Here is a 72,089-nt window from a genome sequence, read left to right on the forward strand (position 1 = left end):
ATTCTGGGAGTTGAAGTCCGCAAGTCATAAAGAGGCTAGGTTGCCCACCTGATCTAGACAAAACAACTGAAGGAAATTCGAATATACAGATTCCTCAAAAATCCTCGTCCTTGCCGTGGTGTCCAAAAAAATATCATTTGCAATATGCAGCTAACAGGTTGTTTTCAACGTGATCCAATTTTTGAATGTTGCAAATCTAAATGATTAAAATATTCGAAATAAAATTTGAGGTAGAAAAAGAAAGTGCTCTTCTTGTTACGTTTCGGGGTGAGTGCCCGTTCGATGTCTGCTAAGCAGTCACAACTTTTCTTTAACGTACGACTCTTCAATAATTCCCAAAAGAGATCACAGGCCACTTTTTTAAAAGATCGAATCTCAGAATTTACTAGGAAATCTAGGAAAGGCTACGCTTACTTCTCTCTTTTTTTCCTCTATGGTAAAGAGGGAGCGATAAGGGCATAGGGAAGCGACTGAGCTTCAGATTCACTGCTGCGCATGCGTACTTGACGCTTACTTCCTGTCAAGCCCCGTAACTTCGTGCCGCTTTTGAGAGAGAGGCGCGGGAATAAGCCGGTAAAGAGAATGGATTGCCAACGACCGGCATCGGCTTACCTACCGGCAGCTATTGCAGCGCTGAGCCTGAGCCTGCCTGGCTCGCACGTTTCTCCAGAGACTTTCCGGCAAGCCAAGTTCGATCAACCTCAGGTGGTGGGTAGGGGAAAGGGGAAGCCATTCTGTACATGCCCCTGGTCGCTCTCATCCTAACTGGGTGGTGCGTTCAGGCACTGAGCACGAATTTACGTTGACCGACAGTGTTTGTGCGAGACATACTAGGCAGCTTTAAAAAACGAGACTAGACCTCAACGGTGTCAGGCGATTTCTCAACCACAGCTACTTTTTAAGATGTGAGGTCTGGGGAATTCTGGGAGTTGCAGTCCAGACTTCTTAAAGCGGCTGAGACTGAAGGACGTTACTGCCTTTGATTAGTGGCCCTCTCGCCGAAGGGAGGCGGGGTTGGTCGGATGGACTAGGACAGGGGTAGGCAACCTTGGCTCTTTTATGACTCGCGGACTTCAACTCCCAGAATTCCTGAGCCAGCATAGCTGGCTCAGGAATTCTGGGAGTTGAAGTCCGCGAGTCATAAAAGAGCCAAGGTTGCCGACCCCTGGACTAGGATAAGCGTCTGGTTTGCGCAACCCAGCTTTTCAGCCGAAAACGAGAAAGGTGACGTGTGAAAAGGGCTTTCTTCGGTTCAGGGGAAATGTATCCTGGGAAACAGTCTCACTTTCTTCTTTCTGAGTCTCCGACTGCAGAGTTGCTTTTTACGTATTCGACGGAGATGTTATAACCATGCTTGCTGAGGGGCTCAAGTTTTTAAAACGAAGCTCCAGTCTACTAATTTTTTTTTGTCAGCTGCTGCTAATCTTTTTAAGAGAAATTTGGTAACGCTTAGGTCAGGGGTAGGCAACCTCGGCTCTTTTATGACTCATGGACTTCAACTCCCAGAATTCCTGAGCCAGCTGGCTCAGGAATTCTGGGAGTTGAAGTCCATGAGTCATAAAAGAGCCGAGGTTGCCTACCCCTGGCTTAGGTGAATAGAGAGCACCAAAAAAGGATAAAACAAATGCAAAATCGTGATAAAATACAAAATACATTCCATCACTATAAACAGCTAATGAGGTTTAAAAATTATAATCACAATTATATTCAATTATATCCATACCCCAGAATGCACGTGTCTCCCTATTATATAGATATTAAATCCACATTTGTTGATACATTGAAATAAGAAAAATATATCAGAATTTAGTTACAATATTTTACAAAATCATTACTTTTAACGATTCTCCCATTAACCTAACCTTATTCTATTTAATATTCAATTGGATAATCTGCACTTTCAATGGCAATCAATTGGGCAGCCATAAAAAGTACTTAAATGTTAAATACCTTTTTTTAAAAAAACTAATTGGTGATATCTTATGAATTAAACAATTCAGTGTTCTCTATTTTTAACAGAGTTTAACTTTCTGGAAACTACTATATCATCTCCTGAATCAAATCCATGGTGAAGGACAGATAAAGTCTGCTGATATAGGTAGCAAATTACTGTGAATGTGGGAACATGTTTAGTTTTGGAGGGTGGGGGAGAATGAAAATAACAAAAGTATGTTATTTATGAATTGTATTAACAGCCTCAGTATGAAAGGTGGTACATGAATTATAAAATGATAAAAGCTTTGGGCAGCTATAAAAATATGAATAAAAATGGTAAAAGTATAACATCTTTTCATACATTAAAAAGTCATTGAAAATCTCTGCTTGGCACTGTGAGGAATAAACATTCAACCCCAAGGGTGTTGGAAAACAAAACAAGTTTTATTAAAGCTTTTGTAAAAGCAGTGGAACTCTTGGTAATGGCAAATCCCAGAGTCCACACTTGAATCAATTTTTCAATAGGTTTTTATACCCTGTCCCGTGCATCATGCCACATCCTTCCAAAGTGACCCCAGTTGATAGGCCCACCCAGTCACATGCTTTCCGACCACCTAGCAATCATTACAATTACCAAACCCTCCAATTATTAGATTAAAAAAACCTTTTGTTCCTGTCTTATCTTCACTCCCTTTTCTATGGCATGATTTGTAACATCCTGCTAACTGAGGGTGTAGTTTTATCTACAAGGTGAACTGTTACCCAAACTGGATAACTGCAATTATAAAAGATTTATGTCTTCCCTTGTTTATAAGAATGCCTGCTTTGCATCTAGAAGCTATGTGTGTAACAGAGTTCATGCTTCGGTTAAACATGGCTGCACTTTGGTTCATAGTTATACTTTAAAATACTAACTAAGCAGTATTCATAAAGAATAAGCCTTATATAAAATGAATAATATGTTATTCATAAGCTATATGCTATTCTACAATAGTGTGCACTATTCTAAAAGTATCCTTTAAGTCAGTGTATATAATTCCTCTCTATTCTTTCAGCTTATTATATCTCCTTTCCTAAAAGTATCTTAGCTAAGTGCCTCTATATGCCTATTCCTTTAACAGAAATGAAAAATTACAACATGTACATTTATTGTGTACCTTACAGCACTGAAATTATGGTAGTGTCAGATGATCCTCTCTGAATGTTGGAGCAATGTAACTTGCCACTTGCTTCAATCCAAATGCCAATTAGGTAATTACTGACAATAATTGATAAAGCAGCAGGCTCTGCAAAGTAAATGGTTTTTTGCTGCTCTCATTGCCAAAATGTAGCAATGTATTTTGGTGTGCTTTCGGTCATACACATAGTAAGCCACAAGTGCTCCATCTGTTATCCAACCTGCTTCAAAAAATCAGATTTTTGCTCAGGTGCAACCATATTGATAATTAATCTAGCCTCTAGAGATAGTTTCTTTACTCAGTGCTGGTGAGCACTGGGGCTTTGAGAAATGCTTCACCAAGGAATAATATGAAGATGATTGTTTTAATTGCCTCACCATTACCTTACTCTCTCACACTCAGAAGTAAGCTCTTACCAAGGATATATCCTACTCTAATGCCTAGCAAACATGCATTGAGAACTGAGTGACTTTGCAATTCTATGAAATCCAGATTGGATTGTTCCAGGCAGTTTCCTCATAAAATCTCACAAAGCACCTGATAATTACATATTCATACTAAAGTATTAAATTACTGTGTTTACAGCTTTATTAGTTCATGAACATTACTTTGATTCCAGTGTTGCTATAGTTTTTATATAGTGAACTCTATATAACATATTGATGTAGATACATTTATTTGTTTGTTTATGAATGCTTTCAAGTCAGTTTTGACTTCTGGCAACTGGTTCATGCATGTTTTTTGGCAATGTTTTCAGAAGCAGTTTGCCATTGCCTTTTTAGGGGTAAGTGCAAGTGATTAGCTCAAGATTACCCAAGTGGTCTTAGCATCTAAGACGGCAAAAACTGAAATAGATAATTTATTTGGTTCTCTGTTCTAGATAAGTGCAAAGCTGCTTAGGCAGAGAGCCCTGCTGCCAGTGTGCTATGCTACTATCTGCATGGATTAGCTGTATGCTACTATCTCATTCCAGGAATGATGCTGTCCAAATTAGGAGGCATACGTAATACTCCCTAGCCTTTCCTCAATAAATAATTACTGTAAAATTTATGATAACAGCTTTTAAGGCTATGAAATGATTTCCTATAGAAGAATAGGCCAGTTATAAAAAGCTTCCAGTTAAATGTAGAAGAAGAATCAACAGTAATTATATATATAATATATATAATTTATAATTCTACAAAGCCTCTGTTTAATGATTCAGTGAATTCAGGGATAATGGGAGATCACTTTCTTTTCTATTTAAGCACTAAGTTATTAATGGGGAGCGGAGATGGTACTGACAGGCTACTACAGGGCTTTTCAACCAGTGGTATGCATACCACCGGTGGTACTTTAGCACCTGGCAAGTGGTAGGTGACCTCTAGCCAAGTGTAGCGGGGGAGGGAATGAGCTAAAGCAGCACTGTGAGCAAGCGAGTGAGTGAGTGAGAGAAAGCAAGAGGCTTTTGTGACCAGAGTGAGTGAGCAAGAGACTTTTGTAAGCGTGAGTGAGAGAACAAGAGGCTTTTGCAAGCAAAGTGAGTGAGTGAAAGACAGAGCAAGGGGCTTTTGTGAGCAGAGTGAATGAGTGAGAGAGCAAGTGAGGCTTTTGAGCAAAGTGTGAGTGAGTTAGAGAGAGAGAGAGAGAGAGAGGCTTTTGTAAGCAAAGTGAGTGAGAGAGAGGGAGGCTTTTGCGAGCTGAGAGAGTGAGAGGCTTTTGTGAGCAGAGTGAATGAAAAAGCGAGTGAGAGGCTTTTGCAAGCAAAGCGTGTGGGGGGGGGCTTTTGCGAGCAGATTGAGTGAGTGAGAGGCTTTTGTGAGCAAAGTGTGAGTAGGTGAGTGAGAGAAGGAGCCAGAGGCTTCTGCTAGCAAAGGGTGTGAGAGAGGGGGGGCTTTGCGAGTGAAGGCTGAGAGAAAAAGGGAAAAGTGAGGGGGAGAAGGGAAAAAGAAAAGAAAAGGCATTAACTTCTGACTTCCTCTGTTGCAGTAGAAGGAAGCATTAACATTGAACCTCAACTTTTTATTTTTCCATAATATTATAAACTAGCCATTTCTATAACAACAAATGAATCTAAGCAGTAAAGCCCAAAATTCCCCCCCCCTTTTTTTTAGTCATCAAGTTTTTGACACATAGCTAAACACTGGTGGTCATGTCCTAAAAGTAGTGCAATCTGTGAAAAGGTTGAAAAGGTACTATGGTATAAATTACTCCTGAGGTGAGAGATTTGATCCCCTTGCCTCCCAGATTTTGGTTCTACTTTCTTTAACATTTGGCATGCTTTTTGATGAAATTTGGGGTTATTTGAATTGTTATTTATAACATTTACCTTATCTCCTCTTTAGGCACCCAAATCAGATTTGTCAAATGTGCAGCCTTGAGCTATGGATATAGAAGACTACAATTTTATCAGCTTCCTGCTGATGGTTCAGAAGCGAGCAGAGAACTGCTATTGGCATTTTCTTGGTTCCTTTGCAGAATAGCTCTAATGGAAAAGTTATTGATACTAAATAGATTTAAACTTTGGGATGAAGCAACAGTATGCATGGTGAGTTTAAGGGGTTCAAGAATAATTTTCATCAGCAGCCAAATAATGAGATAGAGAATGGGTCATTTGATTTTGTTTAATGAGAGTGGCAATAGAGGCAGGTTATTTTTAATGTATTCCAACCAGATGTACATGTTCCCAGCATGTTTTGTGGAAATTGTTTAAGAGACAGATGGCTTAAAAAAATGAATGTATACCATTTTACCTAGAGCTAAATTAGAAAAGTTGTTCTGGGTTTACGCTAATTTAAAATATTTAGCTTCCTTGCTGAAAGACATCTAAAGTGCAGACATCCCTTTTTGGGGGGGCCTTTGGGTTCTTCAAGTCTGTTGTTGACTATGTAGAAATAGTCCAGACACTGAGGATATAGTGTAGAATTTTTTTTTGCTTGTTTTATTTTTCTTACACTTTGATAAAATATAGCATTTTTTGTAGGAATGCAGTTATATATCTTCATTTCAGCAAACAAAGTATCTCATGACATTCTGATAAACAACTTAAGTATTAATTTTCTACCCATCTTGGCTTAATTGTCATGCCATCCATGTAGATGACCATGTTTGACATGTTTCAAAAATTGTACTCAAAAGAGTAGTAATCAATGGTTTCATATCATATGAGGAGGGGAGACACTGAGTGGATTGTCACAAGATACGATTTTTGCTCTCTATAAAGATTATTATGTTTATAAATTTTAAAGAGAATTTTTATGAATTTGCAGAAAATACAAGACTGGGTGGCTAACTGTACAAGACAATTGAAATTCAAACCGATTTAGATACAGTAGAGAAATCTGCTGAAAATAGCAGAATGAAATTTAGTGTGGACAAATATAATTGTTATATAGGAAACAAAAAACAAACCTGCTTATATAAAATGGGGAATATTGATTTGGTAACAATACTGTGGAAATATTTATAGTTGACTGCAAACTTAGTATAAATCCACAGTATAATCATGGCTGCAAAAATGAATGGTTGTATCTCCATTAAGATAGGGAGTTTGCCTGTTTTATTCAGGGTTGATAGCTTTTTCTATTTTCAACATTATCTTTTTGCCTTCCCGCTTTCCCAGAAAAAATGGATATTCCTTATTTTCAAAATAGGTGCAATCAGCGAATAATTGTTTTCAGTAGACAAACAATTTTATTAACAGAATTGTGCATATTTATATACTATATTTAATAAAATAATAAAGTGATTTTCTACTTACAAAATTCCCTTCATTCCTGTCCCTCTCCCTCCCCCTCCCCCAAAAAGAAGCCTTGAATATTAGATCTCAGTTGGTGATATCAAGTACATTTCTGCATAATTAAAGGATTACTTTTTATTTTTTGAGCTGGCCAAGCAATAAGGCTTGATCTTGGGATTTAACAGCTATGAAATATATGTAAAATATTGAGTGAGACCAAAACTGGACACCTTTGTATCATAGGACTACTCAGTTTTGATTTCAAAAACTGGACTTCGGAGTTGAGCTATCATAGCATATTTACTATGATTTGATATCCAGGATTAATGGCCACTTACACGTAATTACTTACACTAGTTTATCCATGCAAACTTAATATTTGTCCTGATTTCTTATAAGACTGATATATATCTTAGTTAACTTTGCAAAATGATGTTATTGTTTGAAATTCACACCTTGTCCCATAAATTAATCCTGTAAGTGTGCTACTTATTTGCCAATAGGTGGCAATTCAACACAACAGGATGTTTTTGTAAAGATACTTCTTCCATTTCGTATTGGTTTTATGTTAAAAGTATTGTAAAGAGAGTTAGTAACAATCTAATCTGAGAATCTACTAACAAACATTTGCCCAAAATGGAAGCTCTTTTGAACCCTAAAGAAAATGAATGTTTGTTATCTTTATACATTTCAAAATAATGTTATAATGCCATATTTCAGCCGAACCTCCTTCCATAGTTTTACTTGTTTAAATAGCCTCAATAATTCAGACTTATTTATTTAAAAATAAATATATAAAATAAATGAAAAGGTATATATTAAAATACCCCAATGCGCCATCTTACATCCTTCTTACTCTTGCTAATATGAAACATTTGCTAACCTTTTCATTGATTCTTATGTATGGTTTAGATCTATTATACGCTGCTGTTACTACATTCAGCAACTAATTGTGGCTTCCACCCCAAACATTCTATGATTTAAGACTGCTCACTTAAACGTACTTTCTTTGAATCAAAAAGTATGCCATAAACCTCTCACATTCATGCATTTTTTACAGATCTCTTTTAAGAGCAAAAATCTGGTCTGCATAGTGCCTACATAACACTAAGGCTGTCAGGTATAAAGCCTAGAAGGAGACAAGAGGGACTTAGAAGGAAGCATCAGCAATGTTTGGACTCACTACCCAATTTCCTCTTTGGACGATGAATTAGAGGATTTTTTCCCACCATACAACATTTGGTTCTGTTCAGTGTTAGAGAGGTTAACCTGCTGATGGACACAGTCCCAAATCACTTTACATAATTTCTTTCCAATATTCCACTGCATTGGATAGAATACAAAATTGGCACTGTTGATAAAGGGATGGCAGATGATGATCACATTGGCACATTTTCAAAGACTAGAATATTTGAATAGGTCAGGAGCAGCTAAGCCTGGTGTCCTTCAGCCATTTTGGAGAATGAATCTGTTTGGACTCCCAGTGACATTCCATATATTAATCTTTTTTGCGTGTATCTTTCATAAAATATTCAGGACTATATTAAATAGTCTGATGAAGCTAATTGTTTTTCACTTCTGGGAAGCTTCATTTATTTTAACATACTTGATATTTCTTGAATTTGACATTTTTAATATATATATTTTTGAGAAACTGATGCCTTTTTATGAAAACATCTGTACATTGCTCCTTGAATTTGATAACACAGAGCAGGAAAGTGAAAATTTCTGTTTATGAGAACTTCCTTTCAAGTTATGATACAGAGATAGAATACAATCAAGAAAGCGAATAACTCTTCTAAAAAGAAAGCACTACATGTATTACTATTGCTAGAGGTATACATTTTCCTTAGACCAGGGGTCTTTGAACTTGGCTCTTTTATGACTTGTGGACTTCAACTCCCAGAATTCCTCAGCCAGCATACCTGGCTGAGGAATTCTGGGAGTTGAAGTCCACAAGTCATAAAAGAGCCAAGTTTGAAGGCCCCTGCCTTAGACTCTTGAGTAATGAGACATTTCTCTGTCAATAGCATCTTTAGAAATTCTGCTAAAATTTCTAGGCAACAATGAATACTAAACAACAGAAATACTCTCTAAACTCAATAAACCTTAAACACTGAAAAACAGCAAAAATCATTTTCAGAGATTTTATTATTATTTTCCATCTTAGTGCAATCCTCTTCTAAAATGTCTGCAAGATGGGAAAAGCCTTGTTTCAAAACCTCACGTTAAAGGCCAAAAAGATGTTCAATATCTTCAGTGGTTGAATGGCCGCCTGAAACTCCAGTGGCGGAGTTACCACTCTGACCAGGAAGAGCACTGCAAGCTCCTGCACAAGGTAAGTAGGACTTAGGTTGCAGTAGTTTATATTTTGTGGCATTATCCTGCTCTGGAAAACAAAATAGATTTTAAGATTGTGTCACAAACCCAAAATGCCCGGCAGATTTGGAGTCATGGCAAAGCTACGTGAAGGTCAGTCTCTGGCTTTTTGGAATGTAGAGCTTTCCTCCCACCCATGGCAGTCCATCATTCATTGTGCATAAGTTCTTGTGGCTTAAAAAACATTCATCTTTTTCTAGGGCTTTCCTGAATTTCATTCCAGCTTGGCTTACTAGAGTCTTTGGGGTCTTAGCATGCACTTGAGTGATGACTGGTGCTGCTAGCTGCTTTGATGGCATGAGTGGATCTGTTATCTCTGTCTTGGTGCTGTTGTATTGTGGTAATCATGACAGTGCGTCTGCCAGGAATTTCCCCCTCCCCCCTGGTAAATCTTTTATGGTGAAATTAAACTGATGGAAATTTTGGGACCATTTCACTTGCTTGGGAGACAGTTTTCTGGGCATTTTCAGGGCTTTAGGTTTTTGTGGTCAATCTGTACCTGGAATGGCATTTTATTCCCTTCCAAGAAGTGTCGCCAGGTCAGGAGAGCCAACCGGACGGCATAAACTTCCTTTTCCCAAACTGCCCACCAGAGGAATGCAATGGGGTGGCTTCAAAGGCAAAGTAGAAGGCATTAGAAAGCCATGCCTTGGCTGAATTATAAAAGGGAAGGTGTGGGAGGTGCTGAAGGCAACCGTTCATGTTGAGGATTGAGTTTCTGTGGACTGTGTTTGTTTGCCTTGGACATTGACTCAGGTCTGTGAGAATAAAAGGGGCTGGTTTTTTCTTGCAGTTCCTGCCTGTTTCTTGGAAGAGGGCTTTCTCCTTGTGAGCATAACAAGGACCCACGTAGGCTGAGACAAAACACTGACTGGCTCTGTGACCCCTCCTTCTTCTGGGTTGGTGTCTGTCTCCGTCAGCTGGTACAGCTCAGCTGGTAGTGGCTATTGCTGTGGTGGCGGCTGCACTTTCCGAAGTGCTGATGGAAGGACTTGGGTTTGCTACCTCGATTCCCACACCACCTGCTTCCTCAGTTGAACCTGGGTTTGCGATGCCACGACACGGGTCAGTCTTCTCTTCTTTCAGGAAGTTGAAGGCAACTCTCAGCATGTCAATGGCTTGCTTTAAGAACCGGCTGGAGCGGACTGGTCTTTCGTCCTTTTCCTTGCTGAGACGGAGCGATCTCTCCATCTCCAGTTTCTAGCCTGGTTGGTGGCTGCCACATTTGAGGGTTAGCTTCCTAGCTTTCTTCTCCCAGTCTGCCTTTTTCCCGACGCCCATCGACCACTTCGGCTTACCTCTTCCCAAGAAAGCAGAACTCTTGGAACGGTTTCATCCCAAAAGGAACTTTTATTAGGAGAAGTTGACAACAGGCATAGAAGGCAGGGTCTGAGGGTTTCCCGCTCAAATCAATAAGTTAAAAGAGCAAAAAGCAACCCCCACCCCAATAGTTCTTCCAGTCAGTTCAAACAGCCCAGTCCCCAGGTGTTAAGTCTGCTATGGGAACGGGGCTGATAAGATTCAGTTTCCAAGGCTGTGAAAATGTTGTTGGGTCTTCGTACCTTCTCTTCCGCAGTGAGCGGTAAGCCAAATGGCCGGAAGCACCTTCCTTTCTCACCTCAGGTTGACATCAAGAGGGAATCAGTTCAAAGAGCAAGCAGATAGAGGAAGCGGAGAGGATACATTATAGCAGCTAAGCGAAAGGAAAAAGATGCAAAACAATTCCCTAAGCTTCTCCCCTCCCCCCAGGAGTATGGCAAAACGCTCAGAAGGGAAAAGACTGAACCAGCAAAAGTTTTTTTTTTAATTCCATTTATATCCCGCCCTTCTCCGAAGACTCAGGGCAGCTTACAAGCTTAGCAGTAAGTTCCCCCCCACACACACACACTAAAGAGATGGATTCAGACAGTAAGCAATTAAACCTTCCAAGCAAAGATATATGGACAAAACATGAAAAGCAACTTTTTGGTTTGTGTAGTAAACTTTTTCCCAGTGATGCTCTTACTGCTTTTTTACTCAGAATTAGAATACATTGTTTTTGAGTTTTTATCTACAGGCAGCATAATAGCTGGCTGGCCTACTGAAGTATGCTAGTTTTATTTCCTGTACTGTAGCTCTATGAAACCCTAATTCTATAATAATAAAGTTGGAAGGAACCTTGGAGGTCATCTAGTCCAACCCCCTACTCTGGCAGGAAATCCCTATCCAACCCCCACAGGCAGCAACCATTTTCTTGCCTGCTATGCTGCTTACCTGTAACTTCCTGCCAACTTCTCCACTGATTTGGTTGTGGGAAGTCTGCAGGAAGTTGTCTCACCTAATAGCGTTGGGATTTGGTTTCTTTATGAAGATTTTCAAGCAAAAATGCCCTTTGCATAAACTGGGTTCATACGACCATGTGGTTTGCTTAATGACTGCAGCGAGTCACTTAAGAATCATCATAAAAACATATAAAATCTAGTCCAATCATGTGATGCCATGACTCATGACTAGAATTTGAGTTCCAATTGTGGTTGTTAATTCGAGGACTACCTGTAATCTAATACCTAAAACTACATATTTAAGTATATTGTCTTTACAAGCAACAATGTATTACACATTATTGCTTTTGTAGACAATACATTTACATGTGTAGTTTTAGATATATCTCATATCCTATCTCTAACCATATGTTTTTCTCCCAGGTACATGCCTACACAATAGGTTCTCATACTGACCCTGTTATTGGCCATTTCTCAGTCACAGAAGTAGATGTTGGAAGACAGCCAGAAAGATACAAGCAGGTAATCCTCATTCTATAGCATGATGGTATGTTAGTAATTCAGAGAAACCTGCTTTCTGCAGAATTTCCAAGCTTCAGCTACATTCTAGCTAGAATAAATAACTTCAGAGTATGGCACCAAAGGATCTTGGTTAGTCTCCTTCAGTGCTTGTTATAAAACAGCTGCCTACAAAACAGCTGCCTGAGCATCTTGAGGTTTTAACTAGTTTGCAAAGTAAATCTTCTTCCCCTCCTTCAAGGAGAAGGCTTCATTGCTTAGAATTTGAAAGACTGAATGGATGTAGTATGCTTACATTGCTAAAATAAAACTTTTAAAATTACCATTAATGTTCTTTTTTATATAATATTTCATTAATTTTCTAATTTTACAGTTAAGTATTTAAAAAGCAACGTGGTGACTGGGTTAATCAATAGTTCAATAGCATACATAAGTCTTTGGTATAAATCTCAAGTTACAACATCAGATATTTCCTCTCTTTTTCCCTTAATATCTACTATCTCATATTAGGCTAATACAGTTCTTATTACTATTAACTAAGTAAAAACGTCTTTGTTACATTTATCAATAATTTTTAGCTTATACATATCTTAATTGTGTTTGCATTCAGTCCTTATATACAATCAATGTCATGTTATTGCTTTTTTCCCAAGCTTTAATTTCCCATCAATATTCAAATTAACATTTGGTATTTATAATTTCCAAGCTTTAGGTAACCAATCTTATCTCATTTCTTCCTTTTTCCCTTTTTATAACAAAATCTAATGTTCTAAATACACATCTTTTGGAATATAGTCTTGTTCTGTTTTCTAAAAGTTATCTATTTTTTACCATATTAAACCATTCAATTAATAATACAGTATCTCCTCTAATAAATCAAAACCATTAAATGTATTGTCTGATATTTCACCTAACAACCACGTTGCTTAGTGATGGAAATTCCAGCCCCAATTAGGGTCATTAAGTGAGGACTCCCTATATTGCTGTGAATCACAGGTTCTTAGTTGAGATTCATCCCCAAATACATTAGGTACCCTTAGATATGCAACTGTTTCCCAGCCGCATCTATGTTTTTATAAAAGATGCATCTGTGACTTTCCCTGAACTTGGTTACTAGAATAACTACCAATAATTTATGTAACATAAACAGAATTCTCTATAATGCTATATTTACTTATTCATTAAATATTATTTTAACTATTCCAAGAAATCTTTCAAATACCTTAGGATTGGGGTTGGTTACAGATGTAAAATTCTCACCATTGGGTTTAGCACATCTAACTGGGATAACCCAGGATGATGTAGAAATTATGTCTTCAGCTAATAGTTGAAAGTTGTCTTCTTTCTTTTTCCTCAACCGGCGATATACAAACAAGTTCAGAAGAAAGAAGCTGCTTTCACCTTTCTGCTAATTGAAATACATATTCTTTAGCAAGGATCTAGTAGTCAGTCTGGAGAGGTGTGCACCGTCTGAAGTGCATTATCAGCAGGGCTTTTTTCCTCATAGAACCTTCAGAACGGAGTTCCGGCACCTTTTTTGGGTGGAACCTTGTAGGGTAGGCAAGGCGGGTTGTATGACATGTGTGGGTTCCGGCACCTTTTCCTTTTACAAAAAAAGCACTGGTTATCAAGTTACACGCCAATCACAACAGAGACCAATTGACACCAGAAATAATAGCTTAATATTCAGTAAAAGGATAACAGAATTGGCAGGGACCTTCATGGTCTTCTAGCCCCACCCTCTGCTCAAGCAGAAGACCCAATATAATTCTGGACAAATGGCTGTCCAATCTCTTCTTAAAAACCTCCAGTGATGAAGCACCCACAATTTCTGAAGACAAGCCATTCAACTGATTAATTGCTTTCCCTGTCAGGAAATTTCTTCTTAGTTCCAGGTTGGCTCTCTCTTTGATAAGTTTCCAACCATTCTTTCTTGTCCTGCCCTTAGGTGCTCTCTGTGGCAGCGCCTCAAATATTGGAAGACTGCTATCAAGTCACCCCTAGTCCTTCTCTTCATTAGACTAGACACGCCCAACTCTTGCAACCAACCGTTCATCATATATTTTATCCCCTTAATCATCTTTGTTGCTTTTTGTTGCACTCTTTCTAGAGTCTTCAACATCTTTTTTGTATTGTGATGATCAAAACTGGATGCAGTATTCCTAGTGTGGTCTTGCCAGTGCAATATAAAACTGTACTAGCACTTAATATGATCTCGATAGTATCCCTCTGCCTTCTTGGCCTTTTCGGCAGCTGTAGCACACTAATGGCTCATATTTGAATGATTGTCTACTACGGCTCTTAGATCCCCCTTGCAGTTACTCTGTTGAACCAGGTACCTACTGTACAATTTAGAGTTTATTAAGATACATGAATGGGAATTGGCTTTAAAAAAAAGATGGTGGTTAGTTCTCAAGAAAACGCTAACTTAAAGAAAACTGGGGTTTGAACATATAGTAGCTAAAATCAATCCTCAAACATCCTTTGAGTCTAAATCCTCATTGCACTTATAGGTATATATGACTTGTATCTCTTTCTGAGTCCTTGAATAGTTTACCTCGTATTGTGATATGATCGCAGCTGATCGCGGAGATCAAAGGATGCGAGTTTGGCATGGAACCCTGCAAGGGGCTGCTGTTCCCTAGCCCGGATGGGCGACAGGACCCTCCGAGGCTTTGGTGGAGCCCGTAATGAGCGCCAGTAGTAACAACGGGGCGGTATTGGAAAGGGATGGCGAAGCGGCAAGGAGGCAAGGCTCCCGGACTCGAAGGGGCCAAGCGGAACGGCTCGATCAGGCTGACGGTCGAATTACAACGGCCGAAAGCAACCGGCGGCACCCTACGGCAACCTGTAAAGCGGCCGAGGATGGTCGGGCTGCAACGTGCAGTTTGCAGCCTTTTCTGGCTCGCTCAAACCAGCAAAGAGCATATACCAGCCGGCAGCTGCCGATGGGATCTTGCGGCGGTCCCCAAATCAGCTGTTAAGCGGCCAGCTTGGATGCGAGTAACCGGCGGCACCCCGCGGCAGCCTGTAAAGCGGCCGGTGATGGGTGGGCTGCAACGCGCAGTTTCCAGCCTTTTCTGGCTCGTTCAGACCGGCAGAGAGCATATACTAGCCGGCAGCTGCCAGTGGGATCTTGCGGCGGCCTCCAAATCAGCTGTTAAGCGGCCTGCTTGGATGCGCGGCATGCGGAAGCCTGCAACGGACATACAACGACCTGATCGATCTCCCTTCGATAGACAAACGGTCCGGCCCTGCAGCCACCTGCGGAGGAGCTGTAACGACCTGGGGCTGCCTACAAAGGTAGCCTGGACGGCGAGGCTCCAGAATTGGTGGCTACTGCCCCCCATCTGCCCATCTATAAGATCTTCGCGCTCCCCCCCACGACAGAGATCTGTGGGATGATAGCCACCGTCTGTAGGCTAGAGCGCCATTTAAAACCCTCCTATATCTGGTCTGGAGGGCGGAATTCACCAGGGACCACCTGAAGCTTTATTTGGAGGTGGGATGTGCCGAAAGGCCCCCGAGATAGCAGTTATCCTCTCGGGATCATAACTTTAAGTCCAGATAATCCCTCCTTCATTTTTTCACCGGAGACTGACTACAGCCCCTCGGTCGCGATGACATCTTAGGCATGGAGATAGATGAACTACCACCGCTCATCACCGGAGCTACGAAGTTATCCACCAACAGACTATGCTAGCATTCACCGGACTCTCTCTCCTCCTGCGACCTACCCGGAGCTGGATGGTGACCCCCTGAGATCCTGATCACTGTGAGAGGGTGACCATGTTCTCAGGAGCCACTACTTCAGCTCTGTGGTCTTGATATGCAGTTGTTCCTACCAGCTCGTCCTTTACTCCTATTTCCACCTCTGATGGCTTACACCAGAAGTGAGCTACTTGCCCTGAGAGCTTCCCCACTCTCTCAGAGATGGCCATCAGACCTACGCCGCCGTTTCCTTAATGACGGGTCCTGGGACCCCGAGAGGTGGCATGGCGCCAAGAAGAGGCTCTTGGGTTTTCTTTTAAAATTTTTTGAAGGGTTAGGGAGGGGGGAGGGTCAGGCCCAGCAAATCGAGGGGAAGATCCCACCGGACCTGTCTCAGCCTAAGTTGGCCAATGGTCGCGGCAATATGAGGGCCATGGAGAGTCTTGTAAACCAGGGGGATGGGACAGGGATACCGATCCCCACAGTAATTGGGAATGGCAGCAGATGGAGGAGCAGAGGGTCATATCGTATTCTGAGATCACGCCCACGCTATCTTCTTGCTGTGGCGCGCTCTGACCCTCTGGCTCCCGCTTGCTGCCCTGGGGAAGAGGGAGGTCTGACTCCTGAGCTCAGGCTGATCTATTTTAATGCCAGGTCTGTTGTGAATAAAGCTCCCCTCATCCATGACTTGATCGAGGAGGAAGGCGCAGACCTGGCATGCATCACGGAAACCTGGCTGGGCCCAGAGGGAGGGGTCCCTCTGACTGATTTATCCCCCCCAGGTTTCCGTGTGCTACATCAACCTCGAGCTCAGGGTAGGGGAGGTGGCGTGGCGATCGTTATCAGAGAGACCCTCCATCCGCGGGAGGCCACTGCCCCTCAGATAGACGGATGTGAATCCCTCCTCTTAAGGTGGGGTCCTGGTGGTCAGTTGGGCCTACTTCTGGTATACCTCTCTCCAAGCTGCACAGCAACGGTTCTACCCAAGCTACCTGACGCCATCTCAGGATTGGCGGTCGAATTTCCAAAGCTTATGGTACTGGGAGATTTTAATCTACCTTCCCTGGGCAGTGAATCAGAAGTGGCCCGAGAGTTCATGGCCTCCATGACGGCCATGGACCTTACTCAAATTACTCAGGACCCAACTCACGAGGGAGGAAACATGCCGGATCTAATTTTTGTCTCTGGGCAGTGGCTAAATGGGATGGGTGGGGTTACTCCAACATCACAACCCCTTTCATGGACAGACCACTACCTCCTGCGGTTGGGCCTCCGTCACGTCACCCCCCGATGTCAGGAAGCGGAACCGACCAGGTGGTTCCGCCCCAGGCGCCTGATGGACCCAGATAAATTCCAGATGGCGCTTGGACCGATTCCCACCTCCCTCTCCCACAACCCGGTCGAGTCCTTAGTTAATGCCTGGCAACAGGCTGCTTCGGAGGCGCTCGACCGCGTTGTCCCTTTGCGGCCTCTGACCCGGCGCAAGTCCCGACTCGCTCCTTGGTTCTCCAAGGACCTGCGGGAGATGAAGCGCCAGAGAAGGGGCCTAGAGAGCATTTGGAGAGCCAGTCGGTCCGAGTCTGACCGAACACAGTTAAGATCCTTTTCTAGATCCTATCTTGTGGCAATGAGGGTGGCAAAGCACGCCTACTTCACCACCCTCATTGCGTCCGCAGATAATCGCCCGGCCGCCCTATTTAGAGTGGTCCGCTCCCTTTTAAGTCAAGAGACGGGAGAGGACCCCCTACATGGACGGGCTGAGGAATTTAGTAAATATCTGGTGGACAAAATTGCTCAGATTCGGGCTGGTCTGGACTCTGACTGGGCAGTATCTAACGAGAGGAAAACGATGAAGTTGGCCAAGTACATTTGGGAAGAGTTCGATCCTGTGACTCCGGATGAAGTGGACAAGATCATGGGGAAACTAAGTGCCGCCACATGTTTGTTGGACCCGTGTCCCTCCTGGCTAGTCTATGCTTCTCGGGAGGTTACACGAGGCTGGCTCCTAGCAGTTATCAATGCCTCACTGAGTGAAGGGTACTTCCCTGCTGCCTTGAAAGAGGCGGTGGTAAGGCCCCTCCTCAAGAAACCGGCACTGGACCCAGCTGTTTTAAACAACTTCCGTCCTGTCTCCAACCTTCGCTTCCTTGCGAAGGTCGTTGAGAGCGTGGTGGCACGACAGCTCCCTTTGAACCTGGAGGAAGCTGAATATCTAGATCCGTACCAATCGGGTTTCAGACCGGGGCACAGCACGGAGACGGCATTGGTCGCGCTGGTGAATGATCTCTGGCGGGCCCGAGATAGAGGTTATTCTTCTGTCCTGGTCCTATTAGATCTATCAGCGGCTTTTGATACCATCGACCATGGTATCTTACTGCGTCGTCTTGAGGGGCTGGGAGTGGGAGGCACCGTTCTGCGTTGGTTCTCCTCCTACCTCTCGGACCGTTCGCAGACGGTGTTGGCAGGAGGGCAGAGGTCAAGCCCTAGGCCTCTTAATTGTGGAGTGCCTCAGGGTTCGGTGCTCTCGCCCCTCCTGTTCAACATCTATATGAAGCCGCTGGGAGAGATCATCCGTAGCTTCGGGGTGAAATATCATCAATATGCTGATGATACCCAGCTATTCATCTCCACCCCGAACCAACCCAGTGATGCCCTCGATGTGATGTCCCGTTGTCTGGAAGCGGTACAGATTTGGATGGGAGAAAACAGGCTTCGACTCAACCCGGCCAAGACTGAGTGGCTGTACATACCGTCATCTCGTTTAGTCCAAGAGGTTCCATCTCTGACTATAGGAGGAGAGATGTTACCTCCCATTGATAAAGCACGCAATCTGGGCGTCCTCCTAGATTCACGACTCAGTTTTGAAGATCACATTGGAACCGTGGCTAGGGGGGCATTTGCCCAGATTCGTCTTATATACCAATTACGCCCCTTTTTGGACCGAGATGCCCTACGTACAGTCACCCACGCACTCGTTACCTCCCGTATTGATTACTGTAATGCTCTCTACATGGGGCTGCCCTTAAAGACCACCCGGAGGCTTCAGCTGGTGCAGAATGCAGCTGCGCGGGTTGTGATGGGAGCTTCCCGATACTCCCATATTACACCCCTCCTGCGGGAGCTGCATTGGCTACCAGTTGCCCTCCGGATGAGATTTAAGGTGCTGGTACTTACCTTTAAAGCCCTACATGGCTTAGGTCCGGGATACTTGCAGGACCATCTGCTGCCGGGAACAAATTCCCATCGTCCAGTACGCTCACACAGAGAAGGCCTCCTCAGGGTACCGTCAGCTAGGCAATGTCGGCTGGCGACCCCCAGGGGGAGGGCCTTCTCTGTGGGAGCACCAACCCTATGGAATCAGCTCCCCCCTGAGCTTCGGATAGCCCAAAACCTCCAATCCTTTCGCCGCGGCCTCAAAACACACCTGTTCCACCAAGCTGACCTAGACTGACAGGCATCTTAATTAATTTATATTTAGTATTTTTAATTCATTTTTAAATTCTCTAATTTTTTATTGCACTGATGTTCTCAATTTCATTTATCTTGATTTATGCACTTATTATATGTTTTATTGTGAGCCGCCCTGAGTCCTTCAGGAGATAGGGCGGGATATAAATCCCATCAATAAATAAATAAATAAAATAACAGAAGTAGGCTGAGGGACTTTTTTTTTTTGCTTTTACCATAGCCAAGGAAATTCAGAAATTCAGAAGTACAAAGCTGCAACTCTTCTATGGCTATTTCATGCAGGGATGGGGTGGGGGGGAGAATTCTTGCTCAGAATTCTTATGCTGTAGTTTTATTATACACGTAGAATTGCTTTGGCTACAGATCAGTTGGGGGTATGTTGCTCATTTAGCAGGGATCTCTAAAGCTTACACATGCCTATTATCTTACAGAGACCATATTACTTTATGTTATATTGCAATAATTAAATGTACTTTTTTCTTCATTTCTTCAGTTGCTGCATTTTGTGGAATCTGATTGCTCCCGTCTAGAAGCATTTTTGAAGTGGAAGCCTATGGAATCCCTTTTTTGGCATTGGATGGTATAGCTCAATAATGTGGTCTATAAAAAGTGACATACTTTCAGCCAAGATTAGTTTATAAAAATTCCCTCTACAAAACTGAACAAAATTATCAGTGTAGCTATCAGTTAGGAATTTGTCAATTGCCTAATTCTTGTCAATATACTATATTTGAGTTAGAGCTCTCATCGAGGTTAAAAGCAGTTGGTAATTTGCTATTATATAGAATGATTTTGAGGGTCTTAAATTTTGTTGCTAAAATGAAGGAAATTTCCTAGGTAATTAGTATTTGATTTGTGTATAAATGTGTATAAACAGGCGTTCCAGTTGGAATAGTGGGTGTTTGCATGTGCTTTAAGGATGGTTCTTGTTTGCCTTGTTCTGATTTGCCTTCCTGTTCTGTACCTGATTGCAATTGGTGAGTCTTGCAGACAACAATTAATCAAATATTTGGTTTAAGTTTTAGAGTAAAGTTGTCCGAAGACACTAAGACAGAGATGTATGTCAAATACTTCCCATAATATAATTAGCGTATATTATATACTTTAGGTTTGGATTACTTGTTCATGATATCAGTTGTGTGACATATCATAATTATATTGTTTTAAAAGCCTGAAAATCATGAGTAAGCTTTAAACAAATAATAAATCACAGAATGAAATTCTTAACTACATAAATTCTATCCATATGGATAAAATCCTGTTCTAATTTCGAGAGCCTATAAAACAGGGGTGTCACACTGCCGGCCCAGAGGCCGGACGCGTCATCCAGAAGCTGCGCCCACCCCATTGCCAGCAATGGCGAAAAGTCTCTGATACGTTGCACAGCATCACATGATGTCGTGACATGCCTGCTATAAAACTACAATAAAGACTTTTTGCAAGAAGAAACCCAAATTCTGGATGTGATTGAAATATAATGATATGATATGATATGATATGATATGATATGATATGATATGATGATATGATATGATATAATAAGATTAATTGTAATATTACTTGTTGGGGACATCTTTGTTCTAGTAATGCTCATTTTCCAATATTTTCTAGTTGAATCTGTTCTATTTAAGAAATCCATATACCGTAATTTACCTTTAATTGTCTGGTATAATCTTCAGATAGAACTAGATATACTTTATATTTTGTAGGATAAATAAGACATTGAATTTCTCTTGCAGATTATGGTTATGAAAAATTAATAAAGCTTTGGTACTTCCCTCCTCCCTCACAGGGGACAGTTTTAGATATGGTAACAGAAGATACCCAGAACCAGACTGTGTGTCACAAGGGCTGTCTTTTGCCAGGTACTGACCTGGGATGCCATGGTGTCAGCAGAATTATTGAAGAACTTGACAAATGTAAGAAAGATCTTCTGAGTCTGTGCCAGGAGTTACGTGAGCATAGAACCCTCCGGAAACTGGCTTGCTATGGAAAGGTGAGATCTGTTAGAAATCCAGTTGGGATTAAGACTCCCTCTTTTTCGATGCTAATCTGTTTTCAACCTTCTGGGTGGGAAGTTTAAGCTATGGTTTTTGCTAATGAAGGAATACATTTGCACACATTTAAGATTGTGACTAACCAGCATTATCAAATGTGTGTGTACACACAGACATAATACAATTTATACAATATATGTATAGTATAAATTAATATAGAGTGTTGAAAATGAACTTACAAAACTCCAATATTTTGATACCTCCAATACAAACCTTCAATAAACTGCACACCTGGATAGAAAATAGTCCTAGAAAGTGGGCAAAAACAATATGGCTCATGATCACAGATGCACACCTTAGACTAAACAAATATCCGCACAGTATGGCAACCCTCAAGGAGCAATTAGAACAGGCCATCACACCAGAGTACATAGAAAGGTTAGCAACCACTATCAGCTACCTCCCAGAGACATGCTAGAAAAAGGAAAACCACATTACAAACCAAACTCCTCAAAACAAACCCCAGAATCAAGAGGCACAAGAACCCAAATGGATGGTCAACATGTCCAACTGTCTGCTATCTACCGCAGAACACAATATTCTATAAAAAGACCTCAGTAATAACATAAATACTACTGATCAACTAGAATTCTTTGGAACCTTAGAAGGAGCATTTAAAACCGCAGAACTTCCCACAGAGATCCAAGAAAACATCAGATAAACCATTATACCCCAGAAAACAAGAACAAAACTAGCTGCAGCAAAGGACATATCAATCTTCCAAAATCTAAAAAAGGACCAGGTTACCATCATCCATACCAGCAGACAAAGGCTGAACCACAGTTATCATGGACAAGCCAAAATGTGAAGAATTACTAGAAGACAAAGAAATTTACTCCTTGTGAACACCAATCCAATGCAGAAACTAGACCGTTGGAACAAGAGAACTCTCAGTGATCTCACCAAGAAAGGCTAAATTAACAAAGAGGAACAGGGGCGTATGAGAAGCAGTGGACACATTCTCCCATGCTTCTATGGGTGCCCAAAAAAACATAAGCCTGACATATCTCTCCATACAATTTTATCATTACCAGGGACCACATCGATAATATAATGAAAGAATTAAAAAGAAAGAATTAACAAGAAAGCTTGGGCACCTCACAGGGGGAAGCAAATACTCCATCAACTGGGGGTGTTAGCAACTCCCATCAACTCCCTATTGTAGTGCCTCCAAAGAATCAAGGGTGTGACAATACAGGAGGCTGAAATTATGGTCTCATTTGATGTCACAGTTTCACATCCATAGATCCAGAATTAACCAAAGAATCCACGACAACATTGGTGCACAGCACACCTGACCTAACCAAATACACCAAGATTAAAATATCCAGAATCATGGATTTTATCAACCTCTGCCTAACCACATACCTTCAATTTGATAATCAAACATATCAACAAAATAAAGGTACTCACATGTGATCTTTCAGGAATCAAACAACCCAAAATATGCATTAGGTATTTAGATTTGATGATAACTTTATTGTCACTTTGAATGTACACCAATCGGCATACATCAAAATGAAATTTCGTTGCATACAGCTCTCAAAGGGTCACCACCTCCGATATATACTCCTTGTTCGGGGCCCGCTCAAATTTTACATTGTCCATTTTAGTCTCTAGGGAGTGAACGATGGCAAACAGGACAGATGGAAATGGGGCTCCATGTGGATAGTTAGCTTGTATTCTGACAACCTCGCCTTCTTTCCTTTTTCTGATGCTGACTCTTCCACCCTTTCCTTAAAGAGGCCTTGCTTCTTTTCGCCCCTGGAGCACGCTGCCGCCGCCACCAACTCCTCCAAAAGCCTCTCTCTCTTCCTCTGGGCCTGCCAACAGCCTCATCCAGTTCCTTCGCCCCATAAGCTCCAGGTCCTCTCCTCCTCTGCCTCCTCTGGAAACAGCCCTGATTTGCAGTAGAATCCATCACTTGGCCAGCAGTCAGATCTTGCTGCTGGTAGAACAAATTCAAACAGCGCCAACGACTTTTAACGGTCTCACCAACAGTTCCAAAACAACTAGAAACTCGCCATGGCAGCAAAGATTGTCGGTCGTATGTCGTATGTTACCTTAGTTCCACCATGTTGCTCAAACACATTAAAATCTTCCTGATCATGTGGCCTATAGCCTTTACTATCCCTCCCAAAACTATTCACCTTCAAGAGCCAATGCAGCCGCAGCCATTCCAGGCGCCGCCATCTTAGAACTTAGATGACACCTTTACCATAATAAAAAAGGACCAAGTAGAGAACACAAACAAAACCGTCAACAAAGGAATACAATTCACAAGGAAAGAAGAACATAACAATATGCTACCATTCCTGGATATCCTTATTACCAGAGCCTGTGATGGCAGATTAGAAGCACAGTCTACTGAAAAGCCACTCACACCAGCCAAGTGTTTTGCTACCAAAGTAATAACTCAACCTCTCACAAGAGAAGCTGTGTAAGAATACTATTTGGTCAAGCACAAAACACTGCAGCAACTCTGAACATCAAAAAAAAAAGGAAACAGATCACATTTACAACATCTTCCAACAAAATGGATACCTAAGCAACTTCATCAAAAAGTGCCTGACCACTCGACCCAATATAGCACAATCAGCACAAGATGTAAAAAAGATAGCGCTGCCATACATCAAAAATACCTCAGAAACCACCAACAGACTATTACAACCACATCCCATCAGCATAATATATAAAAACAATTAAAGCCTTCCAAAACGTCCTAAGTAAGCCAAAAGACCCAGCAGCCCCGGAAGTAAAAAATAGTATTTGTCTACAACATACAGAGGGACACGGTGGCTCAGTGGCTTAGGACACTGAGCTTGTCGATCAGAAGATCAGCAGTTTGGCGGGTCGAATCCCAAGTGCCGCGTAACAGAGTAAGCGCCTGTTACTCATCCCAGCTTCTGCCAACCTAGCAGTTCGAAAGCACGTAAAAATGCAAGTAGAAAAATAGGGACCACTGCGGTGGGAAGGTAACAGCGTTCCGTGCGCCTTTGGCGTCTAGTCATGCCGGCCACATGACCACGGAGACGTCCTCGGACAAACGCTGGCTCTTCGGCTTTGAAACGGAGATGAGCACCGGCCCCTAGAGTTGGAAACGACTAGCACGCATGTGCGGCGGAACCTTTAACTTTATCTTTACAACATACAGTGTAAAAACTGCAACAGCTACTATGTAGGACAAACAGAAGATTAGCAGAACGCATCCATGAACACCAACTAGCAATCAAAGAAATGATGAAAAATATAGTTTCACCAAAAACATTTTTAAAAAGCCTTCACCAAACATCAACTCTGTGGACAGATATATTAAGCTCACAGGGGAAGATGTTAAGGAAAACAGTCTGGCTTTCCTGGAGTGTGCAGTGCACTTTAAGAAGACAGAAGCCTTAACACTGAAGTTTACAGAACCTTCCCCCAAACAAACACACACACACAAATACATACAGATCAGTTTTTAGATTTTGATTCTCACCTCCCACTGGAGCACAAAATGGGAGTGATCAGAATCCTACACAATCAGGCTGAAAGTTTGCCTACTCGTAAAGAAAAAGAACTAAAACACATCCAGGAAACCCTCAGAACTTGTGGCTATCCTAACTGGGCCTTCATCAAATTTAAAAAAAACACCAGCAGGAGCTCCTCCATAACAGACAAAGAAGACAACAACAAACGAAGCAACGTTGTCATTCCATATGTTGCAGGAATATCTGAAAAGCTCAGGAGGATTTCCAACCAACACAACATACATGCACACTTTAAACCCAAGAATACACTAAGGCAGACGTTTCTCCACCCTAAGTATAAAACACACAGAAACAAATTGAGCAATATGATATATGCAATAAAATGCAATGAGACATGCAGATCTGTGCATTGGAGAAACAAAACAACCACTTCACAAATGCATGGCACAACTAGACTTATCACCCCAACAAACATCAACTGGAACACACCATGGTGAAAAGAGGAGAACCACTGCAAAAAGGTCACTCCCGTTGTCCTAAGGTGATACAGTAGAATACCATAGTCAATGAAATCAAAGGAAGCTGAGCCAAACAAAGGTCATCCACCACTGCGACCAAAGCCATTTCAGTGCTATGACCCAGCCTGAAAGCTAACTGAAATGGATCATAGATGGATTGTAGATCGTATACTTCTTCCAAATTGCTTATTGTTATAAATTACTGTATTTGGGAGATTGCTCTTGGAATTCTGTCTGTCACCCAGACTTGTATCATTTGGGGTGCAGAAATATCTTTAATAAATAATTTGAGTAACTTTTAAATCTTGAAGTTTTAAAATGAACCCTGGAAGCTCACAGGACACTAGAGATGCAGAGTATAGACTCAACTTTAATAAATCAAGTAAATAAGCATTGCGTTTTCATTTATGTAATCTTAATAGCTATACAAGATTTGTGCATTTAATACTGCTATACACATAAATATACCTCCATGTTGTGCGGTGGGCATCCTTTGCCTCCATAATAAGAACAGCACACGATATATCTCAGCATACATTGTTAACTTTCCTATGGCAATGAATTTTTAAAACAGTAGTAACTAACCAGACAGCAGCAATTTTTCAGCTGTAAGCTTCTCTCCCCCCCCACCCTTCCAACCATGTTGTCTCCTCTGCAAACCACTACCTCATCCTCCATCTTCTTTAAACCAAAAACAGCAGTGTCTGAAATAATATGGCTTAAAACTGCCAAGTAATCAGAACACAAAAGTTAATTTATTCAGACTTCAAAAACATTCAACTCTGCATATTTTATTTTTTGCTTTAAACCCTGAAGTGGCAATCAGTGCATATTACTAACAAAAATATGTTCCCTTTGCTCTAATATGATAATAGGAAATTATAACTTCATAATGTATGCTTTGTACATCTTTATTTTTAATTTTATTTACTTATCAAGTTTAAAACCGCCCATTTTCCTCACAGAGGGACTCCTGTTTCTGAATGCCATGTGCAACAGCCACAAATTGTGCATATCTGAAAATTTCAGATAGCAAAAAATTATTATGTATAAACAGAATCAGAACAGAAGAGGAAACATGGCACCATTTTTCCAGTAATCAGAATTTGTGGGGGCTAAGGTAGATATGATGGTATCTATGCCATCCTTGCAGTTGTACAGTCTACATTTACCAATCTAATTACGATTTCCTTTTTTATAGGTCAGGACAAGGCAAGAAAAAGAAGGAGAGGAGGATTTCTGCATGGCTGTAAGAAAAGTACAAGAAATTGTGGAGCTGAAACTCTCCGATCTTAAGTGCAATAATAATAGTACCTGTAGAAGCAACAAGCTGCATGATCCATATAGACTAGTTTATAAGAGAAAGTGTTTAAAGGACAGTAAAAAGAATACTATTAGAACAGCAGCACCTACCAAAGCCATTAGAGAAGGAATCAATGTCACTGATGTGATCAGCTTTCTAAAAAAGGAAGAAGCAAGGTTGAAGGCACAGCTAAAGCAGCGACAAGAGGAAGATGGGCAGAAGATTCATAAAGCAGCAAAGAAACTTGGTGAAGTGCTTTTCATCCCACCAATAAAAACACAAAAAGCAAGAATAAGTGCAGAAGTTGACAAAGTTCACCACACCTGAAAGAACACTTTGGGATCGCTTGAAATTGCTAAACCCCATTGTTGGCATTTATTTCTGTCTTCTGAATGCAGCTGCTGGTCCTTTAGATTTACTATGCACCGTCTCATTTTGAAAGAATGAGTATGTTTTAAGTGTGCTACATATTACCTCAAGGCTATTAATGAGCAGGAGGCTAATATTCACATCTTTTAAAATTATTTTATCTTCTCAGATAGGTAAGTGTTGGTGCCCAGTTTTAGTTTAGCTAGAACAGATTTCAACACCACTAAAATAACATACTGAATATTTGGAGAAGAGATGTGTAAGTATGGGAATGCTGTATATTTAGTACCATCTTCAATAAAAATTTTGAAGTACTACTTGACATGCTGATTATCAAGCTTGCTAAATGTTGGCTGGGTGGCATGACTGGACATTTTAATTTGAATGCAAAAGCGGAAAGCATCCTTATCAAATTTGCAGAGGTTATAACATTGGGTAGGGTAGCTGGAAAGCAGAAATAGAATTCAAAATTATCTCAGTATGCTGGAGGAATGGCATGAAAGTAACAAATTCAGCATAGATGTGTTCAAAGTTCTTCCTCTGGAAAACCATCATTGAAAAATATGGGATAGAGCAGTAGTTCTCAACCTTTTCTTCACCATGGATCTCCTTTAAATACATTTTGTGACCACAGACAATGGCCACGGACCTCCAAGACAAGTCAAGATTTAAATCATAACATTTCTTCAAGCCTTCGCAGACCCCTTGTGATGACATCGTGGCCCCCTAGGGGTCCACAGATCACAGGTTGAGGATATCAATGGGATAGAGCAGACATGTCAAACACAAGGCCCGGGGGCCAGATCCGGCTCGCGAAGTGGTTTCATGTGGCCCGCGAAGCCATCCTGGAAACAGTGAGGGAACGGCCCCCACTGCCTTGGCCCTGGCCCAGAGACCCTCCTGCCAGAGACCCTCAGATCTGTCCCACTCCTGCCCAGGCCCCCATAGGCACCCTTGATGTGAACGATGTAGAGCTGGCCACGCCCACCCAGTAGGCCTTATGCACTCTAGCCACGCCCACCCAGTAGGCCACGCCCACCCAGGCCATACCCACCCGGCCCCTTGAGGGCAACCACAATGCTGATGCAGCCCTCAATGAAATTGAGTTTGACACCCCTGGGATAGAGGATACCTGACCTGGTATTAATATTTGTAAAAAAAAAAAAACCTCGTAGAATAGTACTGATTCCAAATACGAATTTATTGTGGCTGAAAGAATGCAAATGCAATTTAGGGATGTATCAAAAGAGGTGTATTTTTTAATCATATGAAGCAATCATTCCACTCTATTCTGCTCTGGCCGGACTCCATCTCAACTACTGTCTAGTTCTGGGCACAGAAGAATTCAGAGAAATTGTAACACTTTTTAAAAAAGACCAATGAAGTGTATAAAAGAATTTAAAATTAAATCCTAGGAAGATAGGGTTGGTCTTGGTATTCTTCTGATACTTGAAAGGACATTGCATATTAGAAGCTCAAGGCCTGTTCTCTGTCAATCCAGATTGCAGGATATAAAATAATGATTTTAAATTCCAGGACTGATTGAATGTTAGTAAAAGCGTCCTAACAGTAGGAGCCATTCAATAGTGGAACCAGTTGCTGAGAAGTGGTGTGCTTCTTTTTATGTGATGTGTTCAAGGAGAGACTACACAACCACAGCCAGGGATACTTTAATCTGAAATCATGCACTGAGCAGGGAGTATGATTTGATGACCAAAATCAATGTCCCCATCCATTTTTTTGTGTGTCTAATAACACTGAAGTTACTCTTAAGCCTCAGTCATAAACAATAGCACATCGGGTATTCTGTGATTATTTAAAATATATCTTTAAGCTGAGAATGTAAAGAAGATCCATTTTGAGACACATTTCCTGTAGCCTATGTGAAGATTTTTTTTGCAAAGCTGTTTGCTTTTTTAGTATAAGATTTCAATAAGTAGGTTTTTGTTTTTAAAACAGCTAAAGCTTCATAAATAGGCATGGATGCTTTCATAGTCCCAGGAATTCTTTCTCAGGCTATTATGGTTAAAATTCTAGGGACAAAATGTAAAATGAAAAGAAAAACTCATATTGCTAGTCCTACCTATTGAATATTACACTACAGTATTAAGTGAATAAATAGGGACATGAATTTGTATATACAGTATGTAAGTGTGTAAGTAAAATCGTATATTGGTCAGTGACAAAATATGACAAAAGATAAGATCTAAATGTAATATAAGACACACAAGAAACAAAACAAAATTATACATTCATAAAATCAGAAAATTAAGAAAATAGTTTTCTATTGTAGGGCAGTGACAAATGAAAAAAACATTGCAACTCTCCTACTAGTGTTAGGGTTCTGATGTCACAGAACGGAACAAATAAAATTGTCCTCAAGGTAGAAGGGATTTCTGATGGCAGATGAAAGTATAAGGGCAGAATATATATTACTCCAGAAAGGACATCAAAGGAACATATGGGTTAGGATTTTAGTTTCCTCCACAGCAAAAGAAAAAATACAAAAAGTATATTATGATTTCCTTCCAATAATGCAGAGGGAAAGACATTGTTGAAAGAAAAATTTCATCAGGGTCCAGTCCAAGCTGGGAATAAACAAAATGGAGACTACTTTAGAAAGAAGGTTGTAGTTTATTAAAGAGCAGAACCACAAGACATGGAGGCTCTGGAGCAGCTGACCACATGTAGCTGGGAGTGGTGGGTTTTTATACCTTCTTGGGCTTTTGTATTTGGAGTTCCTGTTCCTGTGGCATGAACTTTGATCTGAGGTTCTTTTGAGTATCCTTTTTGGTATTGGTGGGTTAATCCTATTATGTCCGAAAGGTCATGTTTCCTGTCCTTAGAGTTTGGGTGGGGGATGTAGATTTTAGAGATCTTTGTCTTTCTAATCTCATCAGCTCCAAGCTTCCTGGCTCCAATCTTTCTGAAAGATTTATCAAATCTGCATTTCTACAGACCTAGTTTCTGCTTGGGGGAGAAGACCTGGGGGGAGTGGGGGGTGTTCTGCCTTTAAGATCCTTTGGGGAAATATAATATTTTGCCTTTTTAATATTCCCCAAAATATTTCTCTGTGGGAGTGCTGTCCTCCTACAAGATTAAGGAAGCTGAAAGAGAAGGTAATGAACAGGTGATGTTAAAACAATATTTGCTGACTCGAAAGGTGTTCTCATCCTAGAGGCCAAATGGTGGCCTAATGTGCTGCCCTCCAACCAAAGAACTACATCAAAGGCCCGCTGCCTGATTACAACTCATTTTTTCACGCCCCAGGGACAGGAGAGCCTGAGAAACCACACAGACATTAGGCACTCTGGATCCTAGCATTAGAATTAACTATACAAATGAATCAAGGAAGATTCAATATATATATAAAACAGGGAAAGGGGGGGAAATGATTTTAAGAACACCTGGAACCTTACATCAATTTCAAAATCTACAGTTTTGACATTTGGTAAAGGGATTTTAGTCTTTCATTTGGGAAAAATTCCATAGAATTAGCAAGGAGTGTTGTGAACAATACAGAAGAGTGCCATGTTGTGAATTCCTGCTGTATATTTTAATCATGCAGTTACAACAAACATTTATTTTTCTTATGATTCAGAGATAGTTGACTTAATGCTTTTACTTATGCAAGCCTGTCAGGGAACACATTATAAAGATAGATGCAGGGGAATGTGAAGCATAAAGAACATTTAATGAAAGATTAAATACTGCAACTAATCCCTAATGCACTAGCCTAGTTTTGGTATTGTTGAAAAATCCTGATCTCCCATTTTGGGACAGCACATCTATACTTCCTCTCCTCCCCTTCTTTACACACATGGAAGCAAGCTGTTGCTATGGCAATGGCTGTAACATCACAAATGTGGTACAACCACTTTAAAATGACTAATTGTTCTACATTTTAAATTGTGGGCAAAATGCCCAAGATACTTGAAATACATCATTGTATCCAACAAATCCAAAGCAAACGGATTTATTTTCAACATTTCAGTCACTAACATTTCTTGTACTATAGTGAGGGGCGGCTTGATCTGCCTGTACAGATGGAAGGGGAAGTCCTGTGTCTCCAAGTGTTGTCACTGTTTCCTGAGCCTTTGAAGAGCCCATTTTTGCAGGGGGGGGGGGGGAAAGCAGACCGGGATGGTGGGAAAGCTTGCTTAGAAGTTAGAGGGACATCTTCTAAGCAATCGCTATTTCTAGGAGAAAGATGCTACTAAACCCAGAGGGCTACTGTTTTTTATGTAATGAGGCAAATAGAAAATTCAAAACTAGAAAAACAATACTGGTCAATTTGTCAACTGGGATTAAACAAAGTCCCTACAGAGTGAAGGGAAAAACATTTAATCATTAGTTATTGACCATTTGAAGATTTGCATTATAATTTTCAACATAGTTTAACAAGAATAAAAGCTGAGTTAATGCCTATTTGAAACAAATATTAATACCTAAATAATAATCAACATAATAGGAATAAACATGATTTTTTTAAAAAAAATGGATTTCTTATCATTTTTGAAACATGAAATATCTCAAAATACCACTGTACGATGAGTAGAAAAGAATGTAGTTCAATCAATTCAACAAACAAAACAGTGGAAGTTACTGCAAAGTCACTATTTTCAGCATTGCAAATTATTTAGCTGTGCCATTTAGTTATTATTCATCAGATTCAGATTGGGAAAAATGTAATTTAATGTTTCAAAGGTTTGGGAATAGTGTATGAAATAAATAATATTCCTTAATTAACAGTTGACTAAAAGCTTTAAGAACATGACATTTTTGCAACAACAATTTTAACAAATCTAAATCAGAACTAAAATTCTTAAACTAAAGTAAATTCTTAAATTTGTGATCAAATAGAGATATAGAGGAAGAAAACATTGTTGTTGTTGTTATTACTATTGTTATTAGGATCTTGGAGGTCATCTAGCCCAACCCCCTGCTCAGGCAGGAAACCCTATACCATTTCAGACAAATGGCTGGCCAGTCTCTTCTTAAAAACTTCCAGGGTTGGAGCATTCACAGCTTCTGGAGGCAGGTTGTTCCACTGATTAATTGTTCTAATTTTCAGGAAATTTCTCCTTAGTTCTAGGTTGCTTCTCTCTTTGATTAATTTCCATCCATTGCTTCTTGTCCTGCCTTCAGGTGCTCTGGAGAACAGCCTGGCTCCCTCTTCTTTGTGGCAGCCCCTGAGATATTGGAACACTGCTATCATGTCACCCCTCACCCTTCTCTTCATTAAACTAGACAGCAACAATTCCTTATATGTTTTAACCTCCAGTACCTTAATCATCTTTGTTGCTCTTCAACACAATGTTTAAAATATATCAAAAAGGTGCAACATACTGAAACTAAAGTTTTGGGAAGAAACAATATCACAAAGAAAAAGGAAGATTTGGTCACTGTAGATAAGTAAATATAAAGAATATTATGCAGATGGATTCCGCATTAAGACCCAAAATATTCATTTATGTGGAAAGACTTACAGCTGAGTAGAATAAACATTTCACAAAGCTTATAGCAACAAAAAGGAATATTGAATAAGTGGTACATATAAAGCCTAAAGAAGGCAGTTAAAGAACTTAGTATGCTGAGCTTCAAGAGGAAAAATCTAAGGGAAAACTTAACAGTCTTTGGATACATGAAAGAATAACACAGAGAAGATGGAGTAGGTTTATTCTCCCTAGCACCTGAGGGTAAGACAAGAACCAATTGGTGGAAGCTTTATAGAGAGGGATCCAAACTTCAGATAAGAAAATATTTCCTGAGTGTCCGAGCAATTGAACAGTCTGCCTCATAAAGTTATGAATGCTCCATCATTGGAGGTTTTCAAGAAAATCCTGGACAACCATTTGTCCAGAACTGTATGAGGATTCCTGCACTGGGTAGGGAACTGGACTAGATTATAAGACCTCCAAGGTCCCTTCCAACCCTATGATTCTAGGATACGGGATCACAGAATGTGAGAGATTGTGTGGAGAGAATTTGACAGACACATATTGACTCTCTCCCACTCACAAATACTTATGCACACAAACATATAAATTCCTTTTCACAGACTAATTACATCTTTATAAGATAATGACAAATCTTGTAGTAAGTAATAATATTACGATGTTACTAATGTGTGCTACAACAGGTCCATGGCTTGTTAGGAACCAGCCACATAGCTGGAGGTGAGCAGCAGATGAGCAAGTGAAACTGAAACCACCCCCGCCTCCCATCATGGAGGACCTACACCATCTCAGACAAGTGACTATCTAGCCTCTTCTTGAAAATCTCCAGTGATGGAGCGCCCACGATTTCTGGAGGCAAGCTGTTCCACTGGTTAATTGTCTTCATTGTCGGGAATTTTCTCCTTAATTCCAGGTTGTTTCTCTCTCTGATCAGTTTTCAACCATTGTTTCTTGTCCTGCCCTCTGGTGCTTTGGTGAACAACGTGACCCCTCTCATCTTTGTGGCAGCTTCTCAAATACTGGAATAGTGCTGTCATGTCTCCCCTATTTCTTCTTTTCTTTAGAATAGCCAAACCCAAGTCCTGCAGCTGTTCTTAGTATGTTTTACTTTCCAGGCCTTTGATCATCTTAGCTGCTGTTCTCTGAATTTTTTTCCAAACTCTCAACATCTTTTTTGTGATATGGTGATGAAAATTGGCTGCAGTATTCCAGGTGTGGTCTTAATAGAGTTTTATAAAGCAGTACTAATACTTCACATGATCTTGATTCTATGCCTCTGTTTATACAGTCCAGGATTGTATTAGCTTTTTTGGCTGCTGCTGCACACTGCTGACTCATAGTCAAGTGATCATCCACTAGGACTCCAAGGTCCCTCTCACAGTTACTGTTTTTAAGCCAGGTCTCACGCAGTTTGTACTTGTACCTTTGATTTTTCCTGCCTAAATGTAAAACTTTGCTTTTCTCCATATTGAAACTCATTTTGTTGGACAGGCCCATTGTTCAAGTTTGTCAAGATCTTTTTGGATCCTGAGTTTGTCTTCTGGGGTGTTGGCTATTCCTGCCAGTTTGGTGTCATTTGCAAATTTGATGACTTCTCTTTCTATTCCCTCATCTAAGTCATTTATGAAGATATTGAAGAGTACTGGGCCTAAGGGAGAACCTTGTGGTACCCCACTGCTTACTTCTCTCCATGTGGATGTAATGCCATTGAGGACTACTTGTTGAGTATGGTTTGCTAGCCAGTTACAGGTCCATCTGGTGATGATGTTGTCTCTTCCACCTTTTTCTAGCTTACCAAGGAGTAAGTTGTGGTCTACCTTATTAAATGCCTTACTGAAGTCTAAGTATACTATGTCAACAGTATTTCACTGGTCTATTAGTTTAGTCACTTTATCGAAGAATGAAATAAGATTGGTTTGGCATGATCTGTTTTTGACAAACCTGTGCTGGTTACTAGTTATAATTTTGTTTGCTTCTAGTTGTTTGCTGATCTGTTTTTTTATTATTTTTTCTAGGATCTTCCCAGGTATTGATGTTAGATTGATTGGTGTGTAGTTTCCTGGGTCTGTTTCTTTTCCTTTCTTGAATATGGGAACCACATGAGCCCTTTTCCAATCCTCAGGTACTTCCCTGGTGCTCCAGGATTTTTGAAAGATGGGGTGCAATGGTTCTGAAATAACATCTGCCTGCTCCTTCAGAACTCTGGGATGTAATCTGTCAGGCCCTGGTGATTTATATTCATCAAGGTCGGATAGGTGTTCTCTTACCATTTTCTTGCTTATTTTAATTTTTGTTTCTATTTTGTCTCTTGCAGTGGTTTTTTTCAGTAGGTTGGACTATAGTTTCTTTTTGTGTGAAGACTGATGCAAAGTATGAGTTAAGCAGTTCTGCTTTCTCCCTGTTGCCTGTTATTTCCTTGCTATATTTTCTCTTTAGTGGGCCTACAGTTTCCTTGACTTTTTTCTTGTTGTTAATATACTGGAAGAAACATTTTTTATTATCCTTGATTTCTGTTGCAAGTGTTTGTTCATTCTGAGCCTTTGCTTTCCTGACTTTGCATGTTCTGGCTGTCTGCTGATAATCGGCCTTAGTTAAGTGACCCTCTTTCCATTTTTGGTATTTGTCCTTTTTGTCTTTCAGTTTGTCAGAGAGATCTTTCTGTAGCCATGCTGGTTTCTTCTTGAATTTCTTGTTTTTTTTCTTTTTTCAGTGGTATTGTGCTGGACTGGGCTTTTATGATGGCATTTTTCAGGGTTTCCCATGCTTCTTGGGTTGTTTTCTCCTTTAGGATTTTCATCCATGGGATCTTTCCTAGGTTCTCTCTGAGTGATATGATGAACATGTTCCCCAAAGTCCAACAGTTTTGGAACATAAGCATTCTTTGACCCTTGAGTATATCCAAAGAATGAATTTTCAATAGATATTTTCCCCAAACACCTAATTTTAATGTCTCTCAAGAATCCATTTTGTTACATGACTACAAATCTATGTGCTTCATAGAATGAGAAGGCTGATGTGGTTGGGGTAAACACTTCTAGGCATCTTTTCTCAGATAAAAAATTGTTCAGTTCTTTACCAAGAACTGGAACAATTAAATTTATTTGATAGCAACCAGAACAATTCAAGATAAAATCTCCTAATGAATTAAACTGTACAGAGACTACTTTGTAGCAGTATTTATGATAAAGAAATCACATTTTTCTTCTTCACTGCTATCACTTCATTTATGCTCTGACATCCAATGGTGTTATTTTCGATAATATTACTTCTATTGTACTGTGGTCCAATTAGAAGAAACTTTGAAAGTATGATGTGACCAATGTATATTATGTAGATAATATTGCAACTATTTTGATTTGGCCTCCAGAATTAGACATGCTGTTTAAATTGCATCTGTACTGTACGGTACTGTCACTATGGTTCAATTTCATCTTTTATAACCTAAAAATATGGACAAGTTTCTTTAAGTACAAAAAGTTGGTTCTTGAATTTGGACTTAAAAAAACTGTCAGTAGAGTCATAATACAGATTTTATTTTCCTGGGCTTCAAGATCACTGCAGATGGGGACTGCAGCCAAGAAATTAAAAGATGCTTGCTCCTGGGGAGGAAAACCATGGCAAATCTAGACAGCACACTAAAAAGCAAAGACATCACGCTGCCAACAAAAGTGCGTATAGTCAAGGCTATGGTCTTCCCAGTTGCAATGTATGGCTGTGAAAGTTGGACCATAAGAAAGCCTGAGTGCCAAAGAATTGAGGCCTTTGAACTATGGTGCTGGAGAAGACTCCTGCGAGTCCCTTGGACTGCAAGGTGATCAAACCGGGCAGTCCTAGAGGAGATCAACCCTGACTGCTCTTTAGAAGGCTGGATCCTGAAGTTGAAACTCAAATACTTTGGCCACCTAATGAGAAGGAAGGACTCACTGGAGAAGAGCCTAATGCTGGGAAAGATCGAGGGCAAGAAAAGAAGGGGACGACAGAGAATGAGGTGGCTGGATGGAGTCACTGAAGCAGTAGGCGTGAGCTTAAATGGACTCCAGAAGATGGTAGAGGACAGGAAGGCCTGGAAGAACATTGTCCATGGGGTCATGGGTCGGACATGACTTCGCAACTAACAACAACAAGAGTCATAGCACTATGGTTTGTGGAGGTGCAAATGAATATTTGAATGAGAGATTGGTACATGCATCCTAAAATATTAAACTGTATGAACTATACCAATGTCTTATTTTAGTGCTATCCTTGTAATGTGGCATTTCAGTTTTCAGATATTCTGAGAGGGAATTGATTCCTTAAACACTATCTTTTAGTGTTCCTGTGGTGGCCAATATGCAAAGAAAAGCTTAAGAAAAAATATTGGAGAAGTTATTCTCTATTCCACAGCCACTGATTTCTGAAAGAATCCATTTCAATGTTTTTAATACTGTGTGGCAAATCTGCATACTTTAATATAGGTCAAGGTGTTTCATATAGTATGGTTAATTGGCCATGAGCTTGGAAGGCTGTAAAATTAGAATTCCTCATCATTTCCAAAATATGCCTTAATGCATTAGTCTTTCAGATATTATCTTACTTTGTGAAAATTACTCTGCCTCCTTTTCATTCAACTAGCATAGCATTCAGAACATGGGTACAGCCACTAAGGAACATACTAGTTTTCTAGACTTATGGCATCAGAAATAGAGAATATTGTTTTAAAAAATAATAATTTATATGCTAACCAATTCCCAGTGACTCTGGGTAGTTGACAAATTGTTAAAAGCATTTAAAAATAAAAAAGCAAAACACCAATAGAAATAAAGATGATGGAAATGACAAAAATGAAATGGGACCAAAAAACAAGAAAAAAGAGAGCTTTAGTCACCCTCACCAAAGGCCTGGATAAAGAGTCAGGTCATCAGCACCTTTCAAAATACCAGTACAGTAGAGGCTATTCATATATTGGGGGGGGATCCTCATTCCAGAAGGCAGGGATCGCTACAAAGACTTTTGAAAAAGAATCATCTTGTCTCAGAAACTATCATTTAACTACACATTCTGTAAAATTGGGAATCTATTAATCTTTTTAAAAAGAGAAGAATGGCCTAACCCAGGGGTCGGCAACCTGAAAAAGGAAAAGAGCCACTGGGAACCGGTTCCATCACACATAAAAAAAGTGGGAGCCGCGTGCGTGTGTCCATGCACGCGCATGCGCAAAAAAATGTTTTGCGCATGCGCAAAACGGTTTTTCTTGCACATGTGCGGTCGCGCGCGGTTGCCAATTTTTTTTATGTGTGATGGAACTGGTTCCCGGTTGCGCGACGGCGACGGCCCGTCTGCAAAGCTGCTGCTTTCGGCAGCCTGCAAACGTGCCGCGGCAGCTTTCTCAAAGAGCGGCGCCGCTGCCCATTCCGAGAGGTGCGCGCACACCTCTCCAAACGACCGTAGACCTGCTGACATTTGAGGAGGTTTGGGGAGGTGCGCGCGCACCTACGGTTGTTCGGAGAGGTGCGCGCGCACCTCTCAGAATGGGTAGCGGCGGCGCTGCCCGTTTGCGCGGAGGTATGCGCGCACCTCTCCAAAGGTTTGGGGAGGTGCACGCGCACCTACGGTCGTTCGGCTCCGGAGCCGCGGGTTGCCGACCCGTGGCCTAACCATATCTAAATGAAAATGCAAGATCTCTTAAAGTATCTTGGCTCCAGTGATGTTCTGAAATCCAAAATTTAGGGACATAATATGTAATTAGATTGTTAGACTGAAATTTTTAATTTGTTTTGGCACTTAGACAGTAGCTATATTGTAATCCTTGTTTTCATCATAGTAGAAGATACATTCCTATAGAAAAGATTGCTTGTATCTTTGTTCTTAAGGATATCTACTATTCTTGAAAACCCACTATTACATCACAGAATACTTTTCTTCTTTTCTTCCTTGATTTTCATTATTTTATTTAATTCTAATTACCTATTATCCCAATGGTGCAGGGAATGACTATGTATTAAGACTCTGCAGCTAGCAATTTCTTTTTCGCAATAGTTTGATGATGTCTATTTATTGGGAAAATAACAGAAATAGCAACCTTTTGATAGGTCCAAGGACATAAACTCTAAACTGTAATATTGTGGTCCTATTGTGTATGGACAGAAACAAAATTCAGCAACTCCTCCTCTAGTGTTTGCCTGAAGATTAATTATCAAAGGATGCCAAAATGGAATTATAATAGTTACCTTATTTAGAATGCATTTAATTGCAAGAGAAGAAACCTAATTTTTTTATAAATGCAAAAGATAATGTTTGGAATTCAAGAAAACAAGATCTACAGGAGCATGGAAGAATAAGCATTAGGTTTATTAAATTAATAGCAGCTATATAAGCAAGTAATGCTACCTTTTGTGAGAAAAATAAATAAAAATAACCTGTAGGAGAGAAAAATAAATATCCACATTGAGCTGATTTTTCTTAAAGTAACCAGTCTAAATTTATACAAAGCATAAGGTTACCTACTTGGGCCTCTGGCATCAGTAAATTTTATTTTAATTTCCTATTTTAATCAGAGTTCACTTTTCTGCCTTCAGGGTGCAAAGGATCAGGAAACAGAAACATAATAAAAGATATAATGGATTCATAAAAAAATTAAAAGCAATAAGTAGTAGTGGGGGGGAAAAGGAGCACAGCAGGAGGTGGGGGGGAAAGCAAAATTGTTTCACTAAAAGACAATCAAGAGAATTTCCTTTGAGTAAAATTTGATTCTAGATGAAATCATGAACAGAGCTATGCAGTTTTCTTGGGAACAATATAAGAACAGTGGCCATTACTTTCTTCTGAGTTTGATTTTTACTGTCAGATCTGCCATTGCATTGCTTCTGCTTGCTTCGCTTTGATGGCATGCTGCCATAAAGGGGGAGGGAGGAGTAAGGGACACAGGGGGGGAGGATGACAGGATGAGAGGAACCAGAGGTGCCAACCTGGAACAGAGCCTGGCAGATCCAAGAACCCAAGCATGAGAACGGAATATGATTGCCCACCAAAGAGGCGCCAGACTTTAGGACCATTACCAAAATATCTAGTTTGGACATTTATGAAACAACCAAGGTCGGGGGAGGGCGAGAGAAGAAAAAAATCACTGGGTTTTCACAGGAATATTCAGATCTGACTTTGCTTACAGTGTAACCACTTGGCTTTAGTAAAAGTATACCTTTTGCCACAAATGGAGTCAAGGATCTTTCTTTCATAAGTGCCCAGGCTGGGACAGGTTTGACGTTTACTTTCTAGGCTGGGATTATCTTTATTTATTTATGTACTAAATAGGTCTGGTCCAATTTGCAAGCTCAGGCAAAATTAGCAAACCCAATTTACTGAAAAATGTGTCTAAGGTTTCCACCATCTTCACATTTGGTAATAATGAGACACTGAGGAAGAAATGAAAATCGCACTGTCATTGGTGTCTACTCTTACTCTCCCAACAAAGAAAAAGATGTAGATAATTTCAGAATTAAAATGTAGATCTTTCAGAGATGCAAAAAATTGTGATGATGGGGGAACTTTAATTTTCTTAACATCTGTTGAGAGACAATGTCTGCCTAGTATAGTACTTTCAGAAAAATCCTGATTTCTCTTGATTACAGCTTTCTCCTTGATAAAGGTGCAGGAATGCACACGAGGATCAGCTCTCCTTGATTTTATTCTAACCAATAGGGAAGACTGTGAGGAAGTAGAAATAGCAATAACACTGGAGGGAAGTGCCCGTGCAATGCTAAAATTTTTGATTTTCAAGAAAGCTAAATATTGTGTCAGTATTGCAAAAAAAAAAATACAGTTTAATAAATTCATGACTCAGTCTCATAGTGAGAGAAACTAATGGAAAAAGGAGCTTAAGAATTTTAAGAGCTCCTTAAAAATCAGATATTAAAGGCAAAACATTGGTAGGAATATTCTGCTCATGTTTATATATGCTGGGAAAGTAAGAATTAAGCAATTAAAAATGATTTTCTAATAACTATCAATTATGTTTCCAACCAGAATATTAAATTATGCAAATACATTAGAGAATGTTGTGCAGTTCACAAGATTTCTCACTTTACATAAATAGATAATTAATCCAGAAATTCATTATGACTCTTGTAGAGAAAGTGCATGAACCAGTAAACATATTTAATTAGGGAACTACTTGTGCTCTCATGAGCTTGGTGGATTCAAGCAATGCTGGATAGCTTTCGTGCTGAATAGTCTAACAAATTTAATTACCTCTTTATTATTTGGGGAAATTGACAAGAAACTAAAATGATGTAGAGTACTCCACAATGAATAGCTATTTTTTTCTTCTGTCATATCCTCAGTTACCCATATATTTCAAGAATATAAGTACATATGAAAATACAAACTTGCTGCTACATCTTCCTTGATCATTAAGTTTTTTCAGACTTAAAATCTCATTCTTCATTTGTCTTCCCTCAGATACTGAACTTTTCTTTTATTGCTCCATCTGAAGAGTCGGTTAATTCAATCAAGTTCTCCAACAAACAAATGCAAATTCTTGAAAATGTTAACATGAAGCATCAAAGCTCATTGCAAGCTAGGGAAACATGTCACCTAACTTGCCTAGGCCAGTTCTAATTACTGATTAAAATAAAGTGGGTTCTTTATTCATAAATAATATGTTTATGTTAATTGACAGAAACAGAAGTGGGAGCAGATTAGTTTCATAGATTTAAACATCTTTATTCATAAGGTGGAGGGCACAGTGGCTCAGTGGTTAAAGATGCTGAGCTTGTCAACTGGAAAGCTGACAGCCCAGGTTCAAGACCTGAGCGTTGCACAACAGGGTGAGTATCATGTCCCCATTGGAGCCTGGTTTAGAGGAGAAGGAGGAGGAGTTGGGACCATCCAACAGGGATGGCATATCTCCCTTGGCATGTTTGGAGAGGCCAGGGGCTGAGGACGATGCTGTCCCCAGCCCCTCAGGCATTGGAGGAGATGGTCAACCAGACAGAGAACTGAATGCCTTCACAGACACAGGGGAGGATCGGCTGCTGATAGGCAGTGGTGCTGAGAGGCAGCAGATCTCCTGTGATGAAGAACAGTTGCCTCCTTCACGCGATCTAAGGGCAAGGAGAGTGGAGTTTAGGCAAGCCCAGAGAAGGGCTGCAAGGCCACTCGGGAGGAGGTCACCCCACCCCTCCCCACAAGGAACACCTGGAGTGGAGTGACTTAAGGAGAAGCCATGGGAAGTTAGTCTTTGTCAGGAACAATTGTTTGCTTTCAATTGCACTCCCCTGGCATCGACTTGTGCCTGTTGCTGTTTGTCTTTGCCTTTTGTCTTGGACCTTGCCCCTGTCTTGGGGACTGCTTTTGGCCTTTCCTTCACTGAGGTCTTTGAATTGCTTCTTGCCTTGGACCTTTTCTTTTGCCCTGTCTTCTGCCTGAACTCTGCCTTGTGAACTGGACTTGGAACCCTTGACCTTGCCCTGTGAGTGTGCTCCTACTCTGTGGGCTTTTTTGTATTTATAGGGGCTGTTGTTTGGAGGACTGAGTGTGGCTGCCTTCAGGGTAGTGTGAGGGTAGAGCCTTACCATTGTTCGGGGGGCATTTTCTGATGGGAAGGTAACAGTGGTTAATGTGTCTTTGTCGTATAGCCATGCTGGCCCCATGACCATGAAAAAAGTCTTCAGGCAATACTGACTCCCTCAGCCAAGAAACAGAGATGAGCACCACACCCTAAATTTGGGCATGACTGGACAGGAAAATCTTTAGGGTTAGGGTTAGGGTTAGGGTTAGGGTTAGTAAAATCTTTACTTTTACCTATTCATAATTGACCTTATTTAATTTTGACACAATGCAGTGTCTCAGCGTATCAAATCATTACAAACCAATACCTTTATACCAATACATTTATCGTTAACTTATTTAAAGTATGTTATATCCCCACTACTGAAATACAGTACATAGATCAGGGTACATCAACAAAAAATCCCTCTCCAATTCCCTTAGTTACAATATCAAAATCAAATTAATACATTTCTAGTTGTGACACAGTCAATTAGAGCAATTATCAATATATTTTCACATATACTTATCCACGTCCTGTTTTTGAATTTTACCTAATTTCAATACAGTGCTCCAGATTAGCCTGTAGTATCTAAAAAACTTAGTTTTGGGGTAACCCACATTTCCCCTATTTCATTATATAGTAATTATCATATCTGAAATACATTGTTCATTTAAATGCGTTCTTGTTTTATTTCAAAAACATATTCTATTTATCATCTTAGTAATTCATCAATTATTAAAAAGGTATCTTTTGTTGTATCATTCCAAGTTCTGTAATATAATTCAAAGTTATGTTCTAGTATCTAATTTTCATTTCCCTTAGAAATCTAAATCCTAAATATAAAATCAGTTTATGTCTTTTAAAGATTCCCCTTGGCCCATTAAAATAAATTTTAAACTCTTATCATTAAAACTCCCAACGTTAAGGAAAAACCCATTTTTTAAATCTAACTCTAGCTTTCTTTTTGTGCCAAACAGGCTTCCATATCAGTGCCTTTAGATTCTCAAGTGTGTCTCCCTTTCTTCCTACGCATGTTGTTTGAATCCAGGGAGACCATCCAGTTGTCAACTTTTCAAAGAGAGCGACCCCATTATAATCATAGAATTGTTGCTCTAATAGATCAAATCTCCATGTTTGGCATAGTATAGTTGTCATTAGTTCAGTCTGGTCTTCTTCCAATCCCATCTGGCTTAGGTAAGAGGTCATGTCAGGTGTTGTAGTTATTGTTTGGTTGGCCAGATTCTCAATGTACTGAATTTGGAGAACTTTGGCATCCTCCATTTTAGTGTTGCTTTCTTCAGCTTCTATTGTTTGTTGAATTGTAGGTTTTATAGTTGAAATCTAAATTTGGGCATCAGGGCTCTCAGTAGGTTGTACTTGGTGTTCTTTAAGATCCCCTATTTTGATGTTAATTTCCTCCTCTTCTGTTGATTGTTGGATTGTCAATTCATCAGTTGGAGTCAAAGTCTCATTTGGTGAGTTTAAGCTGTCAGATTTGTCTTTCAGTCTGGCTTTCATTTGCTCAGTCATTGCCAGGATTGTTTCAAGTATAAGTTTATAATCAAGTGGTGGATAATATTCCTCCATTTCTTTGATGTTTACAGATAGGTCTTTAGAGGAGGCTATCTTGGTAAAAGTCAGTAAATGTCCACCTCCACTATTCCTAAAGATTGTTTTTCAGTGCCAGGTGTTCCGAATTCTTATTTTTAAAGATAATGTCAAGGACAAATCTGAGTTACAGCCAGATCTCACAATAAAGAAAAGGTTCACTTGCTATACCAGGTTTTGCCACAAGATGCCCTCCATAGCATGTAAAAACTTTTTCCAGACTCATATGAGGCTCTTATCCAATTTATCCGTTTCTTTTGTTTTCCCCTTCTTTCACAGCTTAAGAAGTAAATAGGGTAGTAGGTCCCCGCAGAAGTAAGAACTTTTTAGTAGCCCAAAAATTCCAAAAGTACAAGTAAATTTGCTTAATTATTTAGCTTAGTTATTTCCATTTCTTTTGAGGCTTTAAAATTTTGGATCCCCAAGTAGGCAGTCGCTGCTCTTCCAAGAGAGGGAGAAAATTTTCAAGAGTCCCACAGGAAAGTAATTAGGGAAGTAAGAAAGGTAAGGTCTCACCCAAATCCTCCAGATTGCTTTGTTGTGCTTGATGGTGATTTTGGCTTTCGGCAGAGAACGGCTTAATGATCTTTTAAAGATCTTAAATGATCTTAATGATCTTTTCTTTTTTGGGCCAGAGGAGCTGCTCGGGATCTAACAGATGGCTGCTGCCCTTCCAAGATCGCTCAGAGGGCCTCCTCATGGTCATCACCCCTCCAGGGCAACTTTGAACCCTTTTCAGGGTCCTCCAAGGAAGAAAAACCAGATGGTGGGGAGAGCATCCTTCCCAAACATCCACACGTGCCACACAGGCAAACTGGAAGCCAGTATAGAAATAAATTTTGAACTTTTTATATTTTAAATATTTTAAATTCAAAAATGAATTTAAACAGAATGAAATAGCCATATAAATACCTTTCTTTTTCTCTTCCTTTTTTCACCATCAGGTTTATCTATTTCACAGCTACATCATCTCTACATTTCCCTCAGTGAATACAATAGGACTTATACCAGTATAGACAGTATAAAAAAGTTACAAGAAAAGAACAAGTATAGGTAGTCATGGATTTATGACCAGTTGCTTAACATAGTTTGAAATTAGGTGGGGGGAGGGGGAGGCAGAAAATATTTTTTTATGGCCTGTAAAACACTTCTGGCCATCATAAAATGTTGTGCTGGTTTCCACCTTTGTTTGCTGGTTTCTAGCAAATAATGTCCATTCAGAAGAATTGGTTCACTCTTGTGGCCATGATGTTCACTTAAAAACTGCAGTGATTCATTTAATGACCACCACAAAAAATATCATGAAATCATATCCAGCCATGTGGTTGCCTCAAATGACCATAATAACTTGCGAACAGAAATCCACTTGAGGACTACCCATATAGATTATTTTAAGATAGAAAATGACATGATGAATTTAAAAGGGAGAACAAATATTGATCATGGTAGTCTTCTAGACTAGTAGCCTTTCTCTGGAGATATTTCTGATTGGTGCTGGGGGGAAGGCTCCTCCTTATGGCCCTTTCTTTAAGGGTGCCACAAGGCTCAACATTCTCCCCACTCATGTTTAACATCTACACAAAGCCACTGGGTGGGGGAAATCTAATGCCATGATGTGAAGTATTATCAATCAATACTGATGATACCAAGCCAAATCTGGCTCTAGGTTCTGCCTCAGTTTACCTTTTCCAATAAGCAACCAAGTTGCAAGATCATTTAAAAGCAATTTGTTAGAGTACTCTGGTAAAGTGTGGTCTTCCTATGAAAAGGGGGAAATGTTAGACTAGAGTTAACAGCAGCCTATATACAATTGAGGGGAAAATATGAAGCTCAATAGATTTCACTTATTCCATTCCTTTTTTGCATCATCAAATCTTTGATGGGGTACTTTGCATGAATTATTTTTCAAAGTCTCCTTTGTGGAAAATATGAAGACCTAGCTGAGGATATTCTTTCAGAAAATAATCTAGAGGACAGAAAGCAGCTGCATCTTCACCACTAGCAAGTATCCCACTCTCTTCTATAGCCAGGGGTCTTTTTTATACTTTTCAGCAGAAACAGTGTATTATTTGGTTATAGTCAATGTCCAGAGAAAGCGATAGGAATGTGTACAAGTAGATATGCAATAGAATCAAATGTGACTTTTAACACTAATTAACGGACTACTTGTGTGATTCCTTTTTAGTATCCCTTTATTGTTTTTATAAATAACTCAAGGAGGGAAACTATCCAACATACCTTCCCCCTCCTATTTTCCCTACAACAACTCTGTGAGGTGAGTTGGGCTGAGGATGAGTGACTGAACCAAGGTCACCCAGTCAGCTTTCATGGCTAAGATGGGACTTGAACTCAGCTGTCTCCTGACTTCTAGCCTGGTGCCTTAACCAATAAACTACACTGTCTTTTCATCCTAGGGATACCACTACTGACAGTATGAAGAGCAAAGGACTAATAGTTAAGATGTAGAGTTATCAATAAGGAGTCTCTCGTATAAACAGGGATGAAAAATGGTTGGGATGATGTCACAAAATTATACTCTTTGAACAAAATGTTAAAAAAGACCTGTGACCAATAGGAATGAGTTCAGTCAACTAATACGTGAATTGTATCATAAACATTTTAATGCGAATACTTCACACCCACAAAAGAATAATAATAAAAAAAAAACAATTTACAAAAACTCATCACTGTAACAATTCCTGAAAAGGCAGAAAACTTGTGCTGCTGGGGAAAAAAAATGTATTGAATGCTCTCGTGCCAGTCCTGGTTTCCAAAAGAGAGGCTTTTTTTCTTGAAGTTAAGGCTTATGGGAAATTATAAAGCAATACAATTGAAAAAGCAAATTTAAAATACAAGAAAACCCATGTTAATTAGCCAGTGCAAAAGTACTACATAAACCATGTTTTAAATATTACATAGTCCATCTTCTGGGGCCCTCATAGCTGAGTTGAGTAGTATATATATTTGCTCAGATCTGGATATAGGATTGATTGCGGGTATGATACATGGAAAATAACTTTTTCAACAGTTGTATCCCCTATTAGAGACAGTGATAAAATTGAGTCCCAGTTGATGTGAAAAAAAATACTATATCCTGTTCCCTTTGCTTATTAATATTAATTAATATTAATGTATTATTTAACATTGCACATTAACTGTAATATTAATCAATATTCCCCAAAGTTGCATTCAAACCACACCTGAATAATGTGCATATATCATTATGAGAAGAGGCTGTTAACTTCACAGGTGCATCATGGAATTAAAATCATTATTGTCAGCCCTGCCCCAACTGGCTCTCTAGGAGAGAAAGATGCTTGATTCCATCAGAAAGTTACAAGGCTCTTTTACTAGAGACAACCAGATGCAGCGGAAAAACCCGCAACTGCTACATTGTTCCAAACCCTTAGCCCTTGCCCCTTTGACCAGTTTGTCAGTGCCCAATAGGATGGTAGCTGGGTGTTATGAGAACAGGGCAATTCCAGAAGCAGTTAACATTCCATTCCCAGGTCCTGGGTGCCCAAAATTGTGGGAGGGTACAGCACAAGCGATGGGGAGGGCAGCCTAACACATTATAATGTCTATGTCACTTGATTTAATTCTGACATCTAACATTAAGCCATGAATAAGATACCAGGAATCTATGCAGAAGGGAAAAATGCATCAGAAATATTGCCAAATATTGACTAAATTAATTTTTGGCATAGTAGCCTACAAAGTATTATAAATCAAGAGGATAATTTGAGCAGGTAGCCTTGGGGATGTCAAAAGGAATCTAGAATTGGATCCAAACTCCCTCCAAATATTATATGAGCAACTGACAATGAAAATAATTCTCGTACACAATCTAAATCACATGGCTTTAATAATACCAAAATGTTGACTTCCCAATGAAGATCAACTCTCAGTCCCAAAAGCCAGAACTGCTTGTATCACCATCAATGTAACCAAAATTAATCTGACCCCAATAGAAAAGAGACTGTTCCATTGCTTTTATGAGGAATTGGAAAACAAAATTGAAATTCCTTCTGTCACCAAGAACCTTTTTATTGATTTAGCAGAATGAATTGTTGGTTCTTTAAATGTTACCAACTGTTCTGTTTGCCGGGGGGGGGGGGGCGGGATCAAGATGGGAGAAAAGTGGCCATGGAAAGCTAGGGAGCTTAACGTATACAGTATAGATTCTTTGACCTTAACATGGACCGCTCTTGACCACCCTCCCCGATGGGTAACTCAAATGTCCATCATTGGTCAGTTCTGCTTCTCAAGAGAAAAGTCTGAAACCTTTTCCTTAAAAGTCGGAGTGTCTACATGTGAAAATATGATTGTGGCTAATGACACAAGCTCCACCTGGTGGAGTGGGACCAATATAACCCAACCCTTTCAAAAATTATACCCAACTCAAAGCCCTATGGGAACAGCCAAATAATCCCTCTTATACATGGCAGGTTCCAGATGGATTTTATTGGATTTGTGTGAGATATGCTTAAGCAACTCTTCCTCAGAACTGGATGGGCACTTGTCTCCTGGGGACCATAAAACCCAGCTTCTTCCTACTACCAATCACCCAGGGAGAACACTTGAGAGTCCCCGTCTATGAGGAGGTAGGCCACTGAGCAAAGTGGTCTTTGAAAATAGGAACCTGGAAAGAAGATGAGTGGCCCCCTGATCAAATCATTCAAGTATGTGGTCCTGCAACCTGGGCCGAGGATGGGTCTTGGGGATACCATACCCCCATTTATATGCTCAGTAGAATAATTTGTTTGCAAGCTGTGCTAGAGATAATAACTAACGAAACTACTCTAGCTTTGAATCTTTTTATTTATTTATTTATTTATTTATTTTATTAAATTTATATGCCGCCCTTCTCCCTAAGGACTCAGTGCGGCGCACAGCAATAAAAATTAAAAACATAAAATAGAAAATTTTAAAAAGAATTAAACAAGGAATACAATAATTATATGACAATTTAAAAATCAGTAAAAAGCTAATTAAAACCGTAGTCAGTCCAGGCCCGCTTGTTGGAACAACCACGTCTTCAGGTCACGGCAGAAGGACAGAAGGTCAGGGGTCATCCGCAGAGAAGATTCAATCTATCAAAACAGACTTGGCCTGGACTATTTGTTCGCAAAGAAAGATGGTGTCTCTGGAAAATGAAACTTGACCAACTGTTGTTTACAAATAGATGACCAAGGTAAATCCACTGAGGAAATCACCACTAAAATGAGAAAGATTGCCCATGTCCCCGTCCAAACTTGGACTGGACTCGTGGACGCTAGCTGCTTCTCAGGGATCTTCAGTGACTGGAAGAGAACTAGGTTTCTTATCCTGCTGGTCTTTGGAGGATTGCTAGTCGTCCTGTCTCATTCCCCTGATCCAAAGGTCCCCTGTCAGGAATGACTGTAATAGCCTCCGCCGCTAACCCAACCAAAGAGAAATTGGCAAAAGTAATGATTCTTACCACAGTCCCGAAAGAATATACTCCCCTAGTTTCTACCAGATAGCAGTAAGCATACTGCTGATTTAAAAGGGGGGGGGAATGAAGAAGACGGGAATCAACTCTCAGGTTAATGTAATTAACTCACTTTTGTACACTACACTTGCGCAGGAAACACCATTACCTTTAAACAATAAAGTCAGGTACCTGGATGTAAATGAAATGATGACACCCGATGAATTGATGACACATAACGATTGTTTTACCATTAAGAAGCCAATCAACTGTTTCTATGCTGCTGCATACAATTGTGATTGGGCAAAACACTGTATAAAAATGAAGCCCTTCCCCCTCCAGGTGGGGCTTTCATTTATTTTTTATTAGATTTATTTTCCCTAGCACGCTGCTGCCCATGTGGTGAGAGGTTATCCAGCCAGCTTCTTCACTTGGTCGAATAAAGAGCTGTTTTCCTGTTCCTGAAGCCTCAGTCTGAGTTTCTGTTTTGGCTTGTGAGGGTCTCAGATTTTATTCGCCAACAAACCTTACACCAATTTAACAATATTTTCAAAAGTCCACAATATTCTTCATACTTCAGCCATTAGCTGGTAAAGTTAATTAAAACTGTAGTGCTATGTGCACATTTAGAATTACACGCGCGTGCACACACACTCCTATCTTTTTGTTTTCATTTCTTTTAATTTAAATTGGGTGGTACATTTCAGTGTTTATTCTAAGCTGGAAAAAAATGCCATTAATTTTTGCTACTAAAACTAGCGAGAATAAGAAAAGCGGAAATCACCATATTGTTTTGATCATATAGATATCAAGGGACCCTCCTTTGAGTTCTTCTTGTTTCTTATGACTACAACACTCAAAACGTGTTATGCTTGTTCTGATGAAATACAGACCACCCAAGCTGAGCGTTATATCAGAATGCATCCACTTTTCATGGGATTGTTTTGTTTAGAAATCAAAATGATTTCTATTACAAACAGCATCTGTTATATTTTTTTATATGGAGGATTGGAGATAAAGGTGATACTGGAGGTATCATCCTGCAAAAATCAGTCTCCCTTCCTCAGAACACCATCCTAAATTTAATTCATAAACTTCTGGGAACAAAGGACAGGAGGCAAATTGTAAACACAGATCTCCCCAACACTTCCAGGTTGACCTTTGTTGAAAGAAAAATCTTAATTAGGGTCCAGTCAAAGCTGGGAATAATCAAAATGGAGACTGCTTTAGAAAGAAGGTTGCACTTTATTGAAGAAGAGAGCCAGACAGAAAGATGGCTACGGGGAAAAACTGACCACCTATAATGGGGAATGGGTTTTTATATCTTCTTGGGCTTTTGTTTGGAGTTGTTCCTGTGGCATGAACTTTGACCTGAGCCTGAGTGTGCCTTTCTGGTGTTCTGATGGTGGTGGGTCAATCCTCTTATGTCCCAAATCCTTTTATGTCCTGCTTCCCTGGGGCTGTGGTTGATGAGTGTTGGATTTTTTTGGTGTGAGGGATTGTTGATTCTAGAGATCTTTGTCTTTCTAATCCCAGCTTCCTGGCTCCAATCTTTCTGACAAGATTATTGAATTTGCATTTCTAAAAGCTGGCCTATGCCTAGGGCTGATTTCCGGGGGCTGGTTTCTGTCTTTTTAAAGATCTTCTCCATTATTCCTTTGGGGAAATATATTCTTCCTTTTTAATATTTCCCAAAATATTTCTTTCTCTGGATTCTTCCCACAATCCCCCATTTGTGCCATAAGAGTGTGAGTGACACACTTTTACTGGCACAAGATTAAAAATTGATCTGGTCAAGGAGACTTGATAAAAAAGCTTTTAAACTCTTAATGCAAAAAGGGAAGGCACTAATAGAGGCAGCAGAAAAAGTTCCCTGTAGTGGCTCCCAAAAGCGGGGCTTCCAACCCATAAAGTTCTAAAAGTCAGGGCAAAAGTTCTGTTAGATGGAAAAGAAATTTATAGTGTCCAATATTCTGTGCCAATTATTTTCAAATGTTGGATGTCACTTTCAGTTTCCAGTCAGGTCTGAACATGCCTCCAAAATTCTTCACAGCCATGGTTTGCCTCATTACATAAACACTGACTGCCGATTTTCAAGTTTCATTTCCTGCCTTAGCTCTTAGTTCAGTGCATCCAGGTTTGTGAGGTCCAATTGACATTAGCCAGAATGCAAGCCAGGCTATTAAATTTTCTTAAACTGCATACAGTGAGCCCTAGGACTCCCACTTTGAGTCCACCAGTGCAATATATTCAGGGCTTGGGTTTTGGAGATCTCTTTCCTGCTACCTCCTCAGTGCAAGCATATTTATTTATTTATTTATTTATTTATTTATTTATTTATTATTATTTGGATTTATATACCGCCCATTTCCCGAAGGACTCAGGGTGGTTTACAGGGCAATTAAAACAATACAATATACAAAGTTAAAATAGAATTAAATTAAATAGCCCCGAAAATTAAAAACTAAAAACCCAAACCCTCAGTCCAGGCCGGCAAGCTAGAATAGCCAGGTTTTTAGGTCCTGGCAAAATGAGCGAAGGTCAGGGGCCATCCGGAGTTCCACAGGCAGCTGATTCCAAAGGGCAGGCATGCCCACCAAGAATGCCCTCCCCCTGGGTGCCGCCAGCTGGCACTCCCTGACCGGCGGCATCCTGAGGAGGCCCTCCCTGTGGGAGCGCACAGGACGATGGGAAGTTGATGCTGGCAGCAGGTACTCCCGAAGACAATCTGGACCCATGCCATTAATGGCTCTATAGGTCATCACCAACACCTTGAATCTCAACCGGAGGGCAACCAGAAGCCAATGCAGCTCGTGGAAAAGAGGTGTTACATGGGAGTATCGGGAAACCCCCATCACAACTCACGCGGCCGCATTCTGCACCAGTTGAAGCCTCCGAGTGGTCTTCAAGGGCAGCCCCATGTAGACAGCATTGCAGTAGTCTATCTGGGAGGTCACGAGCGCATGAGTGACTGTACGTAGGGCGTCTCGGTCCAGGTAGGGCTGCAACTGGCGCACCAGGCGAACCTGGGCAAAAGCCCCCCTGGCCACAGCTCCTATATGATCTTCCAAACTGAGCCGTGAGTCCAGGAGGACACCCAAATTACGGGCCCTATCTACAGGGGGTAATACCTCACCCCCCATAATTAACGATGGAATAGGCTGGTTAGTCCGAGATGCCGGTATGCACAGCCACTCAGTCTTGGAGGGATTAAGTCAAAGCCTGTTTCTCCCCATCCAGACCCCGGACTGCCTCCAGGCAATGGGACATCATGTCGAGGGCATCACTGGGTTGGTTCGGGGTGGAGAGAAAAAGCTAGGTATCATCAGCATACTGATGATACCCCACCCCGAAACCACGAATGATCTCACCCAGTGGCTTCATATAGATGTTGAACAAGAGGGGAGAGAGGACCGACCCCTGAGGAACTCCACAAACAAGAGACCTTGGGGCCTGCCTCTGCCCTCCTGCCAGCACCGACTGTGAACGGCCCAGGAGGTAGGAGGAGAACCACTGTAAAACAGTGCCCCCCACTCCCAACCCCCTGAGACGCTGCAGAAAAATACCATGGTCGATGGTATTGAAAGCCGCTGAGAGGTCTAATAGGACTAGGACAGAGGAACAACCCCTGTCCCAAGCCCGCCAGAGATCATTCACCAGCGCGACCAATGCCATCTCCGTGCTGTACCCAGTCCTGAAACCCGATTGGTATGGGTCCAGGTAATCAGTTTCCTCCAGGAACAAAGGGAGCTGACGTGCCACCACGCTCTCAACAACCTTCACTACAAAGCGAAGGTTGGAGACAGGAGGGTAGTTGTTCAAAACAGCTGGATCCAGGATAGACTTCTTGAGGAGGGGCCTCACCACCGCCTCTTTCAAGGCTGCAGGGAAGCTACCCTCCCTCAAAGAAGCAGTTATTACTGCATGGATCGAGCCTCGTGTCCCCTCCCGAGCTGCATACACCAGCCAGGAGGGGCACGGGTCCAACAAACACGTGGCGGAACTCAGCCTCCCCATGATCCTGTCCACCTCCTCCGGAGTCACAGGATCGAATTCATCCAAGATAATATTTCCAAGATCGCTCGTCTCCCCCCCATCCGACTCTGCCCAGTCGGAGTCCAAACCGGTCTGGATCTGAGCAATTTTATCCATCAGATGCTGGCTAAACTCCTCGGCCCGCCCCTGCAAGGGCTCCTCCCTCACCTCCTGATTAAGGAGGGAGCAAGTGACCCTAAACAGGGCGGCCAGGCGATTATCTGCGGAAGCGATGAGGACAGCAAAGTAGTTAGACTTCACCGCCTCCATCGTGGCGAGATAAGACTTCGTTGAGCTTCTTAACCGCAATCGGTCAGATTCGGACTGGCTGGATCTCCAACAGCTCTCCAGACCCCGTCTCTGGCACTTCATCTCCCAGAGCTCCACAGAAAACCATGGAGCCCAACGGGATCTGCACTGGGTCAGGGGTCACAGGGGTACAACATGGTTGAGCACCTCGGTGGCAGCCCTTTCCCAGGCATCCACCAAGGCATCGGCCAGGCTGTGAGTGAGGGAGATAGGTATAGGCCCAAGCCTATACCTATGCAAATCACCTAAGGGGGCCTGGTTCTTTCCCCCTTTGGTACCACAGAGCAAAAAACAGCCTAAGGAGCTTTACTGAAGGTAGGTGAAGGGGAATAGCCTTACTGTGATTCTGAATGGTGTGTGTTTGTGTGCATGCATGTAGCTACTCATACAAAACAGGCAATACAAGCATCCTGGACAAATATTCCCTCCCACCAGACAGAAGTCCAAGGTGTTCAGTACTTGCTGTGCCAACTATTCCCAAATGCCATCCCTCCATAAATACATTCAACTGGCTTATTACAATACAAATAAGGCAAGAAAGAAAACCTTGCAATGAGTTTCCACCCTCCCCCAGTCTTTCCCTGTTGTCTTCTGAGGCTTCACATGGGGGCCAATGGCTCCAGTACTCCTTCCTTCCTCTGAAGTTTTCACAGGCATCTGGGGGGGATGGTAGGACTTGGGAAGATCTGTTCCACTCTGGTTGCATGGTGGCTTTCTAGTGAATGGCTGGATTCAAACCCAATTCTCTGGCTCAGAGGTTGTGGGGGTCATCTGTGCAGGGCTGAAAGACATGAGGACAAGGTCCCCTCCTCCCCTTCTTGGTGGACTCTCCCAGGAGAGGCTTTGCTGATCAGACAAAGGCATGGAAAACAGAAGATAAGAAATGGAGAAGTAGGGGGCGGGGTTTAGCTTGTAGGGAGAGTTTGTAAAGACATTACTGCAGTTGTTAAAGAAACAGATAAGGAGACAAAATGGGGACACCACAGATGAGGACAAAAGAGAGGCTGGATTCTGGTAAGAGAACAAAAAATAAAACGTCTCACTTCTGAAATTAAACATTTGCAATATGTAAGAGGACTTAAAGACTTGCAACTTGAAAATGCTGGGCAGCTTGAGAATGCTGAAAGCTCCAAATAATTTTAAAAGCCTAATATTTTAAGGTGTGCAATTTGCCAAGGGCAGGAGAGTCTACCTTTTATATCTGTTTTCAAAAAAATTTTTAACATCATGACAGGATTTTGCCCAGCATTACCAATGCACAATTTATCTAAAAATACATTAGAAATTGAAAAAAAAATGCTTATGTGTTCCAGAATTAGTTCCATAGTAGTTTCACTGATTAGTGATAGGATAAGAAAAATAACTTAAGAAGATTATTTCCCTATACAAGGAAACTTGAGCTAATGAGGCTCTTGTAGCTAGACACACCTCATGTTTCAGGAAAAGGATAGACAGATAAAACCCATTTACAACACATACAGAAAATGGTTGCATAGAAAGAAAGAGACAAAAAAAATCACTATTCCTATATTTTATTTTCCCTTTTCTTTTAAGTACCTTTATTTAGCCAAATTGGTTTCCTAGCAAAGTCCTGAGCAAAGCCCATTCTTCACAAATTCCTCTTTATCATTTTTTCTTCATACCAGCTAGGACGGGCACTCGCTTCTCGTCCCACACCAGAAGCAAGTCTCCTAGGGGTTCCTGTCATGACCCTCAAGATACAGCTTCCTATGTTCCCCTTCCAATGTGGGGTTCAATTAGCTTAGCCAGGTCTCTCTCTGCAGCCAAACTCTGCCGCTCTGGCTGTCAGTTTTCGGACAAAAAAAAGATGTCTAGGAGGACTCTGGTTCCCTCACAGAGTATGGGAATCTCCTAACCAGGGAACACACTGCTTGTCACTTTGCGGACCAAAAAGGGGTCCGGGAAGACCTGCCACCCCCAACTCAGCAGGTACGGGCACTTCCTTCAACCACTGGTCACTTTTCAGACTCAGGGAAGTCTGGGAGGACCTGCTACTTCTACAGCAGGCACAGGCACCTCCTTCAAATTGGCTTTGCTTACAGGGCCTTACCAGTTGGTTGCCCAATCTGATTCTGTCACTCATTTTTCCATTCCATCTCACACAGTCTCTCCCTTTTCCCTAACAAAAGCTCCTGCACTCTGGCCAAACCCCCATACTTTCCAGGGTCTGTCACTCAAACAGATCTTTTCTACAGTTAGGAAAGGGCAGAGGGAGCAAAATCCAACTGTGATTGGGAAAAGGGTCTTCTCACTCACACACAAAGACATACACGCATTTCTCTCACTCCTCTGAGCTTTAAAGTTAAAATTTGAAAGTACTCAACTTCTTTCCAAAGCAGCCCTTAAGCTCAAACTCCCTTTACTATCCTCAGTCCAAATGGACAGGGCCTGGGAAACCCATCCACAGAAACATGGGGTCTGCTGCCGGCAAGATGGGGCTTACCAGTCTCAGTCCATTGAAGAGGTTAGCTTGGAGTCCTATCTGGGGTGCCAAATTGTTTAAAGAAAAATCTTCATTATTGTCCAGTCCAAGCTGGGAATAATCAAAATGGAGACTGCATTAGAAAGAAGGTTGCAGCTTATTGAAGAGAAGAGCCAGACAGAAAGATGGCTATGGGAAAAAACTGATCACATGTAATAGGGAGTGGGTTTTTATACCTTCTTGGGGTTTTGTTTGGAGTTGTTCCTGTGGCATGAACTTTGACCTGAGTTTGAGTGTGCTTTTCTGATATTCTGATGATGGTGGGTTAATCCTATTATGTCCCAAAGGGGCTGCGGTTGATGAGTGTTGGATTTTTTTGGTGTGAGGGATTGTTGATTCCAGAGATCTTTGTCTTTCTAATTTCAGCTTCTTGGCTCCAATCTTTCTGACAAGATTATTGAATTTATATTTCTAAAAGCTGGCCTATGGCTAGGGGCTGGGGCTGATTTCTGGGGGCTGGTTTCTATCTTTTTTTAAAGATCTTCTCCATTATTCCTTTGGGGAAATATATTCTGCCTTTTTAATATTTTCCAAAATATTTCTTTCTCTGGATTCTTCCCATACCTTGAAATGCCACAAAGGAACAAAGGAGTCCATCAGGCATGCTCGTGAAAGATGCATTTGAAAACAGGTAAGTGTCTGGACTTTGCACAATCTCAAGGGAGCCCTGTAATTTACCGGCCTCCCCCATAGCTTCACAGCAGGCTTTCTCTTTCTCTGTGCTTGTCATCTGGGCAGGCTTCCCCCATGCATAGAATTCATATTACCGAGACAATTAGAAACCAGTTCATTGACTATTTTTATCTGCTTTATTCCAACTCTTAAAGCTTGCAGAGCTGTAATCAGTAGCTTTTCATTTAGGGCTTTTATTTTTCATAGTGGGTGTGGTAAAAGGAGTTGGCGGAGTTTTGTTGGTTGTTTTAAATGTTGAGAGAACAGATCTTTTGTATGAATTACAGCCTTTTGACAAACTCCTTGGGCTGTTATTTCATCTCTTCTCGGTGGGAGCGCCTGCCCTCTGGAACCAGCTGCCGGTGGAGCTGAGAACTGCCCCCGACCTCCGATCATTCCGCCGGGGCCTGAAGACCTGGCTCTTCGAGCTCTCGGGCCCAGACTGAGGAGAAATTTTTAATTTGGGGTTCTTTTTAACTGACTACAGGGTCAATTTAATATTTTTAATTTGGTTCTTAATTTTTGTATTTTGGATTTTTAATTCCCTGTAAACCGCCCTGAGTCCTCAGGGAATAGGGCGGTATATAAATATAACTAAATAAATAAATCTCTTCCCTAGATGTTTTAAAACTTTTTTTTTCTTTCCCCTCTGTTTCCCTTGCTTTCAGTTTCCTTTCAATCACCTGGGGTGATGCTTGTTTTAAATCCAGTCCTTGCTTTTCTGTTTTCCTATTTGATCAGGAGGATTGTTGTCCTCAGACAACCATATTTTCTGCTTTTCATTATAATTTGAATCAAAAAATTCCTGTCAGGGAAAGTGGATTCATCTGTTTAGCAATATAATCCATTTCATCCACTGGAAGTAAGTGATCCCACATTGTGAAATTATAAACAATGACAAGAAATTCACTTATTAAAATATAAACATTATTTTGCATTTATTTATAGACCAGGAATCTTGTGCTTTAATAACTAAAAGGAGTCTCTACTACTTTGGGGCTATTCAGTACACTTAAAATTTTAAGAATTTTCACAACTGCTACTGAAAAATGCCTATTGTGCTAAGTATTGCAAATGCCCTTTGCATAGAAAAGCAATCTGGGTAAGACAAACCAACTCACCTTGCGTATTTGCATTTTATTCAAATAACGTGAGAGATGGTGCCTACAGAGGGGCATCTCCAAGGTCCCTTCCAGCTCTATTCTATTCTAAGTTCAGGATCAAACACTGCTATAGGCAGAGTTAGCCTGCAGTACTGCATTCTAACCACCGTATCACCACAGCTCTGCACTGTGACTCAGGAAGGAAACTGTATCTACACCTTGATTGAATCCAGGCTTATGTATTGTAATGCACTCTATACAGGGCTATCCTTGAAAAATTACCTCTAAAGCTCAAGCCAGGAAAGCAAAGGCTCAGCGTGAACAAAGACTTGCAACAAAAGTCAAAGATAATTTAAAGTTTAATTCAACGTATAAATAGCAAGAAAAAAAGTCAAGGAAAGAATCAGTCCACTAAAGAGAGAAGGTGGCAAGAAAGTAACAGGCAGTAGAGAGAAAGCAGTGCTCTGCTTAACTCATTCTTTGCATCAGTCTTCATGCAAAAAGAAACTATAGCCCAACCTACCAAAAACATAACCATAAAAGACAGACTAGAAATAAAAATTAAAATAAACAAGAAAATGGTAAGAGAACACCCCTCTGATCTAGGCAAGTTGAAATCACTGGGATTACATCTCAGAATTCTGAAGGAACTAGCACATGTTATCTCAGAACCACTGAACCATATCTTTCAAAGATCCTGGAACACCGGGGAACTATCTGAGAACTGGAAAAGAGCTGATTTGGTTCCCATCTTCAAAAAAAGGGGGGGGGGTGAAACAGACCCAGGAAACTACAGACCAATCAGCCTAACATCAACACCTGGGTATATACTGGGAAAAAATCATCAAGAAACAGATCTGTGAACATCTAGAAACAAATAAAGTTATAACTAGTAGCCAGCACAGGTTTGTTAAAAATAGATCATACCAAACCAATCTTATTTCATTCTTTGACAAAGTGACTAAATTAGTAGACCAGCGAAATGCTGTGGGCGTAGTATACTTTGATTTTAGTAAGGCATTCGACAAAGTAGACCACAACATACTTCTAGAGAAGCTAGAAAAATGTGGGATAGACAGCATCATCACTTTATATCTGGCTGACAAACCATACTTAACTAATAGTTCCTAATGGTACTACATCTACATGGAAGGAAAGAAGCAGTAGGATACTAGAAGATTCCATTTTAGGCCCTGTACTTTTCAATATCTTCATAAATGATTTAGTTGAGGGAATAGCAGGGGAACTCATCAGATGTGCAGATGACACTAAACTAGCAGGAATAGCCAACACCCCAGAAAAAATGATCAGGATCCAAAAAAATCTTGACAGACTTGAACAATGGGCCCTATCCAACAAAATGAAATTTAATGTAGAAAAAAGTAAGGTTTTACGCTTAGGCAGGAAAAACCAAAATTACAAGTACAGATTAGCTGAAACCTGGCTCAAAAACAGTAACTATGAGAGGGACCTTGGGAGTCCTAGTGGACAATCACTTAATTATGAGCCAGCAATGTGCGGCAGCAGCCAAAAGAGCTAATACAATCCTTAGTTGTATAAACAGAGGCATAGAATCAAAATCACATGAAATATTAGTTCTGCTATATAAAAACTTAGTAAAAACCACACCTGGAATACTGCATTCAGTTTTGGTCACCGCACTCCAAAAAAGATGATTAAAGGCCTGGAGACTAAAACATATGAAGAATGGTTGCAGAAACTGGGTATGACTAGTCTAGAGAAAAGATGGAGTAGGTGACATCATAGTAGTATTCCAGTATTTGAGGGGCTGCCATGAAGAAGAGGGGGGGTCAACTTATTTTCCAAAGCACCAGAAAGCAAGACAAGAAACAAGGAATGGAAACTAATCAAGTAGAGAAGGAACCTGGAATTAAGGACAACCTTTTTAACAGTGAAAACAATTAATCAGTGGAACAGCTTGCCTTCAGAAGTTGTGGATGCTTCATCACTGGAGGTTTTTAAGAAGAGACTGGACAACCACCTGTTGGAAATGGAATAGGATCTCCTGCTTGAGCAGGGGGGTTGCACTAAAAGACCCCCAAGGTCCCTTCCAGCTCTATTTTGATTGATTGATTGATTAGCTCTAAAAAAAACCTGGGACTGACTTTCTAAGGGTCCATCTCTTCCATTATGAACCAGCTACAACATCTGCAGAAAACTCCTTTTTCAGAAGCCCATCTTTCTGGAATGTAGAAGGGTCTGTACTAGGATATCTGAATCCCTTTCACAGTTACTATTGTTGAGCCAGGTACCATATATTCTAAACCTGTGTATTTGGGGTTTTTTGCCTATGTGTAGGACCTTACTTTTCTCACCACTGAATTGTATTTTGTTGGATAGGGCCCAGTGTTCTAGCCTATCAAGGTCTGAATCTTAAGTCTATCTTCTAAAGTGTTAGCTATTCCCCCCAACATGGCATTGTCTGCAAATTTGAAGAGTTCCCCTTCCAATCCCCTAATCTAGATCATTTATGAAAATGTTGAAGAGTACTGGGTTAAGACACAGCTTTCAGGTATCCCACTGCATGCTTTCCTCCATGTAGATGTAGTTCCATTGAGGAATCAGTGGGTGCTGAATGAGGTTGATCAGCCAGTTGCTAAACCTTTTTGTGGTGGTTTTGTCTATCCCACATTCTTCTATCTTACCAAGAAGCAGGGCTTTCTTTGTCATAGAACGCCCAGAACGGAGTTCCGGCACCTTTTTTGGATGGAACCTTGTAGGGTAGGCAAGACGGGTTGTATGACGTGTGTGAGTTCCGGCACTTTTTTTTTTTAACAAAAAAGCACTGCCAAGAAGTAATCAAATGCCTTACTGAACTCTAGAAAACTAGGATTACCTAGTTAATCTAGATTTTATTTCAAATTTGTAATCCTAAGTAACTAGAAATCTAGGTAAGCCAGGATTAAATAATGGCAAGCAAATAGACTCAGTTCAGCTGCTTGTAATCTACCGCAACCAAACTAATATCATGAGGAAGATTACAAGATTCTTACTTAAAGGTCTAAGCATTAGACCTTGCCCAGAGTAAAAGAAATTAAAAGATCAAATGGCATTAGCTGGGCTTCATTACTCCAGACTCAACATAATCAAGTCCTTAAATGGGGAAAAGTCAAGAAACATTAGACATAGTGCTAGAGTAAGCCTGTGTTTAGTACTTCTGTTGCTGTAATGTACAGAAAGAAAAAGAGTACAACTGAATGAATATAGTTTCATAAAATAATTTTTTGAACTGTTGGGGTAAGCAACCTACCATGCACAGATAAAGGTGAGCGGTAGCAGATAGTACCTTGTTAATATATGTACATCAACTGTTGTTTTGCATTCCCAATGCATGTTGTCACATGTTCTCCAGGATCTGAAGGAGAAGTGTACATCAAGTACCCACTAGACGACTCTCTGACTTTCACTTGTTGAATGCACAGACTAAGAGCCTCCATACAATCATTCAAGAAACCTTCTTTCCCGATGACTGTGTGTTCTTAGCACACAAAGACAGTGATCTACAGTTGATGCTGAATGAATTCTCAGATGCTACTATATTCTTCAGCCTATTAGCCTGAACACTAAAGTATTTTTACCAACCCATGTCAAATATCAAGCCCATAGAACCAAAAATCACTGTTGATGATATCCAGATGACAAATATAAACAGCTTCAAATATTTGAGAAGCATAATCTTGAGTGATGGCTCTTTGAACAAAGAAATTGACTCCACATCAGCAAGGCCAGCCAGGCACTAGGACAACTCCAACTAAAGTGTTTAATCAACACATCTGTATCTCCACAAAGCTGTAGGTTTACAGAGATCTGATTATCCCTTTCCTCCCATATGGATATGTGTCCTGAACTCTGTAAGAAAGGCACATCAACGATCTGGAGAAATGCACATGTGTGCTTTCTGCTCCATCCTTGGCATTTGTTGATAAGAGCTTGTCACCAACCTGAAGATTGTGGATCATGCAGAGTCCACCACCAGCCGCTGATTATCAGACTGAAGATTAGATGAGTGGAACATGTCATCAGAATGGATGACTGCTGTTTACCTCACCAGTTGCTATATAGTGTACTGGAGGCTAGCAAGATACCTCAAGGTCAACCACACAAGTGCTACAAAGATATTGTGAAAGAAATCTTACCTCATTGTGACCTCCGGCCAATGAAACTAGAACAGGGGTGTGCAACTATGACAACAACCTATGCACTTAAACTGCCAGGATTCCTCAGCCAGCCATCCTATCAGTCATTTACCCTTTCAGACTAGTGAGAAAATATCAATACTTTTAAATTTTGAATGTTGAACAAAATGCATTAAAAGCATATTAGACAAAAAGGCAGAAATTAGTTTAAAGCCCAAAGGAAAGGGAAATGCCATTATTTTTACTCATGGTATTTCCTGGGTATCCATTCCTTATTCTATCACCTTTTTGCAGTGTAGGGAGTCAGTAGACCACCACCACCACCCCTGAGAATGAAATATTTTGGGGAATATTAAAAAAGGTAGGATAAAATATTTCTCCTGAAGGGGAAATAGAGGGGAAAAAAAATCTTAGGCAAAAACCTAAGGAGGCCACTCTTTACAGATGCAGATTTTTTCACCCATTCAGGAAGACTGGGGGCAGGAAGGCTGGAGCTGAGTGGATTAGAAAAACAAAGACTCCTAAAATCTACCTCCCCCACCTAGCTTCAAGGACAGGGCATGACCTCCAAGCCACAATGGGAGTCAGGCAACAATAATTAGAATACCAAAAAGGGCACAAGTCAAAGTACATTGCACAGGAACAGGCACCTCAAACACAAAAGCCCCAAAGAAGGTATAAACCCACCCAGTGCTTTTTTTGTAAAAGGTGCCGGAACTCACACATGTCATACAACCCACCTTGCCAACCCTACAAGGTGCCATCCAAAAAAAGGTGCCGGAACTCCATTCTGAGCGTTCTATGAGAAAAAAAGCCCTGAACCCACCCACTCTCAACTCCATTTTGACAGCCACCCCAGAAACATGCTGCTGCCACTGAAGTTTCTGGCAACTAAATAAAAGAGACCTCCTTTCCAAAATGCGGCCTTCCTTCTGCTCATTTCTACAGAGTCCCCCCCCCCAGCTTGGAACAGGACCTGATTTATTTATTTTTTCTTCTGACAGCAGCTTGTCCCGATTTGAATGGAGTCCCCTTATCTCCAGGCGCATTCTTTCCCGGAGTCTTTCGCCCACCCTTCCCGAAGGATATTCCTGTCCTTCATTTTTAGGGCATAACGCAGCTGTCGCCCCCTCCCCATCGTTGGCGTCATCCGAAGTTGCGATTGCCATCCTCTCCACCTGCGCGCGCTCCCGCCACTTCCTTTTCTCCTCCGCTCCAAATCTCCAAAGCTAGCAGCCCCTCCTGCGCGGCGGCGGCGGCGGCGGCCAATCTCGCCCCGCTCGTTTCCGCCGCCTCCCGTACTTGCGTGAACGTGGAACCGAGAGGCATTGCCAGGCGTGCCCTGGGGCGGGACGGGGGGGGGGCGGGAGAAGCGATTCTGTCCACAGAGCTCGTTTCTCTGTGCTGGGAGCGGGTCAGGACGATTCCCCCCCCCCATCTTCTCCGTTTCGTCTGGAAGCGTCTCAAGCGCGTCGCAGCAGAGGCAGGGAATTCACTCCGCCCCGGGAAAAAAAGCGAGGTAAGGGTCCGACTGTACCACAATCCGATGATGCGCTGTGCTCTTCTCCTCCACGCCCGCAGAGAGGGATCGGATGAAATTCCAAGATGTGGGGAGTCGGGATTCCTCCCGGCCCTCGATGCCGGCTCAGTGCTCTGGGGAATCCTGAGCGGTGCCTCCTGGGGAGGGGGGGGGCAATTCAATTAATCGTCCCTCTCCACCCGCTGCGCCATGGAAGGTAGGGCAGAAGTGCCAGGTTGTGCTTACAATGCTGATGGGGAGAAGACGATTGAGCCCAATGGCACCGCCTTCCCGCTCGCTCTGGCCTCCACCTCTACTTGCCTATTTTCGCTGGACAGCTGAGCGGACTGGGCCTGCCAGGTCCAATCCCAGCCCTCGGAAGGTGAGACAGATGTACAAGCAGGCCAGCTTAGCTTCTCGGTCAAGAAACATCTGGTTTATCCTCTCACTAGCTCACCTGAACTGAAGGATGCAGAACAATCTTCCCCGTCCTCTGCCGCCCACCCCTGTCCCTACCAGAAGAGGGAGACGAGCAGCAGTAACATTTCCTTCCCTCCATCTGAGGCCCACAGAGCCCACACCATTGAATGAATTAGTGGTTAGTTCTCCTAAGAACAGCTGGCCACCTCTATCTGCTGGGTTGCACTGCTTCCCTTGGTCCACTGCACGTTAGACCGGCTGAACCTAAACTTCACTCCTTTGCTGGGGAGGAGGTGGGGAGGGCAGAAGGGAGACCTAAAGGGGGGAGGTCCCTGCAGGCTTTCTGCATTCCATTCTTGGCAGTGTAAATGGGATCCATCTGCCATTATGCCTCTGATAAGGGAGCTAGAGCAAGCAGCTGGTCCTGAAGGGACCGTTGGTGCCTTCTGCATTTCACTGGGTACCAGGAAGGCATACTTTTTTTCCTTTCCAATTGTTGAAAGTCTCTTGACCATATGAAATTATTCCAGTTACTGGCTGAGCACCGCTCCGAAGGAATAGATAAGTAGAAAATAGTTGTTGCCCTTTCTCCTAACTCTGCTTTTGCCTTTTGAGCAGCACAACGTCTTTGTACATTCCAAGTTAAAGATGCAGGCAACTAATCTAAGATAGTGTCAGCACCTATTGATTGCAATCACTACTTACTCATGTGCATGTGTGGACATGTAAGCAATAGCTCTTTTGTGCTCCTTGATGTCTGAATCTTGGGGAAGGGAGAAGAACGGAAGAAGAGGTGTTACTGTTACTGTGTAGGGAACACAGAAACACTTTCACTTCCACGTGTGTGCGTGCAAGCACACACACACACAAAATGCATTGTCTCTCAGGAACAGTTCAGCAGATGGATGAGGCTTCTAAGAAAATACAAGTTCAACAGCTAATGGTATGGATTCTTTTTTCCACCTTCTGCAGAAATAGTCCAGATTTAGATGTGGGAGGAGATAACAATGAAATGCTTTTAGTATCAAGATCACACAAAGTATTAGTACCGCTTTATAAAACCCCAGTAAGACCACACCTGGAATACTGCAGCCAGTTTTGGTCACCATCTCACAAAAAAGATGTTGAGAGTTTGGAAAAAATTCAGAAAAGAGCAACTAAGATGATCAAAAGCCTGGAGACTAAAACCAGTGATGGGATTCAGCCGGTTCGCACCACTTCGGCAGAACTGGTAGCTAATTTTTTGTTGCCCAGACCCACAATGGACTTCCAGAAGTGGCATCCACATAGAGAACTGGTTGTTCACATATTTGAATTCCACCACTGACTAAAACATATGAAGAAAGGCTGCAGGACTTGGGTCTGGCTAGTCTAAAGAAAAGAAGAAATAGGGGAGACATGATAGCAGTATTCCAATACTTGAGGGGCTGCCACAAAGAAGAGAGGATCATGTTATTGACGAAAGCACCAGAGAGCAGGACAAGAAACAATGTTTGGAAACTGAACAAAGAGAGAAGCAACCTAGAATTAAGGAGAAACTTCCTATCAGTGAGGACAATTAACCAGTGGAACAGCTTGCCTCCAGAAATTGTGGGCGCTCCATCACTGGAGATTTTTAAGAAGAGGCTAGACAGTCACTTGTCTGAGATGGTATAGGTTCTCCTGCTAGAGTGGGGGGCTGGACTAGAAGACCTCAAAGGTCCCTTCCAGATTCTATTCTATTCTATTCTATTCTATTCTATTCTATTCTATTCTATTCTATTCTATTCTATTCTATTCTATTCTATTCTATTCTATTCTATTCTATTCCATTCCATTCCATTCCATTCCATTCCATTCCATTCCATTCCATTCCATTCCACCTTTTCTCCTAGACCACTTACCAATGTTAAGGAAGGCCTTCCATGGGAAAGGTGGGTCAATACTGATTTCTTGCATAATGGTTGGACTCTTATTTCAGATTTAAGGCTACTTTATTCCTGAAGACAGGTATCATTTGGCAATTACATGAAATGGAAGTGAACAAAAGATTGTGGGGCCCTTGTCAAACATCTAAGAAATATGTACAAATCTACCAAGAGGAAAACAATCCATGCAGTGAAGGTCCTTGTATAAACAGTCAATCCATATTTCATTATTGTTATTACTAACTATTTGTTTACAGAAATAAAATTCTGTAGGAGACATATGTGTAAAACAAAATACAATCAACCAAATCAGACCCATCATTAATGTCCCAAACTGCCTTTAATAATAGCATAACAAGAAAATGAAACACAGATGTGATTTTATAAAGAGTCGTATCAACCACAATCTTTAAAACTTTGCCAATTGTAGAAATAAAAAAAAGAGTCCAAGAGGAAAAGTATATCTAGGCCTGGAGAGAAAAGGGTACAGTATGAGCAAAGCTTTTGAGGGGGAAGAGTTCCACAGTTTGGAATCACAGCCTTGAAGATCTTTCTCTCCATCCTCAGTGTGAGAGAATTTAGGCCAAGGTTTCCATTTATCTTAAATGCTCAAATAAGTACAAAACATTGGAAAAGAATCAAGCCTACAAATGCGTAAAGGTAAAGATTCCCCCGCACATGCGTGCTAGTCGTTTCCGACTCTAGGGGCTGGTGCTCATCTCCGTTTCAAAGCCGAAGAGCCAGCACTTGTCCGAGGATGTCTCCGTGGTCATGTGGCCGGCATGACTAGATGCCAAAGGCGCAGGGAACGCTGTTACCTTCCCACTGTAGTGGTCCCTATTTTTCTACTTGCATTTTTATGTGCTTTCAAACTGCTAGGTTGGCAGAAGCTGGGACGAGTTATGCAGCACTCGGGATTCGACCTGCCAAACTGCTGACCTTCTGATCGACAAGCTCAGCGTCCTAACCCACTGAGCCACCGCGTCCCATTACAAATGCTTGCTTACTAGGAAACAGCATAAAGTCTATATTTTTAGTTGCTCTTCTCTGTATTTTTTCCAAACTCTCAACATCTTTTTTGTGATATGGTGACCAAAATTGGCTGCAGTATTCCAGGTGTGGTCTTACTAGGGTTTTATAAAGCGGTACTAATACTTCATGTGATCTTGATTCTATGCCTCTAATAGTTGTGTCTTAAGTTGTAAAACGATGAATTTCACTCCGTTTAACCACATTGTCTCCCATTGATCCCTCTATATATGATAACCAAAATTCTTAGCCCAATTTAACATGCACCGATTTTACTGTTTCAGACTTCAACCAAAAATGTTCTTTTTAGCAATCACATGCTCATTCTTTGTTAATTTGTACATTTTAGCACACAAAATTCCACCTTATGTTCTATTTCAATCACCTTTTTTGTTTATATTAAATCTCATCCTTAATTGTACATATGAAAACAATTGAAAACCAGTTCCCTCTGCAGTCACTTGTTCTCTGAACATTTTTGCAGTCCAAATCTTTTAGCCTCATCTAAACAAGAGAAATAGCTAATGTAGAATCTTGGTCTGAGAACCAGTTTGGTGCAATAGTTAAGGCACCAGGCTAGAAACTGGGAGAGCATGACTTCTACAGGTAGTTCTCAACTTATGGTTCTGATGATGGTTCAGAGTTATGATAGCCTTAGAAAAAGTTACAAGCTTGCCCCACCCCTGCAGTCACATGATGGCAATTGGGATGGTTGGCAACCAGCACGCATTTATGGCTAGTTGCAGCATCCTGCAATCACATGGTTTCAATCTGCAAACTTTTTTGCTGATTCTGCCAATTGTTGTAAATTAGGAGCTACCTGCAATCCTCCCCTAGACCAGAAGCCAGTTGGGTAACCTTGGGCCAATCACTCTCTTTCAACCATAGGAAGGAGACAATGGAAATCCATTTTGGAAAAGCCATGACAAGAGAACTGCAGGGACTTGTCTAGGCAGTCACCAGGCATCAACACTGCTCAAAGGTACCAAAAAAAAGGTCTTGGTTATAGCATTGAATATTTATTGCTAGTTATGGGATAGCTATTTGTTTTACCCATTTTATCAAATTATGGTTGTGCATAGTGCCACATTGTAATATGGATTGTTTATTTTTGTCTCAACGTGGACAAGTCCGTTCCAAGAATGGAAATAAGGCTTATGAAACCAACATTAATCATATGTGGATATAATTCCAAAGCAAAACAACATTATGATTTAGCATTATAGATGAAATAGGAGAATATGTTGCATATTGTGAGCTTGAGAAGGACCCTTCACAAAGGGAGCTGGCAGGGACCTCCCCTAGGTTCTGAAGTTCCAACAGCTCGCCCCAGGGTTAATTGACTGAATTTTGGATGCTCAGAAAGCAGTCAACACTTATGGCCATTTGCATTATTGCACAGACATGTGATCACATTTCATGAAGATTTATGAAGTAAAACTGCCTTATGTAAACAATTGATTTGTTTAATAATGGTGGCATTCATTTAACAACTGTGGCGGTTGCTTTACAGTTGCAACATTCACTTAACAACTGCCACAAAAAAAGGTCATAAAATTGGGTCGGGCACATGGATGAGCCACTTTACAACTATCACTACTTACGACCCTGATGGACAAGCTCCATTACAGTCATACATCAAGGACCATCTCTTATTACTTTATACCATAAATATGAGTAGAAAAGAATGTACAGCGTTCAGACAGAGGGGCAACTGAACAGTAGAGGGATACTAGAGAATGAGAAATGTATACACTGTATACAAGCCTCTGAGTATATGCTTATTCTACACTCCCTTAATTAAAAGGAGGGTGCTGCACTATCAATAGTATTAATACATGATTCACCTGCTATTCTGTATATGACTTTTGTATGCAGAACAGGAAAGAACATTGTTTTGCAGCAAAATGTGGACAGCTTGGTTAAGAATCTGTACAAGTGCAATTCGGAAATAAACCTCTGTTTGGTCATCAATGACAGACACTCACAGATACAGAACTTTTATTATACACATTAGAAAACTACTGTACAACATTACATTACTTTTTGACATAATCGCCATTCAAATTGAGGTGCTTGTCTTGTAAGGTTTGAAATTCCTTAGATGTAGTCGCTCGTGCCAAATCTGAGCTATGGGGGGTGGGGTGGGGGGGTTGATCTAAAACATCCCAATGGAACTGCTTTGGGTGCATCTAGTGGTGTGCAGGCGAGCATTATCATGAACCAACACCAAACCAAAAGTCAGCATGCCCCGACGCTTGTTATGGATGGCTTGTCTGAATTGTCATAACATTTCACAGTAGACTTCTGAATTGATGGCCGAACCACGCTCCATGAATTTCACTAGTAGTACTCCTTTGGCATCTTCACATTTGCTGGGATTTTCTATGGTGTTGGTCACACACATACACCCCCTATAACCCAAATTTGGCGCTGAGCGACTACTACTAAGGAATTTCAAAACTTGTAAGACGTTATGACAAGTGCCTCAGTTTGAATGGCGATTATGTCAAAAAGTAACGTAATGTTGTAGTTTTCTAATGTGTATAATAAAAGTTCTGTATCTGTGAGTGTCTGTCATTGATAAGCAAATGGAGGTTTATTTCCAAATTGCCCTCGTATATATTATTTTGTGTTGAACATATACATATGTTAGAGAGGAGGGGAGGGGAGGGAGGGAGAGAGAGAGAGAGAGGAAGAAGGAGGGAGAGAGGGAGGGAGAGAGAGAGATATGCTGCAAAATCTGTGTGGCATCAGAAAGGGCATCTGGCCAATAAACACTTAGCTCCATCCAGTTACCCTGACTCTATCCCAGATTAAGGGATTAACGGGTCATAAAAAAGGGAGTTAGTTGGTTGGGGGACCCACTGGAGAGATGGTGTAAAGATCTTTCTTTTGTACAAGTTTATGGGAGATTAAAGTCCAAATCTTCTATTTAACTTTCTTGAATTTCTGCATTTGCAGAATCTGGACACATACTACTAGTTACCTTTACTAATGGTACATTCAGAGACCGTAAGCCTCCAAATAGAAAAGCTCCAAAAGAGAGTGACAGTTCTTCTGATGCTGCTTGTATATATATTTCCTGAGTGCTTTGACTTAGTTCAGGTGAAACAAATGGTTAAACTACTGGTACATTCAGAGACCGTAAGCCTCCAAATAGAAAAGCTCCAAAAGAGAGTGACAGTTCTTCTGATGCTGCTTGTATATATATTTCCTGAGTGCTTTGACTTAGTTCAGGTGAAACAAATGGTTAAACTACTGGTTCGGTGTGAACCAGGAAGCAGGATATACCTCCCGCTGACACACATTTGAAAACTTGTACTGCTTTTCAATATAAACCTTGTTCTTTACCTCAGCTTCAGCTATTCAACCATTTTCATGAAACCTCTCATGAACTTCCTAAACATGAAAGCAAGCTGTCTGAATAACCATTATTCAGTATCTCTTGCTATTCTTTCAAGTTACTTGCAAGACTTCTATAGTTAAGATTTATAAATTGTTAGGTGTTACATAATTTCTCCAAATCTTCATGAATTGAAATTACCATGGATGGTTTTAGATGATTTGTTGTTAACAAATCAGTGCTGATTGCAAATATATTACTCTGTTTTCTTCTGAATGTAAAATTATTACACAGTATACATATGTGGTAATTACTTTCTGAGCACAGAACTGCTCGAATGGGGTTTTTTAAAATTCTTTTTCAAACTTCAGGAAACTTATACACTTCAGTAATTTTCTCCCTTTCAACATCCTAAGATTCACAATTATTACTTAAATATTCATTGAGAAATTCTTTTTCAGCCTTGTTCTTTGTCATATTTTATCTAATTAGTATTTGCAAATGATGCTGAATAGAACCATGTTCAGAATGGGAAAGATTACAATTTTAGAGCAGAGGTGTCAACGGCGGGCCAGTTACATCATGCGGAGGCTGCGCCCACCCCAACTCCGGCAATGCAAAAAAAGTTGTGACACATGACGTGGCGATTTTGACACCCGTGCTTTAGAGGATTGAAGGGAAAAATGGAAAATATCTGAAGACGACGTTTAATCATTTTAAATTGACAGGCTTTAATGAATGTTTAAGGGACAACAGCAAAATAGAGACACAACAATGATTTTGATTATGTAGTTGGATTTCAGTTCTTACTGACCACATAGGTCATGGGTAGGCAATTAATTTTCCCATGGGCCAAATGAGAAACTGGGACTGTTGTGGTGGGCCATCATGCCTGCTTTATTTATTTGGGTGGCCTGTTCTTTCAAGAATTTCTTTGGCTATCACAAAAGGGCAGGCTGTCTCCTTCACAGATAAGTACTGCCACATCTGGCAAAATACCAGTCCTAATGTCAGCAGGTTAAATAAAGAAACTTAAATGTAAAAAAACTAAAGGGCATCATGCAGACTTTCAATTTTTCAAAACAAGCAAGACTTGTAAATATGTACAGCAACATGAGTCCATTATAATAATTGATGAGGTTAATATCTTTATTAGGACCAAAGAAATAGTTATAAAATTGGCAGCAAATGCAATTGGATTCTTCTTCAGGCTGAATGTTAAACAAAGTAGCAAAATAATAAGACAGAAATTTGAGCCATTGTTGAAAACTCCCCAAACATTTTTAATGTCAGAAATATAGTAAACATTATTTTAATATCATAAAATGTAGCATTTTATTTAATGACTATATTATATATAGAACTGATAGGCAAGGTGGTCCCATGTAACATGCTTATACTAGCGTCCCTCCCAAATTTATACTTAAAACTTTGCCTGTCAGCCACCTATCTTTGCTGAGTACAATAATTGTAACAGAAAGTTCTCACAAGAGGCCTTCCTTGGTGTTATATATTTTTGTCCTCTCTGGAAACATAGATACAAGTAGTCCTTGACTTAAATCACAATTGAGCCCAAAATTTACGTTGCTAAATGAGACGTTTGTTAAGTGAATTTTGCCCCATTTCACAACCTTTCTTGCCACAGTTGTTAAGTAAGTCACTGCATTTGTTGAATTAATAACACGGTTGTTAAGTGAATCTGGCTTCCCCATTGACTTTGCTTGTCAGAAGATCACTAAAGGGGATCACATGACCCTGTGACACTGCAACAGTCATAAATATGAGTCAGTTGCCAAGCGTCTGAATTTTCATCGTGTGACCATGGGGATGTTGCAAAGATCATAAGTGTGAAAAATAGCCATGTCACTTTTTTCAGTGCTGTTGTAACTTTGGATGGTCACTAAATGAACTGTTGTAAGTCGAGGACTCCCACTATTGATATAAAAACATTTCAGGTGTACTGTACACTGGGTTTCTTTCTGCCTTAAATACTATTGTAATTTCTGAATTAGGTCTCTCAGAACAAGGGTTCTCACGACCTGATTTCACAGCCAGGTCCTCTTCCAAAACCTCAGCTGGCACTGCCAGGCCCCAGCAAGGAGAGAGGAGCAGCAGCCAGCTCTAACTTGCCACCTAAGACATTGCAAGCACAGAACAC

At 40.9% G+C, this 72,089-nt stretch overlaps 1 protein-coding gene across 1 annotated transcript; it reads left to right on the plus strand.

Moving 5' to 3' along the window:
- Positions 1-534: 534 nt before the first annotated feature.
- TEDC1 (tubulin epsilon and delta complex 1) lies at positions 535-27,196 on the plus strand. The gene is made up of 8 exons (XM_081324785.1): positions 535-708; positions 2,020-2,098; positions 5,438-5,640; positions 9,002-9,169; positions 11,895-11,993; positions 19,663-19,749; positions 20,962-21,165; positions 26,416-27,196. Exons 1-8 carry the CDS (start codon positions 583-585, stop codon positions 26,842-26,844), a joined length of 1,395 nt encoding a protein of 464 aa, XP_081180911.1. The 5' UTR covers positions 535-582; the 3' UTR covers positions 26,845-27,196.
- The last annotated feature ends 44,893 nt before the right edge of the window (positions 27,197-72,089 follow it).

This window comes from Vipera berus (genome assembly GCF_964194415.1).
Source record: "Vipera berus genome assembly, chromosome: 3".
Classification (NCBI taxonomy): domain Eukaryota; kingdom Metazoa; phylum Chordata; class Lepidosauria; order Squamata; family Viperidae; genus Vipera; species Vipera berus.

Bases quoted from the DNA above. Each gene is read 5' to 3' on its own strand.
- TEDC1 (XM_081324785.1), top strand. From the start codon at position 583: ATGGATTGCCAACGACCGGCATCGGCTTACCTACCGGCAGCTATTGCA. The intron at 11,994-19,662 runs GTAATCCTCATT...TCATTTCTTCAG, and splicing joins AGCCAGAAAGATACAAGCAG to TTGCTGCATTTTGTGGAATC. The intron at 19,750-20,961 runs GTATAGCTCAAT...CCTCCCTCACAG, and splicing joins CCCTTTTTTGGCATTGGATG to GGGACAGTTTTAGATATGGT.